Genomic DNA, 72,089 nt, shown 5'->3' on the forward strand with positions numbered 1-72,089 from the left:
TCTCTGAGGCTACCACAGTTACTTTTCTGTTCATGGTGCTCTCCGCTGAGAAACCTCCCCACAGCCCCCTGCTGCAGGACCAAGTTGAAGTTCTTTTCTTAACACTCTGATGCCACTCCAGTTCCCAATCCTCTTCCTGTCACACCAAAGTCTGGCCTTCCCCCCAAGTGTTCCCCATCCTCTGCCTTTGCTCACATTGCTTCTGCCAACAGTGACTGTATGGCTTGGTCCACCCCATACAGTCTCTGTTTATACCTGTTATACAATATAATTATTATTAGTCTTCCTTTCACTCTCCAGATTGTTCTGCTTTGGGCAACATTGCCTTTACATGTGGGCCACACTACATTGGCCTTAGTTCTTCACCTGGCAAATCTCTGTTCATTTTTTCAAGATCTGCTCCAAAATGAGAAGTAGTGGGAAGCCTTGCCTAAGGCCTGCAGGGAAAGCCAGTGCTCCATTTAGTACCTTCTCAGTCTTTTATATATGACTTCATGACAGTGTTTATCCCCTTGATTGTTAGCACATTGTTTACATATCTGTCTTTCCTACTGATTCTTGGATCTTATGTATCTTGGTACCCACAGCACTCAGAATCCCTGACATGTAGCTGGTGTTCAATTAAAATTGACTTAAGAGGAATGAAAATTGAATTCATTAAATGTTGGTTAAGAACTATGTGCCAAACATGTCTCTAGATTCTTGGCAAAACAAATGAACATCCTCATTCTTGTGGGGTTTACATTAAAGTGGAAGAAACAGACAGAAGTTAACTTGTAAACAAGTCACTAGGGAGGATCTAGGTATGGCATCCTTTGACTAAGCTGGCTCAGCCCTGAAAGCTGGGCTGGGGGTCAGCTCCCTAGAAGCAAGAGGCTCTCTGACAGGTGAGGGTCACCCTAACTCAAGCAAGCATTCTGTTAGAAGGGAGAAAGTAAAGAACAAGTAAATCATGTCCATTTGGGATGGGAGTTGGGATGGGAGTTGGGATGGGAGAACAACTCACTTCCAGGCCTAAACTACCTCTGGAAATATGTCCTTTCAATCCAGGCAGCATGTCCCTGGGACAGGACATAAAACTTCATTTGTATACAATTTAGTATGTTACTGTAGCAGCTTGGATGGGGGCTCCCCTGCCACACCCAATATTAGAGTCTGTTATTCATGGTCATGATCAGTCAACTTTGTCATGAAAACCATCCTTGACCTTCGCGGTTACCTAACTTTTGCATCAAGCACTAATAATGATTGTTAGTCATCATAATATCAACTGTTTAGGAAAATATACATGGAAAGACTCTTACCGTTCAAATTAAAATTAAAAACAAATCTACAGACAGATGACTGGCTATATGGTTTGTTTCACAAACAAAGTCCCTACAGAAACAAGCACCCAGGGGCACTGATCTTCCTGAAGATGTCTTTAAATTAGGCCTACCCTGGAAAGCCCTAATATGTTTTGCCTTCTGGGTCTACTACTAAATAATCTGAGAAAGCCTTAGTCCTAAAGCCAAAAGGACATTAAGGACATTTCCTTCTCACCATTTTTTTTTCTTAAGAGATGATGGTGTAACAAATTTATGATAAGAATATCAAGTAGGTATTCTGATGATGCTGATAATGAAGCTGGTTGGAAAAAATGGGAGCTGAATCAGAAAATACTGAGTGAATCTCTTTATGCTCTTTCCTTGTAATGCCTGGGTCAGAGGCATCTCATTTTCTGTAATACTGCCTTAGTGTTCTGAGCCAATGACCTGTTATCTGTTTTAACCTGAGAGGTGCCCCTCTTAATCTGTGCTCTCTTATTTCATGCTACTATTCTAATTTGCCTGCTTCAATACTGGAGTAGATTTTGTCCTTCCTCACTATTCTTTTCCCTTTCCCTTTTTTACTTTTTATCAGAAAATTTTCAAAAAAGTAGGGAGAATAGTAAGATGAACCAACTTTACCCAATTTTCTACATTAAATGTGGACACAATACAATGTATGTATGGATTTTAAGTGTACAGTATATTTTGATAAATGTACATGTCTAGCTAGCTGTCACCCTAATCAATTTGTAGAACATTTCCATTATCTAGAAAGTTCCTTTGCCACCCCCTGGTTTTAGCAGTTATCAATACATAGTTGTTTTTGTTTCAGACATACCCATCCCACATGTCCCAGTATAATTTTGAAACAAACATCATCCTATTTCATCTGTACATATTTCTTTATGTTTCTTTGAGAGATAGTCAATATATTATCATACCTAAATGAAAGTGACTCAGAATCTAATTGGCAATATTGGTTCAAAGTTATATATAATGTATAGGATTTAAACTCTATTCTAAGCCATGTTTTCATCTATAACACTCAATTAAAGGATGGTGAAGTTGATATAAAAGAATTCTATGGAAGCATAAAAAATTATCATAGAATTTCGTAAGGCAGGATAGTTTAATTTGGACTGAAATTTCACCTTTTTAATTATTTAAATGAAAATGGCAAAGTGTTTTCTCCTGTCCAAAAATAGCTGAAATATATGGAGGACAAATAAGAGTAGTTCTTTACGTGTGCTCTCAATTAGTAGTTTATTGAATATATTGAGTATTGAATTTCCCAAATGTTATTTAGTCCAAAAGGGGATGATTTTTAATGTTAGTCTACTAACTTATAAAAGTGACACTAAAGAATCTTTCATTTGAATTTATTGGGAGTTTTACTCATGTGTAATATTGTTATAGGACAGGGAGAGGGGCAGCCCAAGCCCCACAAACCTGCCTATTCTACATGGGTTCTGCCATCTGCCGCATCAACACAAAACACATGAGACTTCAATGGGAAGGATCTTTAATAAAACTAGGAAACAATACAGGTAAGGCAAAGAGTCTAGTTTCTAAATGAAGCACCCAAAGTTACCCGTCCCCTCGTGGGTAAAAGTCCATCCATATGGGATTGGCCCAGAGCAAGGCCCCAAAGCCTGCCACAAGTCTAAAGCATCTTCCAGTGGGGACCCACAGAAAAGGGTCAGAAACAACCAGACAAGCCCGGAAGGAAAAGAGCAAAATCAACATCAAGATAAAAGCTGCCATTGTCACTTCCCCACGGGTCTCACCCACATCTGTGTCACCCAGTCCACGACCAAAAAGACAAGCTGTTTCTTCACGTGTCTCTAGGTTCCATGCGCCTCCTCCAGGTCTCCTTCTGGCTCCATCCTGCTTCCTTCCTTCCTCAGTCTCTTCTCCAGCTTCTCCTCTTCCTGCTCAGCTCCACCCTCCCTTGGGTGGGGCAGGGACCCTCCCCCTTTCCTGGGGACCACCCTGTTACAATATCACCAGGCAAATAACTGAAAAATTACTCTATTTTTATTATACTTCATATTCTTTTTGTCTCATAATTTTGAGTTTGGATGTGAGTCAACGAGACAAGATGTACCTCAGAATAACACTTTCCAGAATTAGTATTAGCAAACGATGACTAAGATTTTTATTATATTAAAATTATTAATGTAAAACAACAGAAAAGTCCAGATGAAGTCATCTGAGAGAATAATTTAGACCAAAGTACAAAAAAGAGTCATGGATTACTGAACTTCAAAAAGAATACATCTAGCAGTCTCAATTTCAAAATACATCAGTGGAAAAAGAAGAAAATTACACAGAAGAGCAGAGCTGGAAGGTATGCTAAAGATGTGAAGGTGCATCACAATTTGAGTTCCCTAGTACTGGGCTTCTTTATCAGCTTCCCCTTTGCCCAGTTCAGTCCAGTCTTTCTGGAATTTGCTTTCTGTACCAGCACAGTGCCTGCTTATAGCAGGGACTCAGTAGTTATTATGAGCACATTTTGGGTAGTTATTATGGTAGTTATTATGAGCACATTTTGGGTAGATCTTTGGTAGAACAGAATCAATATTCAAAAGCTTAACAAGGTGGGGCCTACCTGGTGGCTCAGGGGTTAAAGACAGTGCTATCAAGCTACTGCCAGCCACTGCAACACAACACACCTTGTGCCAAGGCGGTGACCCAGAGGGTGCAGCAGACCTCTCCTGTCTCCCCCACCGTTCCTACCCTCAGCAGTGTATTTCAGTACATCTGCTTGTTCTGCTCCCCACTCTGTCTCTGGTGAATCCTCTCACCTCCCCTAACCTTTGGCCTATACCCCAGTTCTTGTATGCTTAAAAAAATTTAACAAGGGTACCAAGAAGTGGCTCTGGGGCCAGGCTTTATAGTTGCAAATCCCAGAACTACTATTCACCAATATGACCTTGAGACCTTGAACATGGTTACTTAACTCTGAGTGTCAGTTTACTGTCATTCAAAAATGAAAATAATAGGGCCTCCCCTGGTGGCGCAGCGGTTGAGTGCTGGGCTGCGAAGCTGCCCACAGGCTCTGCAGCCCTGGTTTGATCCCCGGACACCAGCAGGTCCCACATGGCGCAACAGACCTCTCCAGCTGTGCCTGCTGCTCCCCTCAGCAGTGTATTTCATCAGTCTGTCTGTTCTGTTCCTGGCTCTGGCTCTGGTGAATTCTCTCACCCTCCCGTGCTTCTGACTGTACCCAGTGCTTGTATAAATAAATAAATAAATCTTTAAAAAAAATGAAAATAATAATAGCATCTTAGGTCTGTGTCAGGATTAAATGAGACAAGGCATAGAAAATACCTGGCATTTAAAAAGAATTTGGTATACTTGAACTATTCATACAAAGAAGAAAGAAAAGCACAAATGGCTAGATATTTCTTATCTACGTCATCCTATGCAAGTAAAACAAAACAAAAAATACCTAAATATATCCTAAAAATCACTGAGTCAGTTAGGATTAGGTTTAGCTACATGAAATAAATAAATAACCCCTACCCGTATACACATACAAATTAGCGTTTTACAAAAACTGAAATTAGTTTCTCCTGTACATAAAATATGCCAAAAGTAGGCAACCCAGAGCTGCTCCAAAGTCTCTTGATTATCAGGATACAGGCTCCTTTCATTGCTTGCTCCACCCTTTTTAGTGAGTTGCCTCAGGGGTCAAAGAGTGTTTAATCCCTACCATTTAATTTCCTTTTCCAGGCAGTGGGAAAGAGAAAGAGAGGGAAATGCGCATATCCTTATCCTTAAAAATACTTGTCAGTAGTTGCACCCAACACTTCCCCTCACATTCCATTGGCCAGAATTTGGTTTGAGGGTCCCATCACACTACAAGGGAGGCTCGGAAGTAGTCTTTTGAGTGGGCCTGTGGCCCATCAATAGTTGGAGGGTCTAGTATAATAAATGTGAGAATGAATTTGGCAAAGGGGTAGCAGCCCGGAGGAAAACAAACTGACTCTGAGATAGGTACAAATGGTGATATTGTTAGGGGGAAAAAGGATGTCCCAAAGCAAATTCCATACAGGCTTTGTGGACTCCACCCCCACCCCAGGTCAAAGCCAAAGACACTGGGAACTCCAAATCCCATCACCACCAAAGGGAAGGTGGCTGGGACCTGAGGGTGGGGTTAAGCAGCTAGGTGGATACAAAAGGCAGACACGTGGGCTTTGGGGGCTCTCCATTTTTGGGCTCTCGGCCAGCTCGGAGCTTCCGGCCAGCCTTGAGAGTGACTTTGGGTTTCCAGGTCGTCGGATCAGGTAGGACGCATTAAAGACTTTATTTCCCTATTTTCTCCCTGAGTTGTACATTTTCCTTATTTCTTTTTCTCTTGTAAATAAACCTTTTATTAACCCTTTTGTGTGTGTCTGTAGTAGAGTATTCATAAGTCCCTTTAAAGCACACGGGTGAGGACCCACAGCCAGGAACCCATTTAATATCGGGGTTGCTATATAACAATATCAAGAAAGATGCGGGAGGGCCTCCCTGGTGGCCTAGGGGTTAAGTCTCAGCGCTATCATGGCTATGGCCTGAGCTGGATCCCCAGCCAGGGAGATAACCTACATGGCACGGCAGACCTCTCCTGTCTTGCCCGCTGCTCCCCCTCAGCAGTTTATTTCAATAAGTCTGCCTGTTCTGCTCCCCACTCTGTCTCTGGTGAATCCTCACACCCCCTGCTCCCCTGCAGCTCTTATCTACACCCTATTTCTTCTATGCAATAAGAAAAAAAAAAAGAGAGAGATGAGGGAAACCCCAAGATTTATGTATTTATTTGCTGATTTGTTTGTTAGGGCACAATTGTCAATGGTTTATACTACTGTATTTTGTGCTTATAGTCTAAGAATTGTAAATAGGATTATGCTCTCAGCCCTGGGGAAATGCTCACCAGAGTATCCTTCCCATTCTGACCTCCAGGGCTTAAAGGAGAGACATGGCACTAGGGGGGCATTTCATAATAACCACCAGGATGACTAACCACTGGAAACAAGACCTAAGGATGGATCTTTAAGGAATGGGAGTGAGTCAGTCAGGGAAAGAAATGGCTAGTGGGTGACTAAATAATAACCTCCTGCCACTGAGGAGAAAAGGAGAGAAAAGGGGGTAGGGGAGAGTAAACTGTTCATTTCCCATGAAGACAGAACAGAAGGGAAGAGGGAAGCAGAAGTGACTTCATGTGCAAAAATTCTCCAAAAGGAGAAATGTGCAGACTGGGAGGTTGTGAAACTACTGCAGGTGGAAACAACATATTAACATCTCTGAACACTGAGACATTAGTATATATCCTCCTACCTGAAGGCAGGGCTTAGGGGATTGGAGGTACATGGCACAGAAAGAGGATGGGTGGATGTCTTGAGTATCCACAGTTTTCCTCATGCCTCAGCTTTCCTCTGGAATAACTTGTAGAATTCAGAAAAGTGAGACCATTTTGATTTGAAAGAAAAGTTCCAGTTTTGCATGTACGAAAACTAGCAACTGTACAGTGTCCTTATATAAAGAAGTAGATACTGAAAGGAGGAATGAATTTTCCATGATTTAGAATATCATTTTTTAATTATAATAGTAATATAATGACTTTCTAGTCAGGATGGTAGAGTAAGATGTATGTTGCCTGCTGCAAACACGAAGCATTACCAAACAAAACACAAAAGAATGCATGAAAGATATAATATGGTCCAGAAACAAGAGAATTACAGAAAAGAAAAAGTGAGTGCTTGGGAATGCGCACTAGACTATGGTTCTCAAATCAGGCAGTGGTAGTTGAGACTCTGGACCCTCTATAGAAATGATAAAGAAGTCTCTGAGACTGAAGACAAAATATGTTACAGAGAGAGATGACCATAAAAAGGGGATGTTCTGTTACAGGGCAGGGTGAGAGGCACCCCAGAACCCCCAAATCTGTCCATTCTAAATAGGTTCTGCCATCCAGCACATCAAGACAAAACATATTATAGTGCATAAGACCTTCAATAGAAAGGAACTTTAATACAATTAGTGTACAACAAAGAAAAGACAAAGAATATAGTTTCCAAATCAAACACCCGAAGTTACCCATCCCCTTGTGGGTAAATGCTTAGCCAGACAGGGTTGGCCCAAAGCAGGGCTACTGAGGCCCAAAAGCCTGCCACAAGTCTAAAGCACCTTCCTATGGGGATCCATAGAAAAGGGTCAGAAACAGCCAGACAAGTCTGGAAGAAAAAGAATAAATCATAATCGTTAACCATTGTTAACCTTCCCACGGGTCACTCACCTACATCTGTTTCAACTAGTCCAGGACCAAGAAGCAAGTGCAGGGTCTCCCCTGGTGGTGCAGCGGTTGAGCACTGGGCTGTGAAGCTGCCCACAGCCTCTGCAGCACCAGTTCGATCCCCAGTCGCCAGCAAGGGTCCCACATGGTGTGCAGACCTCTTCTGTTGCGCCCACTGCTCCCCTCAACAGTGTATTTCGTCAGTCTGCCTGTTCTGCTCCCCGCTCTGGCTCTGGTGAATTCTTTCACCCTCCCACGCTTCTGACTGTACCCAGTGCTTGTATAAATAAATAAATAAATAAATCTTTAAAAAAAAAAAAAAAAGAAGCAAGTGCAACTTCTTTACAAATCTCTCTGCTCCCTGTGCTTCCCCCAGTCTTCTTCTGGCTCTCCATCCTTCTCCCTTCCTCCAGTCTCCTCTCCAGCTTTTTCTCTTCTCTGCTTAGCTCCACCCTTCCTTGAGTGGGGCAGGAAACCTGGAACCTCCCCTTTCCTTGGGGACCACCCTGTTACATTACAGTTCTGTGTTCCCTGCCCTAATGAAGGGTGGCCAGAGCAGCTACAGGGAGTTAGAGGAGACTTGGAGAGAACACTCGGAGACACAAGAGGAGAGACACATGGAGCAGAGAAACTTATGAAGGAGAACACACTTGTTTCTCAGCCTTGGACTTGCACCAGGATGGGATATGGAAGGAGATACATGGAGTTGAGACAGAGATGAGATGCTTGGCGCTTGGGAGAGATATGAGGTGAGAGACACATGGGGAGGCAGACAATGCAGCAGTTATCTTGATTTGTACTTTGATTTTGCTCCTTCCATCCGGAACTTACCTGACCCCTTCTGCCCCTTTCCTGTGGTTCCTTGAGAGAGGTGCCTGAGACTTACTGCAAGCTTTCAGACCTCATCAGCCCCATGTTGGGCCAACTCTGTTTGGCTGGGCATTTACCCAGAGGGGATCGGTAACTCTGGGTGTTTAATTGGAAAAAAATTATTCTTCTCTTCTCTCTACGCACACTAATCCTATCAAGTTTCCTTTTGTCTTCATGCAAAGGATGGTAGAACCCATTTAGAGTGTGCAAATTTGGGGGTTTTGGGGTGCTCCTCAGTGTGTACACTAACAAAGTCACATACTGCTTCCTCCTCTTTTCTCTTTCATCTCCAAATCCCACTCCCAGGCATAACCCTGTCCCTGTTTTAACTCTTGATGGCCCTTCCACAAGATGAAGACATTATATACCTGCAGGGCTTTCCGTCTCTCTCCCTTTCCCCTATTTCTGGTCAGTTTTGTCATTGCTTTAATATCTTCATTCTGATCTATTAACTATAATTCTCCTGTACTTTGTGCATAGGTTTATGGCAAAAACAAGTAGAGTGCTGGAATCCATAGAAAAGTATCCTATTCAACATGTGTCATGATTAAATAGAAAATTTTCCTAAATTCTATCTATGACTCAAAATCAGTTGTGCTTTAGTTAGTTTCCTATTTGGGTCACGACTTCCTTGTACAGCATTCATTTTCCTCAGTTTCTAATTTCTAATGTGTATGTGCGTGCATTTACATCTGTAATTATTAAAATGTCTTCTCTGATCATTAAATATTCCAGGTTCTTACATACTCAATGTATGAAATGAAATTTATGTTCTTAAAGATAGTCTTCAAGGAGTGCTTTCACTTCCTCTTCAGCTTGAACTGACAGTTTCCAGGCACGTTACACAAATGATCCTTGTGCTTTCTCTCCAGTGCTTTCCTGAACCAGTTTCCCTGGCTCTTGGCTCCACACCTCCCTGTTTCTTGGATTCCTTCTCAGTTGGAAGGAGCACATCTTCAATGTATTTTTTCGGACAGGGTTGATGTAAACTTTGTGAGTGCTTAACAGTTTCACTTTATTCTCATATTACTTATTTGACTATATATAGGATTCTGGGTTGAAAATTTTTTTTTGTTTTGCAGATGAATCATTGATCTACTGTCTTTAGCAACTAAGGTGGCTTTAGATAAATGTGTGTAGATATTTAATGCCAATTTATTCCTTATTTTCACATGAGAAATTTGTTCTTTCTATGCAAAATATTAGTTTTTTCAAACTTGTCATTCTGAGCTTCCACAGGAATATGTTTCAATGTTTACACAGACAGACAGATAGATAGATAGATAGATAGATAGATAGATAGATAGATAGATAAATTTTTAAAAATTTGTTGTCTTTGGTTGCATTTTTCAATCTGAACATGTTTTTCTTTAGTTCAGGGACATTATTTTGTGTGTGTGTTATTTTTTTAAAAAACACTTTTCCTTCATCCATTGTTGTCTCCTACTACTACTAGATAGACATTAAATCCTTTGTGTTTCTTGACTTGCCCTCATTATTGCTCCATATTTTGGGACATCTCTTTATCTTTGGAATCACTCTTTGATCTTTCACTTCAATCAGTCCTGTTAGTTTGAATGTTCATCTTAGCAATCATGTCCTTTATTTTTCAGAATTTTTAATTTTCTGAGTTGCTCTTTTTTGTGGACATCTATTCCTACATTCAATTTTTTTTGTTTCCAATAGATAAATAGTATGTCTTGGGAGGTGAGGTTAGGAAGCTTTTTTTAAGTTCTATTCATGCATTATCTGTTTCCTGCTCTCTGAAGCAGTATATCTCATTCAAATTGGTCATCCACAGCATTTACATGTACTCCAATCTTTAATTGACATGGAATGATGGGAGATACTGATTTTAACAGACAATTTACCTGAGTTTCCTTTGAGGCCTCATCCTCACCCACTCCTACCCTCCATCCCCATCAGAATAGAGGCAGGTAAGGAGTCTCTGCATATCCTCCCTAGAGGCAGACAATTTAGAATTGCCAGACTAAGAATCTCCCCTAAGAGTGGAGTCCTTTGCCTGCGGCTCCTTGGGGTTTGCATGCAGGATGTGGATCTTAGTTTCTCACCACCTGTTCCACCTCAATCTGCATCAGTCCACAGCCCCCCTACCATCACCATGGCAATTCCACTGGCATAGGTTTTCCTTTGTTGGAGAAGGGGCTCAAAGCGCTGCAGCTGGGGCAGATGGTGCTGTTCCAGATGTCTCATGGAGGGAGGGGACTGACTGCCATTTTGCACATAGCCCTTCTATTCATTGCTCTTTCCCTCCTAGCTTGCTGACTCCAAGTCTTAGACTGTCTCCAGGGTTCTGCCAGGAAAGCAGTTACTATGTCCATGGTGGTCTGGGGTTACAGTTTTGTTCTGCTATGATTCCACTGATTTTCACTCTCCCATAATTTTTCAAAATGCCTTTTTCCATGGATAGTGCTTTATTGTTTTCAAGACCCCCACGGCCGCCAGTGTCTCCTATATACTTTCCCATTTTACTGGGATCTGCTTGGTTCTTTGTTACAACTGGTAACAAGACAGACACCATCTCCTCTCTTGAGCAGTAAATAAGCAATGACATTTGAACAGATAACTCATGGTAATAACACACAGTAACTGCTTCAGGAGAGACTCCCTAAGCAGATATACAGGTAAGAAAAGATCTGTTTAAAAAAAAAAAAAAGGCAACTATTAATCAGAGACACTCTGCAGGGATGGGGAGGGAGAGGGATCAAAACAGGGGAGGGAAAGTGTCTTACACAAGGGACTATGGTGACATGCACGGGTGAATTGGTGGTGGGAATTTTATAGGGACTACACCTGAGAAGAGAAAGCATACATTGTACAAAAAGGAAGAATGATGTAAAATATATAATAAAAAATAGTAATAATAAAAATTAAAAGCACAAAGCTGACCATAAAAGAAAAGACCTGTAAAGGAAAGAATGTTTGCACTTTGCTCTAAAGAATGAAAAAGTTATTTTGTCAGGGCAAGAGACTTCTGTGGCCAGACAAGAAGAAATGGGGGGGTGGCATTCCAGCCTGAAGGAACAGCATGTGGGAGTATGACATACCTGCAAATGGGAGGACAAGCCACATAAAGGGTCTATAAACCTCCTTTTACCTCATGAGACAGGATGGGCAAATAGAAGAGAGCCAAACCACCTGTCTTGGCTAGCTCTCCACCCTTCTCACTAAAGATATTCCTTTTCCTGTGTTTTTGTTTCAAAGAATGATTGGAATCAGCCACAACAAAGGGTTTTTGCTGAGATGGTTATGCATATTTTCTCCCTACACCTCTCAGTAGGTCAGTGAGATAAGCATTATCAGTATCAGTATAGAAGTGAGGGACTGGAATTTCTAACAAGTTGCTGTAACATGTCCAAGGTCATACAAGTAAGTGGGAATGCTGGGATTTTAATCCCTTAGGCCATCTCTAAAGTTCACGATTTCCCACATTAGTTGCCATTATCTTTTTCTTTTTTTAAAAAAAATTTTTATTTATCTATGCATACAAGAACTGGGGTATAGGCTAGAGATGTAGGGAGTGAGAGGATTCACCAGAGACAGAGTGGGAAACAGGACAGGCAGATCAACTGAAATACACTGCTGAGGGGAGCAGCAGGTGAGTCAGAAGAGGTCTGCTGCACCCTGTGGGTAGCTCCCTGGCCAGAGATCCAACTCATGCTGCAGTGGCTGTGTACAGCCTCATGGGTTGCGTCTTAAGCCCCTGCGTCACCAGGGAGGCCCACCATTATTTTTTCTTTCAATTTTTTTAAATCTGGTAGATGCACATAATATAAAATTTACCATCTTAACCATTTTTAAGAGTATAGTTCAGTGACATTAACTACATTCATATTTCTTAGTAACTATTACCACCATTCATCCTCAGAGCTCTTTTCATGTGTAAACTAAAACTATGTGCATTAAACAACTCCATACTTTCCCCTTTCCAAGCACCTCACATCCACCATTCTACCTTCTGTTTCTGAATCTGTAGACACCTCTTTTTGGAATTATGCGGTATTTGCCCTTCTTGTGACTGGCTTATTTTACTTAGTGTAACATCTTTCAGGTTCATCCACAGGTGCCAGCATTTTTTTTTCCAATTCCCTGTACTCTCCCAAAGGAAGCATGTGCCCCAGCTTGTACAGGCAGGGAAGAGGAATTAGGTTGTGATCATTGTTCTGCATTGCCAAGGAGACTGTTGGAACCGTGATGAATTAGCAAAGGACACTCAAATTTTCAAAATCTCAAATTCTGCACTCACTAGCATGTATGATCTCTGTCTCCATTGTATATTAGTCAGAAAGCATATCACATATTGGCAGTCCAATTTTAATCAATATGATTCAGAGCCTCCTGCCTAGTGACATGACTCCTATATTTTATGCCTGAGAAAAACCCTCCCTTACCATTGTAGGAGGACCCATTTATTCATTCACCGAACATGATCACTGTCATGTACCAGTATGGCGGTTTCCATTTGTAGCTACAGACCCAGTCTCCACCTTCTCCACTCCGCTTTGTGTCCCACAAGCTCGTCTATAGGACTGACTTTCAGTTGGATTTGACTAATTGGAGGCACCAGCAGGAGAGTGAAGGGTGGGAGCTGAATGAGGTTGGCAGATTTATTACGCTGGCTTTCTCTCAGCAGAGATACTGTGGGTTAGCTTCTCCCAAAGCAACCATTTCTGGCACCTAGATTGCAGCTAATGACCTAAAAAATGCTTTTACCAGCCCCTTCTCTACCAGAAAAAATAATTAACAATTGTTTGACTTCATGTGTTAAGGATAACAATACATTTTAACCATCCTGCCTTGAGGTTAAATCAGATCCTGCTGTCTTAATGTAATCTGGAAGGACTTTGCTATTCTATGGACATCACTGGTCCATTACACGAGTAGGATTATGCTAGTTGGATCTAGGGAATAAGAGGTTGAAAACACTCTAGCTGTATTGGTTGAATTCACGCATGCCAAAAAGTTGGGAAATAACCCCTCAGAATTCCAGAGCTGCTATATCAATAAGGTTTCGAGGGCTCCAGTAGGGTGGGGCACATTGGGCTATCTCCTTCTACAAGTGAGAAAGTTTTTGCAACTTGTACAATATATCATGTAGGAGATACAACACCTATGAGTTTCTTTGGATTTTAAAGACAATTTATACCATATTTTGGTATGTTTCTCAGACCTAACTTACAAGTTGTTGCTCTGGTAACTTACAAGGCTACCAATGTTGAGTTGTTTCAGAAGATGTTCTGAAACAAATCCTGTGTGTATGACTGACTGGCAGGCCCAACAGAGGGGAAGACACTGGTAGGCAGAAATGCTATAGGGGAAGCATGGCAAGACCCAATAAAACTGAAGTAAAATCAATTGCTGGCAGCTAATTTTACTTGAAAAGCAGTTCTTAAACTGTCTGAGAGTCTCAACAGGAACATCTGTGATCAGATCACAAATGACTAAGTGATATTAACTGCCCATCACAACCTGTACACACTCATTGGTTGTAAAGTGTAAATTATATATATGAGCCCTAGCCTCATATATATAAACCACAGATAAACTTCTGATCAAGTAGTTCAGGCTGCTATGGTGTCTCTTCCTGCTACCTCATTGCTGCTCTCTAAACGCTCGCTGATGGGCTTATGGGGAGTTTATTACAAGCACTTTCAGAGGAGGAAAAAGTGGGGCCCAGGTTTATTAATGGATGTACATGGTATGATGGAACTGCTGGGGTTCAGATAATGGCATTTGGTGTGTGTGGTTCTTGGATTCTTTTGAGAAAGAATTCACCAGATATTCCCATTCATCAGCATATGTTAAGTTTATTTAAGGAAAAGAGAACAAGGAAAGAGAGACGCCTGCACAGACACAGGCAGGCAGTCAGGCAGGCAGTCTTAAAAGGCAAGAGCCGCAGTCTGCCAGGGCAAGGGGTGTTCTTTTATAATCTTCTTTGAAGGAATTATTGTGGAAATTATCACCTTCAGGTCAGACTGGTTTGTCTTCTAAGATCTATAATCCTCTCTGCCCCCAACTCCAGCTGACAATCTTTTCTGACACCCCTCAGGTTCCCGGAAACTTCCATAGCCAAGTTTAGTCTAAGATTCATTAATCATCCCTACCCCCCACCTCGGGTGTTTGTCCCTGTGAGACCTTCCATCCTATTCAATAAATTTTTCTACTCTAAATTTCCATCAGGACCAGATGGCAGTGGTGAGCCACTAAACTCAGGGATGGCTTAAAAGATAGGAGTGAAAGAGTGTCCTCCCTGGTGGCGCAAGGGGTTAAGCACCACACTATGAAGCAATCCACAGCCTCTGTAGCACGAGTTTGATCCCTGGCCAGGGAGCTACCCACATGGCGAGGCAGACCCCTCCTGTCTTGTCCACTGCTCCCCTCAGCAGTGTATTTCAGTCAGTCTGCCTGTTCTGTTCCCCACTCTGTCTCTGGTGAATCCTCTCACTCCCTGCACCTCTGGCTTGTATCCCAGCTCTTGTATGCATAAATAAATAAATAAATCTAAAAAAAAAAAGAAAGGAGTGAAAGACAATCCTTCCTGTGGGTGGAGCTTCCTGTATGGAAAGGAAAATGGTCTGACAAATGACCTTCTAATTTTACCAGGTTGGTCAGGAACTTGGAAAACATAAATTGTATATTTGGTGACAAGGAAGACTAGGGAGATGTATACAGGACTTTTCTGGAATGTGGAAGGAATGTGAAGATAATTATATCCTATGTAAGTGCCAACCAGGGCATCCACTATGAAGGAGAGGAAGCTCTCTATAATGGCTGCCAAAATAAAATTCACAGATTGGATGAATTAAACTACAGACATTCATTTTCTCACAGTTGTGGAGGCTGAATGTCCAAGATCTAGGTGTCATCAGGGTTGCCTTCTGCCGATGCCCACCTCCTGACTTGCAGAAGGCCATCTTCGTGTTCCCGCTTGGCTCTTCCTCTAGGATGCTTGGAGCAAGAACTCTGACATCTCTTCCTCTTCATTCCTCATTTTAATTTATTTATTAAAAAAAAATCCCAGACTTTAAAAGATATATTGGCATATACTTTTCTTTTTAAAAAAAAAGATTTAATTATTATTTATTTATGCATACAAGAACTGGGGTGCAGGCCAGAGGTGCAGGGGGTGAGAGGATTCACCAGAAACAGAGTGGGGAGCAGAACAGGCAGATCTACTAAAATACACTACTTGGGGAGCAGTGGGCAAGATAGGAGAGGTCTGCTGCACCATGTGGGTTAGCTCCCTGGCCGGGCATCGAACTCATGTCACAGTGGCTGGCGATAGCTTGATAGCACCGAAACTTCAACACCTGCACCACCAGGGAGGCCCATAATTGGCATATAATTTTCTTCCTCTTGTATGGACAACATTCCTACTGGGTAAGGCCCCACCCTTAAGACCTCATTTCATTTTAGTTACCTCCTTAAAACATTATCTCCAAATACAGACGACATTGAGGGTTAGGGTTTCAACAAATGGATTGTGGGGGGATGCAATTCAGCCCATAACAAAAATCAGGTGGTCAAGGTAATACATCCTTTGGTTATCTGCTATTCTCTATTCCTCACCTCCATAGATGTATTACAAAGAATATATGAGGCAGGGATGGGAGCTCTGCACAGACTCGAAAACACACTTTCTCTTACCAAAACTGATCTGGTTCCTGTCAGAACTGAATGTCCAGTCGGCCAGCAGCAGATTGACACTGGACATTGAAATGGCCAGTTTGCCAGAGGAAACAGCCAGAGATCAGGCTGAAGATAGATAACATTGGATCCCTTCCATCACAGAAGGGCCAGAATTAGCTTTGGACACAGATATTTGCTCCAAGTATGGATTTGACTTCCCTGAATCCTTTTGCCATCACCAATATTCATGGACTTACTGTCACGCTGGAACTCAATATCTCCCACAAGGTGACACACTGTGTAAAGATGGTAATTTGACAGTGAGCTGCTGACCATGAGATTCACTGGTTTTATCAAAATCTTCATTGCCTAGAAAGAGATGGTTCAATAGGATGGTGGAATTGCTGCTATAGACACAAATCAGAGACAGCTAAGAGGAAATACCCTGCAGGGGGTACTTTCATAGGCGCAGTAAACTCCTCAAATGCCAGCATAGGTGGCCACCTCCTCCACAATCAGCTTGTATCAGTCTATCGACGAGGGATGGAGATAGGAGTGGCCCCTCTCACTATTACAGCAAATAACCACGGAAAGAAGTCTTTCTTCCTGTCTGACCTTGGGTTTAGTGGTCTAAGAAGACTGTTTCTGTCACGGGACACATCATTCCATTCTACGGAAATTAAGCTGAGTCTGACCCTCAGCCTCTGGGGTTGCTTATTCTGCTTACCCACAAGACAGAGAAAGAAATCACACTGGCTGACTGCAGTTACTAAAGGAAAGCTGGGATGTTCTTATACAGTAGAAGGAACCCAAGGGACTCACTGAGACAGCTCTTGATTTAGTCATCAATAGAAAATAGTGGCAATCCCAAAACATATGTTTGCCAAAGATTCAGATCTTATGTGAATAAAGGTTTGTGTTGTCCTACCAAGTAACAAACCCTACTCAATCCAGCAGAGGGTAACATGAATGTGGAATGAGTGGTGTAAGAAGGAAGCTATGAATTCGAAACAGGTCCTGTGGCAGTTATGTTTGTGTTGATTAAATTGTTCCCCTTTGCTTCCACTTTCTTCTAATTCTCCTTTTCCCAACTTACATGAAGAGTGCTGATAATGGCTAACATCTTAGATTTCAGGTGGAACTGTGACAGAATGGAAATCAGTCAACATGCAACTTTGGATGAAATCACCATTCAATGATACAACAGTTGCTAAAACGAGGCACCCTGCAGAAAGGATACGAGTGGATGCTGAGGGCTTTAATACTCACTGTCTTCTATTTGCTCCATACAGCTCTGTGCAGACCTAACTAACTTGTATGGTCTGAAGCCATGGGCTCTCTTGTCCTCTAGATTTCTAGATTCTGGTTAGGTTCAGCCAATGAGAGGCATGAGCAAGGACATCAAAGGTTGGGAGAACAGTGAAGTTGGGGTAATTACTCAGGGTACCTGTGAATTCGCTGTGACCCTCTGTTAAAAGCTCCACACAGCTTGGCCCTCTCTGTTTTATTAACCATTTCCTCCTTTTGCCTTTCACCATGCTCTGCTGTTAACAACCCTGAGATACAACACCATTTCTTACTGCTTTCACCAAACCCTTTCTAAGCCTCTCTTTCCCTTTGTTAAACTGACCTTGAGTACCCAGTTTGAGGGTGCCATCTGTTTCCCACCAGGAACTTGACGGTACAACTGGGTCCTGTGCATAGCACTGGAGTTACAAAAATAAAGACCTGGCAGTTCTCCACCCCAAGAAATTCAGGAGAAACTCACGTGTCTTGCAGATAAAACAATTATGTAGAAGATATTAAATGTAACAAAAAGCCTGATGGGGTACACGTGAGGTATACAGTTGCCACCAACGGTAAAGTCATTCATTATGCTTCCAGACAGGGGTTGGAGTGCGAGCTCCAAGTCCACTGCTCCAGATAAAAGACTTGAATTGGATCTGAAAGGATGAGTGGAAAGCTTAGAATATTTCCTTTTCACAACGTCACTAATTAGTTGATTCTTTGATCTTCCCAGGTGCCAAAAATGTTTCCAGAAAATGACTGAAGGTGACAAAATCCAAAGGAAAAAATTCACAATGCCACTGTAAGGAGGGGCAGGGAGGGACACCAGGGACAGTGGGTAGCTCCCTGGCCAGGGATCAAACTTGTGCTGCAGTGGCTGTGGACAGCTTCATAAGTTGCGTCTTAACCCCTTGCACCACCAGGGAGGCCCTCTTAGAGGAATATTTTAAGGACCAAGTGACATAGTTGATTATTTCTAATTCATTAATGATGTATTTTGAATCAACCACTCATTCCATCATTCATTCATTTATCCAAATTCCAACTCTAATGATTGAGTGTTCTATTTTAGAGAAATGATGTTTATGAATCCTTCATTTTTCAATTAGTTTTTGCATCTTCTAGAAATATCTCCTTTCTGATGGGTTTTCATTGGTTAATTACATAATGAACTTAAAACTCTGAATAGCATTATTTCCACAAATTTCACACTAAACTTATTTTGGAACTAGACAATGGCAGGAGAGAACAAAATTAAATAACCTAGACAAGGAAGGAAAAATCTATTTTCAGTTTATATTTTATTAGAGATGATTTGGCAATCAGATGATATGTTAAAATTATCCAGAATAAAAAAAAATGAGTACTTTCATGAACATCTTCTTTGTTCACTCTTAAACCAAGGAATTATACATATAACTACAATTTCAGGGAACTTCAGTAATGGTCCTGACATATAGACCCTTGCATCTGTCCAATACTTTCATGAAAGAAGGCAGAAATATCAAATTTCAATATCTTAAAAATGTCTTTAGGGTTGTCTCCTTATGCACTTGTGCAAAAGTGGTAAGGTTCAAACAAGTGGAATTGCTAGATTATAGGGTATGTGAATGTTCAATTATCAATGTATTACCAAGTTGGGTACAATGTGGTTGTATATATTTATCATGCCACCATCAGTATATTATTTTCTATTGATCTTTGAGAATTATGATTGCCTTCTGAATTTTAGCCAATTACATGGATTTTATGGGATATACCTTTGTATTCTTGATTTGTGTCCCTAATTACTTATGAAGTTGAGCAGTTTTTCCTGTTGATTCACCTTTTATGTTTCTTCTTCTATTTTCAAGTGTTTGGATAATTTTTCTTTTTTTTTTTGTTGTTGTTTTCTGTGTGTTTTTCAAGAGCGATTTGAATGCACTTACTTTCCTTGTCAGCTATGTGTTGCAAGTATCTTCTCCCAATTTGTGGATTGTTTTTTCACTTTCTTGTCTTTTGATGAACAAAAGCTCGTACTTTTAATGTAGCTAAATTGATAAATATGGGGCCTCCCTGATGGGGCAAGGGGTTAAGACGCAACCTATGAAGCTGTTGCCAGCCACTGCAGCACGAGTTCAATCCCCAGCCAGGGAGCAGCCTACATGGCTCAGCAGACCTCTTCTGACTTGGCCCACTGCTCCCCTCAGCAGTGTATTTCGTCAATCTGCCTGTTCTGTTCCCCACTCTGTCTCTGGTGAATCCTTCTACCCCCTCATACCTCTGGCCTGTTCCCAAGTTCTTGTATGCATAAATGAATCTTTAAAAAAATTGATAAATATATCATTCTTTCCAATTTTTTGTGACTTGTTTTTATGTACTTCTTAACACAGAGACTTAAAAAAAAGTCTCCTATTTCTAAATGTTCAAAGGTCTTACCTTTATACACTTAAGGGTTTAATTCCTCTGGGATATTCACAATCCCACTCTGATTCACATGTGGAAAGATAGCCACAAATTCCTCTTACAAAAACATGCCTGGTATATGCTCTACGGCTTATGAACTCCCCTTGCACATATGCAAGTTTGCTATTTCCTCACAGACCAGGAATAGTAACAAACACAGGTCGTGCAACAATAGTTACTTTAGCTCAGTCTGGTAGAGTGATTTAGTTTCTCAATTCCCAATCCTGACAGATCTGACAAGGGCAGTAAAATACTTCTAAATATTAAAAAAAAAAAAACTATAACTCTAACTGATAAACAAATACTGCCCCTCCCCCATGTACTGTTAAGCCTCCATATTATGTGATTATATTTTTGATAACCATTAAAAGGACTTTCTATGAAAATAACACTAGTTACTCCTATATAAATAAGTCAAATAGCACCAAACAACGGATGAATGATATTGACTTTAAAAACAACAGCAAGCCATCTCTGCAGTCAAATCCACAACTTTATGACAGGAAATTGACCAAAGGAGGGATGCCCGAGGCCAGCACTGACATGTTGCTTTATTTTCAAGGTGACTAAACACTTCACAGATAGCAAGAGAACAAGTCAAGCACTTTGCTGTCTAATATAAACCAAGAACAAGAGTGCTACCCTAACCCATTTGGGTCTCCAAGATATTAAAATATTGGAAATCTGATGAACCTGGATTTCTAGACCACATCAATTTTCTGCCTGATTTTGCTATGTTAATATCTTGGTCTTTATGACAATGCTCATAAAGGATCATGTGAGGAAGTTCTCCATTACCACCATTAACAGACTAATGTAAACCTGGTTTATTTGATTAAATACTTGTCATGTTCTCTATTTGGGGAGTGAATCTTTTCGAAATCTGACCTCCTTGCAAGGAGGTTCCCTTTCAAAATCTTCTCTCTAAATACTCCTTTGCCTTGTTAAGTCAGATAACTTCATTTGCTTCTGGGTTGTCTTTCTTGCTCCATAGTTCAAGTGTTCAATAGCATAACATCTTCTTTGTTCTTTGATCACGCACACATCTCGCATTTTTGACTGAGAGTATTTTCATTGCCATTGTACACAGACCCATTCCGTGAACAGGCTTTTGGTTAAGAAGCAATACTTGGATGTGGCCTCTTGGTAACATGCATCAGGAAACAAAACCACACTTGTGATGGTCCTTCTTGAGTTTGTTCCATCTCCATCTTAACCAAAGCCCAACAGTTAGAATTAAGTTAATCATTAAACTGAGGATGTATTTTAGCAATTTTTAGCTGAGGCTTCCTTATCAGGAAAAACAAAACACTCAGTATTCTTGCCTTATAAGCTTCTAGAAGTAGGAGAGTGTGGGCACTTATGAGCCAGCAGCTTTCTCCCATTTGTTTTTATTACATCATCTTGGGGTGATTATGGCCAAATCACGATATTTGTAGTTCCCTTGCAAGAGATCTTCAGGAGTTCCCATTCTCTCTCTCAGCATCTAGGACAAAAGGTTAATGTAAAGGCCATGAAGTAGACACAATTTAGAATGCACATAGATGGGAACCATCAGATCATCACAAAAGAAATGATTTTCAGGTCAAAACCAGGAAAATACTCATCTTTGTCAAGTTTAGGTGCAGCTAGCAGAAACTTTGTCCTCTGAGATTCACAACCCAGAATACAAGTCCTAAAGACACAGGGATTGTTCCACGACAATATGCAGATTCCAAGCAAACACCCCTATCCCATTTCTACCTGCTTTCCACTTTCCTCCTACCGCCAATGGTGGCCATCAGAATAAAGCAGTGATCCCAGGACTCTAGCAGCAGGCAGCATGTGTCAGCATACTCTCAGACTGTGCTGGATGTTCTCACATGAAGCCCTGCAGGTCTCAGAGAATGTGAGACAGTTGTGGGCACTGACAGGACCTGGACTCATTCTCATAGAACTTCCACAGCACAGGCTCAGCAAGGAATAGGCTGAGCTCAGTCACCAGCCTCCCAGGGGCCACACTACTCTGCATCCCCTGTATCTGAGAAATCTCAAAGGAGTCAAGTGAAAAGTTCAACCTGGCCCTCTCTCATCAAATTCCTGAGGCAGGTGAAGCTATGTTTGTAGTCTGTCAAACAGGGTCTTTAAAACGGTTCAGGAAAAAAAGACAACAATTCTTTTTAAATTTTCTACCATGATCACATTGAAGTCCACCATTCCAGGACTCATGTTCAGTGCTGGACTTTGGGGTGTAACTCACTGAAGAGGTGTGCCAAATGTCTCAGGGCCAGGTTTTCCTGGCTTTATCTATCCCAGGAGAACTGAGAGCATCTTTTCCAGCCACTCTTTTTAATATGTGCCATTCTCACAGGTGTCAGATATCTCATGTGGTTTTGACCTGCATTTTCTTTTCTTTTTTTTAAGATTTATTTATTTATGCATACAAGAGCTGGGGTACAAGCCAGAGATGTGGGAGGTGAGAGGATTCACCAGAGACACAGTGGGGAACAGAACAGGCAGACTGACTGAAATACACTGCTGAGGGGAGCAGTGGGCAAGACAGGAGAGGTCTGTTGCACCATGTGGGTTTCTCCCTGGCCGGCTGGAGATCTAACTCCTGCTGCAGAGGCTGTGGATTGCTTCATAGTGCCGTGCTTAACCCCTTGTGCCACCAGGGAAGACGACTTTTTTTTTTCAAAGATTTATATATTTATGCATTCAAGAACTGAGGCACAGGCCAGAGGTGTGGGGGGTGAGAGGATTCACCAGAGAGAGTGGGGAACAGAACAGGCAGATCTACCGAAGTACACCACTGAGGGGAGCAATGAGTGAGACAGGAGAGGTCTGCTGCGCAACCCATGTGGGTTGCTCCCTGGCCAGCCCATGTGGGTTGTTTCCTGGCCAGCCAGGGATGTGCTGCAGTGGCTGCTGATAGCTTGATGGCACTGTCTTTAACCCCTGTGCCACCAGGGAGGCCCCTGATGCGCATCTTCTTTATTGAAAGTGCTGATGAAAAGTTTTCCATGTGTCTATGGGCCATCTGGATATCCTCTTTGCTGAACTGTCTGTTCAGTTCTTCTGCCATTTTATTAGTTGGGCATTTAAAATTTATTAAATTGAATAAGTTTTTTATATCTTGCTTATTACACAATTGTCAGTTGTGTGTCTTAATCAACATTTTTTTTAAAAAAGAATTATCCCTTTATTTTAAGATTTTTATTTATTTTATTTATTTTTGCATAGAAGAACTGGGGTGTAGACCAGAGGTGCGAGGAATGAGAGGATTCACTAGAGATAGAGTAAGGAGCAAAACAGGCAGATCTACTGAAATACACTGCTGAGGGGAGCAGCAGGCCAGACAGGAGAGTTCTGCTGTGCCATACGTGGGTTAGCCGCCTGACCAGGGATCAAACTCAGGCCATCCTGGTGGTAGTGCTGAGACTTAACCCCTAGGTCACCAGGGAGCCCCCTACTTATATTTTCCTTAACTATATAAAAGTTTTTTAACTTGAGGTAATCCCAAAAATTTACTTTCACTTTATTTCCCTTACTTCAGGGGTTGAATCTCCAAAGATATCTTTATCATTGATATCACATAACACATTGCTAATGTTTTCATGTGTGTGTGTGTTTGTGTGCATGTTGCATTATTGTTGCAGGCCTTATATATGTCTTCAATCCATTTAGAGTTTATTTTTGCACATGGAGTTAGAAAGTGATCCAGCTTCATTTTTTTATACATGGTGTCCAGTTTTGCCTACACCATTAGTTAGGCAAAGAGACTTTCTCCATTGTCTAGCCATGGCTCCTTTATATTGAATTAGTGTTGATATATATATGGATTTATTTCCAGACATTTGATTTGTCCTGCTGATCTGCGTGTCTATTTTTACTCCAGTACCATTTTGTACTAATTACTGTTGCTTTATACTACAGTCAGGTGAGGTGATGTCTCCATTTTTTTCCTTTTTCTCAGGATTTCTTTTACTATTTGTGACATTTTATGATTCCACCTAAATTTTCATATTTTTATTCAATTTAGTTAAAGAATATTGTTAGTATTTTAATGGGGATTGCAATAATTCATATAGCACTTTTGGCAGAACAGTCATTTTGACTAATTGATTCTCCCCATCCTTAGACATCCTCAAGTCATGATGTATATCCTTTAATAATATCTTATAGTCTTCATTGCATAGGTCCTTCACATCATTGGTCAGGTAAAATCCTAGGTATTCTAATAGGTATTCTATTTTTTTTTTTTTTTTATATAGAGGCATGTTTTCTTTCTTTCTTTCTTTATTTGTTTGTTTTTGTTTATACATGCACTGGGTACAGTCAGAAGCGCGGGAGGGTGAGAGAATTCACCAGAGCCAGAGCAGAGAACAGAGCAGGCAGAAGGACCGAAGTACACTGCTGAGGGGAGCAGCGGGCGGCAGGAGAGGTCTGCGCGCCATGTGGGACCCTCCTCCGGTGGCCGGGGAGCAGCCGGGGATCGAACCGGCGCCGCAGAGGCCGCAGGCAGCTTTGCAACCCAGCGCTCAACCGCTGCGCCACCGGGGAGGCCCATCTAATAGGTATTCTATTGAGGTAATTGTGAATCAACAATAGAAGGGAACTCCATATTGCAGCTCCCCTCTGGCTCACCGGTTATACTGTCTTAGTATCTCTGTAAATTGAAATTTTTCATTCCTCTTTCTATTGGACCATTGCCCCCTGTTATCCATTCATCTTCAGGGGTTTTTGGTTTTGTTCAGCTGCAATTTAGTTGTATGTGGAGGAGAGCCTGGTATCTTCACTCCACCATCATCTTGCTGAACTCTCCTGGACTCTTGCCTATGCTATCTTAGATAAGAAGCACATAGCACAAGTAACAAAAGAAAAAATGGGTAAGTTGGATTTCATCAAAATGAGAACTTTTGTACATCTAAGCACACAATTATAAGTAAGACAACACATGGAATGGGAGAAAATATTTGTAAATCATTTATGTAATAAGGATCTAGTATCCAGAACATGTAAAGAAACGTTACCATGCAACAACAAAAAGACAAACAACCCAAATTAAAATGGGCAAAGGGCTTGAACAAATATTTCTTCAAATAAGATGTATCAAGGATCAATAAGCACACGAAAAGCTGCTCCTCAACATCACTAGTCTTTAGGGAAATACAAACCAAAGCCACAATACCTACGAGCATATATTTTAAAAATGGAAAATAATTGTTGGCAAGGATATAGAAGATTAGAACTCCTATACATTGTTGGCAAGAATGTAAATTGCTGCTGCTGTGGAAAAGTCTGGCTGTTCCTCAAAAAGTTAAACGAAGAATTATTAAATGCGCCAGGAATTCCACTCCAAAAGCAGTGAAAACAGGAACTCAAACAGATGCTTGTATGCTAGCATTCATTGTGCTGTTATTCACAGTACCTAACAGGTGGAAATCCAACCCAAATGTCCATCAGTGATGCATGGATAAAGAAAATTAATGTATACATACAGTGCAACATTATTCAATCATAAAAACAAATGAAATTCTTACAGTCTGCAGTATGAAGAGAACTTGGAAACATTACACTTAGTGACATAAACTAGACACAAAAGAATAAATATTGTATTACTCACTTAAATGAGGTAACTAGAGTAATCAAATCACAGAAACAGCACGTAGAAATGTGGTTGCCAGGGGCTGGGAGAAAGAGATGGGGAGTTACTGGGAATGGGTACAGAATTCCAGTTTTGCAAAATGAAAAATTTCTAGAGATGGACATTGGTGATGGTTACACAACAATGTAGCTACACAGAACGCCATTGAGCTGTACATCTAAAAATGGTTAAAAAGGTAAACTTTTGTTTTACATATTTTATCACAATAAAAAATGGTATCTTAGAATCTTGAAAAAACTTCCAGTATTTAAACAATGGTCATGTTGTTAGACTGCGTAACCTTAGAAAGCAATAGTTTTTAAGAGTAAAATAAGTATTTGATGTTTGACGTTTTGTAAGCTTATTTAGAAACTAATGAATTTATTGTGCCTGACAATAAAATAAATGGTAAATACCCTCTTTAACTAAAATGAAATGAAGTATCACTACACACTAGAACATAGATGAACATCAGAAACTTTATGTTAAGTGAAAGAACATACATTCAGAAAGCTATATATTATATGATTCCACTTTCATGAAATGGTAAATCCACACAGACAGAAAGCAGATCAGTGGTTACGGGCATGAGTATGCCAGCTGAAATGGGTACAGAGTTTCCTTTTAAGGTCATGTAAATGTTCTGAAAATCGACAGTAGAGATAGTTGAACTTCATGTTATAGTAAATTTTGTTATGCAAATTTTACCTTAATTAAAAAAAAAAGAAGGCAAGAAGTTCCCCGATCTTTTTTTTTATGTTTTGTGTAGGACCTGTTTTAGGTAGGACTCAAGTATTTGTGATTGGTATTTTTTGTATGTGACAAATTTAATTAAACCATCAAGTAAAATTTTATTTGGTACTACTTTTTAAAAGTGTAGTACTTGCCTAAGGAAGTACCGTGTGCTTGATATTAAATATATTTAAAGGGAAATATATTTCTTATAACTTCTGGGTCTGTATTTCACTCTAAACATGATCAAACACACAGTAGAAATAGGAATATGTATACATTTAAAAATCGTTAAACAGGCAAACAAGGACAAAAATTATTAGTAAGCTAGAAAAATACTTTCATTACTAAAGCTGAAAAATCAAACATCCATTATTTAAGAAATTCTTTTTAAAAAATCTACCTGTCCTACAGTCACAGAAATTTGCCTTTTTCCTAGATCACCTATCACTTGAGTTATAATGATTTATTCACAATTTTATACATTTGATAAAATGAATACTCCTCAAATGTATGGGTGCAATCACATAAATCCAGCAATGATTCAAAATGTGTTCAATACATATATCCCAGAGCTGTTGTTTCCCTTACTCTAGGAAGTCTTTCCCCACTTCCCAGATGAAGGACAAGGCTGCTGATATTCTCATAGTCTCACTGGGTCCTCTGTGACATATAAAAACTATGTTAAATAATCTTCTAATTAGTAGGCAAGTATCACTCTCCCTGGAGAATATGTAATTTCCCTAAAGGCACAGACTTTGTTCCCATTTCAGGAATCAGCCCCAGTATCAAGGCGGTGCATAATGAAATGTTTAGTAAAAGGTTAATGAATAAGTATGGCACACTACAGAGGGCTTTATAAAGAACCTTATACTTTTAAAAAAAAAATGTTTTATTTCTGGTTTGTTTGGAGTGTTGGTGGAGAAGGGAGTATACTATTGAGGAAAGTATGAAAGAATGTGAGCTCTCATATTCAAGGGTTTAGTTTTCTCCCAGCTTTTTGTCAAATGTCAATTAGGAGATTTATTATTTTATTCTATATCTTAGAATCTTGAATAAAACTTGAAAATCAGTAGTTTCTCATTTAGGGGCCCTGGGTTTCAAAAACATTAGCTAAAAACTTTGCTTCTTAAATAATTAGAAGGCATTGCTGATTTTAAAAAGCTCTTTCGATAAATGAATGTTAAACCACTGTGGTACCTCCATACCATGAAATGCTACCCCATCACAAAAGGAAATGAACTCTTGATAAATGCAGAGGATCTTAGAGCATCAACTGAGTACAAGAAGCTAATCTACCATAGTGGCTATATTCCACTTATTTAATATTCTCAATACAATAACTTATAGAAATGAAAGACAGATTGATTGTTGCCAAGTGTGGTGGGTGATGGGCATAGGTGTGACTGTAAAAGGGTGGCAAGGGACAGATCTTTGTGGTAATGAAATGGTTTTGGATCTTGACTGCAGTGGTGGTTTCAATAACCTCCACATGTGACAAAACAGCATTCAATTGTCCCCATCCATTGAATCCAAGTCACTTTTCCCATTTTGATAATGCATAATAGCAATAATTTGATTGCTATTAGTGAGATTAATGCTGAGATTTATCCGCAGAGGGAAAATGGGTGAAGGTCACATAGGATTTCTTTGTACTTCCTGTGAATTTTTTTTTTTTTGGTAGCTTCCTGTGAATTTATAATTATTTCAAAATTAAAAATCCAAGAAAATTTAAAAAATGTAAGAAGCAAGGGAGCTAAATTGCACAGAGAAAAGCCTCCAGACCTTGCAAGATTGGATCATTGCTCCAAATACACCAGAGGGCAAGTGACCTATGAAGGAAAAGTGGGTAGAGGAAGATCATGCATGGGGCTCAGCTCCCCGTCAGAAACTTGCACCGGCTCTAACTTCCTTCTAGAATTAGCAGCCACTTCAGCTGTTCTGTACAGAAATGACACTACTTATTACATCTAATTGCAGGGGAAGAAGGAATCCTGGAGAGCCACTCCCCTGAAGTTCCACCTAGAAAGCCTGGAGAACGATGGAGAAAAGAGATTTGTCCATGGTCTGCCTTCTGACCAACAGTCTCCAGGCTCCTGAAGCCAGCCCTTCCCATCATCACACCTTGTGAGGCCTGATAGCAAAACCCTTAAATTCTGTAGATGGGAGCTGAAGATATAATTCTTTCATCCTCAAAACAAAATGCCACCCACTCAAAATTTAAGAATAGGAAATAATTTTTTTCCTCTGAACAGTGGATAAAGTAGGCACTGCTAAAAATTCTACATTCCTCCAAAAATTCTGTACTTCTTTAAACTTTTCATAGGAATTAAAATACTTGGGGGAGGGAGGGATAGCAATATTATTCTACTATCAGCACATGGTGCCAGAGGGAGTAATGTTTCTTCAGTTTTTGGTCTCACAGTCACACAGGGCAGAGTCATTACTGGACGAGAGCCACCATGTATTTGTTTTAAATAACTAATATTGAGATATACTTTATATACCATAAAATTAACCCATGTCAATGGTTTTTACTCTATTCACAGAATTGTGCAGTCATTGCAATATAATCTTAGACCATTTTCATCATTCCCCAAATAAACCTTGTTTATTCTTCTGATAGCTGTCATTCTCCCCGCCCCAAAGCCTCAGCCTTAGGCAACCACTAATCTACTTCCTATAGGCTTTCTCTATAGGCTTTCCCACTATGACTATGTTTTATGAGTAGAATCATATGTTTCTTTCATGAGTAGCTTCTTCTACTGAGCACAATGTTTCTGAGGTTCATTCATGTAGTATGGATCAGAATTTCATCCCTTTTTAAACAGTATTCCTTATTTTTTTTTTCCCCAAGAAGTATTCTATTATATAGCTATTTTGTGAGTTGCTTCCACTTTTTGGCTACTGTGACTATTGCTGCTCTGAATATTCAACTTAAGTTGTTTGTAGTTCAGGTCTCCTTGGAAGTCACCTGGTGTAGAATTGCTGAGGCATATGGAAGGCTATATTTAACCTTGGGAGGAACAGTCAGACTATTTTCCAAAGGGCCTATACTATTTTATCTTCCAATCAGCAATGGATGAGGACTCCATTTTCTACATATTCCTATTACCTCTCCTTACTATGTCTTTTTTGGTAGCCAAAAGTATAAAGCGTTGTCTCATTGTGGGTTTGATTTGCACTTCCTTAATATTCTCATATTAATACCTTTTCATGTCCTTATTATCATTTGTATATCTTTTCAGAAAAGTTTGTTCAAATTCTTTGCCCATTTGAAAAAAATTCATTCTTTTATTACTGGGTGTTTAGAGCTCTTCTATATTCTAGATATAAGTCCCTTGATGAATATACGATTCACAAATATTTTTCTCATCCTGTGGGGATTTTCACTTTCTTTGCAGTTTTTTGAAATGCAAATATTTTAATTTTGAATTGTCTAATTTGTTATATTTTCTTGTACCACTGAGCTTATGATGTCACCTCTAAGAAATAATCACCTATCCCAAGGTCACACATATCTTGTTTTAGTCTAAAGTACAAAGTTATAGCTCTTAAATTTAAGTCTTTGATCCATTTTGAGTTATTTTTTTTTTTTCTATATGGTGTAAAGTTGATGTCTAAATTCATTTTTTTTTTTTTTTTTGCACATGGATGATCGATTGTACCAGAACCATTTTTGAAGACTCCTTTGCCACTGGGTTTTCTTGGTAACATTGTGAAAAATTAATTGATCATAAATGTAAGGATTTATTTGTGGGCTTCTTAATTCTGTTCCATTGATCTATTTTCTATTTTAGGACAGGACTACACTGTCTTGATACTGTGACTTTTTGTTAAGTCTTGAAAGGGGGAGGTGTGGGTCCTCAAACTTTTCTTTTTTAAGATTGTTGGGTTTACTCTGGGTCTTTTACATTTCCCTAAGAATTTTAACTTGTCTGTTTTATTCTGTTTCTCCAACACTAGATCAGTATGTGCCACATAGTAGGTGTTCAATAATGCTACATGAATGAATGAATATCCCGAGTACTGCTTGTGAAAAACCGTCAGATGGACAGCAGACTAAGCTGATTCACAGTCACTCAAGTGGATCCTAATCATCAATTCAGTCTGTTACTGTAAGACTCTACAACTGTGATTTTTAAAAACATTCCATTAATGCTATTAAAATTGGGCCATCTTATTGCCCCCTTCCATCTCCATCTTTTCCAACTGTTTCCAAATTTTTTTTGATCATTTACTAAATGTTAAGCACTGGATATAAAATAGTAAGCCCATAGTGACAAAGTCCTTACATTTATGAAGTTCACATTATAATTTTCTGAAATTAATTGTGCCAAAATAATCAGATCACTAACCCTAGAAGTTCCCTATTCAGTTTACTCCCCAGTGTTGATTATCTTCTCCCAGACCAACTAAAATTAAGAAGTCTAGCAAATGATTTAAATTGAACTGTACCGGGGCCTCCCTGGTGGCGCAGCGGTTGAACGCTGGGTTGCGAAGCTGTCCGCAGCCTCTGCAGCACTGGTTCGATTCCTGGCTGCTGGGCGAGGGTCCCACATGATGCACAGACCTCTCCTGCCGCCCACTGCTCCCCTCAGCAGTGTACTTCTGCCTGTCAGTCTGCCTGTTCTGGTCTCAGCTCTGGCTCTGGTGAATTCTCTCACCCTCCCGCACTTCTGACTGTACCCACTGCTTGTATAAATAAATAAATACATCTTTAAAAAAAAAATAAATAAATTGAACTGTACCAATTTTAGGCACATAAATCAAATTTTCAATACTACAAAAATCAAGTTTTAAGAATTGTAGGTATTTGAAAGATACTTTGTTTGAAGAAAGGAGTTGGCAATGGAGTTGCATCTATAAAATTTGAAAGCTTAGTGCAAATTAGCAGCATTAAACTAATATCTAACAAAGATTCTTCACATAACATTTTTATGTTTCAGCCCAAATCCCAGTGCTGAAACTTTTAAAAGCCTTTTGTATCAATTATTTTGCAGAATATATTGATGTCATTGTGGTTTGTTCTAATGGTTAAAGTTACTGTCAATTTTTAAAAGTCTACTTCAAATATTCCCAGGATATATGAAACTATAGCCTGAGTCATTTTTCTAATGGCTAAAAAGGTTTTAGTCTTTTGTCAGCAAGCACTGTAGTCAAAATATTTCAACCACAGATTCTTATTTCATCAGTGTACAGCCAAGTGCCTGAGTGATAGCTTAGAGGTGGAGACAGGACATTGTGCTAGGTAACAGAAAATTCTGAATTAGCTCCCAGACAGAAGTCTGATTGCCCACCTATTTCATTTGACATCCAGAAAGACTGTTTTGAGAAAAATACTATGGGCTTCTTTTTAAAGTGTCTCAAGACAAATTTTAATAAGCATAGGCTGACCACTAGTTCCCTATCTGGTTTCTCTACAAAATGTGACATTGTTTAACTAAATAATCTGTTTTACTGGAAATCAAAGCATACCCAGTGAAGCAAAATCGGCCTAATTACAGGATAAATTACAAATTCAAAAACATCAGTTCAAGGCAATTCAACAAAGTTGTACTGTGAATTGTCCAGAATTCACAAAGCAAAATGGAGACAATCCCATGTATCCATGTTCCTGAATGACTTTGCAGAAGCAAGATCCCTATGGGAACCTGCATAATCTGACCTGGGAATCACCAAAATAGTGTAATACTCAGAGCTGGTTATAAATGGAGATTCTTCAGGAACTTGCAGTGACATTCCTGGCTCTTCTCTGGTAGTCAAAGCATACCCAGCAGTGGCAGATATAGGGGACTAGGACAGTGTTCTTAAAGTTGTTGGTTTCAGAACACTTACCACTTAAGAATTATTAAGGACGAGTAGGAACTTTTGTTTATGTGGGTTTTATCTATCAATATTTACCATAGTGAAAATGAAAATGAAAATGTTTAGGAATAGTAGTTAATTTATATAAAACTAATGAAAATAACATAGAGCATCTTATCACAAATTACTATATTTCCCCCCCAAAACGGTGAGCAGTGTAGTATCACTTTACATTTCTTGCAATATCCTCAATGTCTAACTCAGTTGAAGATAACTACACACATATCTGCAACTGCACTGAATCTACTGCCATTTGCTATTTGGTTGAAGTAGATGAAGAAAATCCATCATCACTTAGATGTTATAAAAGAGAGGTGTATTTTAATAATCTTTTTGGGTAGGTAATTGTGGTTATTCTCATGTGATACTACATCAATACTCAACCAGTGGCAGTATTTTAAATAGTGGATTGTGAAATCTGAACCTGTATCAGTGAGGTTTTCATACTATTACATTAAAATTAATTGATCTTGGCCTCCCTGGTGGTGCAAGGGGTTAAGCATTGCACTATGAAGCAATCCGCAGCCTCTGTAGCATGAGTTCGATCCCCAGCCAGCCAGGGAGCAACCCACATGGCGCAGCAGACTTCTCCTGCCTCGCCCGTTGCTCCCCTCAGCAGTGTATTTCAGTAGATCTACCTGTTCTGCTCCCCACTCTTGTCTCTGGTGAATTCTCTCACCCTCCCGCACATCTGGCCTGTACCCCAGCTCTTGTATGCTTAAATAAATAAATCTTTAAGAAAATTAATTGATCTTTCTTAAATTTCAGATGATCTTTTCCCATTCTTTGTTTTGTAACATTATTTATTGGTCATTTGAAAGATGTGTTTCTTGCAGTTATACAGATAATCCAAATGTTGACACATTTAATTAAACAGTATTAGACAAATCATGTTTATTCATGTTACCAACAATCTCATAAGAAAAGCATCTAAGGTCTAGGAAGCTGTCAAACTCACAGTGGTGAATATTGTTTTCTAGAGTGCTGAGCTTTAATTTAAAAGCTCACATTTTCATTGGCAACAAACGCTGTCAGTTAAACAACTGACAACTTCTTCCTTGAAGAAGCAGTAGTCTGGTTTAGTTCATTTTTCAAAAAATGTCTGCCAAATACCTGATTCTGAATCACCGTATTTGCTATCTGTGCTCTTCCAGACAAAAACAACATTTAAAGGGAAACGGTGATGGTTAGTTCAGCTTTAAATTCAATCAATAGGATGTGTGCTCTACCTATAGATGAGGGTTGTACTGGTTATAACACAAATGTCTCAGGCATACTTCTCATCACATACAATTATTAAAAAAGCTGTGTACTCAAAGATGGACATTCAATAAAATTAATGATATTTACTGCCTTGATATTTTTTAGTGAACTGACTTTTGTTTTTGTTGTGTTTTTTTTTTTTTCCACTCAACTGTGAGTGCATGGTGGTTAAAAAAAAAAATCAGTGAAACTGCTGCCACCGTGTAGATTTATGGTAAGACATTAGGTTGTTTTTCCGATTAATGCATTTGCACCATCAGAGAAATGTCAATGCAGTGAAAAAGGTAAAAAAAGAATGTCTTAGCATTATTACAAAAATAGTTTTGACTTTATACATCCCTTGCAAAGGTCTCAGAGACCAGACCTCAAGAACACCTGGACAATGAGAAGAGGCGCTGTAAGGGGCAGGGGAAATGTTATGCTTTGTCCCTACTAAGTGCCAGTGCAACATAAAGGACAAAAGATATTCCACATTTGTTATCTCATGTACTACTATAAATGAAACCTCTTAAACAAGTATTTGTCTCTTCATTATCAGGACAAAGAAACAGGTTTATAGGAAGTGATAGAACACAGAGTTGGAACAAAATCTGACTCCAAAACACAGTTTTCCTCTTCCTGGTAGTATAAGGTATCTTCTTTCTTACTGGCTTTGACATAGGACCCTTCTAGCAGATAAGCCATGTCTCCATTCTATCTTCTAACATGTTTCCATATCTCTGCAGGCCTTTGCCTCTGTCAGTGAAATTTTTCTACAGCCAGTTATTGAAATCAAAGGTGACAAAAATATGGCAGATATCTGCAGAGATCTGCAGATCTCTTTTCCTCAGTAATCTACCATTGGGCCCTAGTAATCTTTAATTGTTGGTCAGCATCAACTCGGACTCAGAAACGTCTCAACTTAGGTACAGTCACCTTATCACAAGCCTAGTTAGGCCTCACTGTTTTGAGATAGAGAATCAAATTTCGGAAGAGTGCAATCTTTGCCTTGCCTAATTAAAAATATGGATTTTTATCTTGTTCATTTTTTTCTGCTTCTCAGAATCTTAAATGAAAATTTTGATGGAAAAATCATTTTTGTAATTGTTCTTCACTATATGCTTTTCAATTATTCATAGTATTTCTACCCTTGTTACTTTAGCTATCATTATGGTGACATTTTCCCCATAGACAAGAATTCTCATTATTTACTTTTATACTAGACACTCTTAATCAGTTCTTATTGAAATTGTTCTCCTGCCAATTTAACAAGACAAAGGGCAAATTAAATAGAACATATTGAAACTCAGCGTTCCCAACTAGGGCCTCACACATAAAGGACAGATCCACATTTCCCCCAGCTTGGAAAATTTGTTCTTCTGAAATTGAAACTACCACTGTATCCCAAAAACCAAACCAAGCCTAAGTAAGCTTTACTAAAATCTCTTCACAATAGAACACACAAAATGGAATTACAGATGAGAATTTAGCCTAATCACCAAAAGTTATGGGTTTACTTCAGTATTTTACTCAAGCTTAGTGCTTCATTTTAATAAATCACATTCCTGTTTGTTTTTTACCTTATTTTTTTTTTTTTTAAAGATTTTTTTATTTATTTATTTTTACAAGCACTGGGTACAGTCAGAAGCGCGGGAGGGTGAGAGAATTCACCAGAGCCAGAGCGGGGAGCAGAGCAGGAAGAAGGACCGAAGCACACTGCTGAGGGGAGCAGCAGGCGGCAGGAGAGGTCTGCGCGCCATGTGGGACCCTCCTCCGGTGGCCGGGGAGCGGCCGGGGATCGAACCGGCGCTTCAGAGACTGCGGGCAGCTTCGCAACCCAGCGCTCAACCGCTGCGCCACCAGGGAGGCCCTGTTTTTTACCTTATTTTTATTTTTATTTTATTATTTATTTTTTTTTAAAAAAGATTTATTTATTTATGCATACAAGAGCTGGGGTATAGGCCAGAGATGCGGGAGGTGAGAGGACTCACCAGAGACAGAGTAGGGAACAGAACAGGCAGACAGACTCAAATACACTGCTGAGGGGAGCAGTGGGTGAGTCAGGAGAGGTCTGCTGCGCCATGTGGGTTGTTCCCTGGCCGCTGGGGATCGAACTCATGCCGCAGAGGCTGTGGATTGCTTCATAGTGCGGTGCTTAACCCCTTGTGCCACCAGGGAGGTCCTTATTTTTTATTTTTTTAAAGAGTGACTCGAGCATTTATTTTATTTTTTAAAGATTTATTTATTTATGCATACAAGAGCTGGGGTGTAGGCCAGAGGTGCAGAGGTGGGGAGGGGGATGAGAGGATTCACCAGAGACAGAGTGGGGAGCAGAACAGGCAGACTGACTGAAATACACTGTTGAGGGGAGCAGTGAGCGAGACAGGAGAGGTCTGCTGTGCCACAAGGGGTCAGCTCTCTGGCCAGGGATTGAGCTCAGAACTCATGCTGCATTAGCTGTAGATAGCTTCATACTGCTGACGCTTACCCCCTTATGCCACCAGGGAGGTCCCTTGACCTTATTTTTAAAGCTATTGGATGACTTTCATTTCTCTAAGTTTTCAAAGTTGTTACCCATTTCTATACTTTTGAAAGGTTAAAATACTTTCAGCTTAAAATACCCTATTTGTTATCCGCTGAAAGTGTTAACTCTTTCATCAAGTTAAATCTCCTCTGTGAAACTTCCTTTTTTTTTGTCCAGGGAGAATTATTTCTCCCACACTGTTCTTTAGTCTAGGTGTGGTGAGTGGCTTTATTCCCAGAACTCCTGCACTGCTCATATTCAGTGTCCTTTACTTACCGTTTAGCATATTGTAATATACTCACCTTTTTCTTCCACCAAAATGTTTGTGGAGTTCTTGAGGGCAAGGATCATGTTTTATTCATTTATATGGTTTCATCACTCAGTACTTCCTGATTTAATCCAAATGCTTATAAATATTGAATGAATTTTGAGTTTTCCTACTTTCTACTTTTAATTTACTTCCTATTTCTTTTCAATTTTTGATGCTCTTCTTATTCTACTTACACTAATGATTTCAAACTAGAGACAATTGACTATTTAAGACTCAAAAAACCACTCTGGTTTTAAAACCTGTGTGATGGAGCTATTGACACAAACCTATTTTAAAAGCTTGTAGTAAAAACAAATTCCTTCCTCTCTTCAAAGGAAATGTTAAATAAATAAAAATGGAGGTTCACTTTGGATAATCATTTGGCAATTTTATATGCAGTCAGACATATATCTACCTTATGATCAAGCAATGCTAATCCTAGGTATTTACCCAAAAGAAATGAAAACATTTACCATAATAAAGATTTAGTTATTTATGCATACAAGAACTGGGGTATAGGACAGAAGTACGGAGGGGTGAGAGGATTCACCAGAGACAGAGTGGGGAACAGAACAGGTAGACTAACTGAAATACACTGCTGAGGGGAGCAGTGGGCGGGACAGGAGAGGTCTGCTGCACCATGTGGGTTGCCCCATGGCTGGCCTGGGATGGAACTTGTGCTGCGGAGGCTGTGGATAGCTTCACAGTGCTGTGCTTAACCCCCTGCTCCACTAGGGAGGCCCCATTTACCATAATATTTATGGCAGCTTTATTCATAGTAGTGCAAACTTGTAAGTAAACCAAATTTCCATCAAGAGGAAAATGTATAAATTGTGGTATGACAAGCAGTGAAATTGAAACAGTAATCAAAACCCTTCCCAAAAACAAAAGCCCAGGACCAGATGGATTTACAAATGAATTCTACCAAACGCCATAAATGAACTTGTGCCTATCCTGCACAAACTCTTTCAAAAAATTGAGAAGGAAGGGGCAATACCAAACACATTTTATGAAGCCAACATTACACTAATACTAAAACCGAACAAGGACATCACAAAAAAAGAAAACTACAGGTCAACATCTGTAATGAACACCGATGCAAAAATCCTCAACAAAATACCAGCCAACAGAATCCAACAATGCATCAATAAGATAATTCACTGTGACCAAGTAGGATTTATGCCAGGGACACAAGGATGGTTCAACATCCAAAAATCAATAAATGTAATCCAACACACCAACAAAAAGAAAAATAAAACCATATGATCATATCAATTGATGCTGAGAAAGCATTCAACAAAAGTCACCATCCATTCATGACAAAGGCCCTCAAAATTCTCGGGATAGGAGGAATATACCTCAACATAATAAAGGCCATATATGACAATCATATAGCCAATATCATCCTCAATGGTGAAAAGCTGAAAGCCTTTCCCTTAAGGTCTGAAACAAGACAAGGATGTCCACTTGCATCACTGCTTTTCAATATAAATTGTGTTATGAAAGGAAGAGTAATATGAGATAGCTGAAATGGAGTAATTATTAATTATAAACTACTGAAAATTAAGCAAGAGGAAGAATACAGAAGTCAAAGGGGTTAAGGCTTACAGTAATGAGGAGTCAATATATTAAAGAAAATTGTGAAGACTGAATCTTAATTACACCTTGAGTTCTTGAGGAAGGTAGTTAAGATCTATGGTCACAGAATGCAAAATTCAAAATTTTGGAGCTCATATATATTTTATAAATTATAAGTTCCAGATATATCAGGAGAATGAGCAAAGAAATGACTACTTTCACTACACATGTACCAATATGTAAGTAAGATACATTTTAAAATTCTATGTGTATCAATTGTGACGCTATATTTACTGCACACCGTCCTCTTCTGCCTCTTATTTCTGGGTTCAGTCTTGATTTACTGAATAATAATACTCCATCCTATGAATATCCCCTTGTATTGATTCTTTATTTATATTTCTAATTTGTTTTGCTTCCACTCAGTATCGTTATGTATATCCTTGCTAACATATGGGATCTTCCGAAAGATACATATTTAGGAGCGGCACGGTGGGAGTTGGTATTTCAAATGTTCAGTTTTATTAGATTTTGGCAAATTGCTTTCTAAAGTGGTGTAACAAGCACTGCCAGCAGATATGTAATATTTGGGTGCGTAGGGGAGAAAACTTTTGAAAGACGTACAAACATGATGATGTGCTTGCTTTATAACAGTCTGCCTCGAGTGCCCAATAACCATCTCCGAAATCAATCACTTACAACTAGTGTCACTCTCCGATGTCAGAGGAAAACCCTCCGGCTACTACGCGGGGCCGCGCACACGCCCGCGCTTCCGGCCGAGGGTCTGACGCAGGGACTGACGTAGCACGCTCGGGACGACGGCGCCCTGGTTGACGTTTTTGAAGGCCCCTTTGTTGGCTGTCTGGCAAGATCCAAAAGACATCGTGGGCTAGTCGATGGATACTTTTTCTCAAAGACGGAAAATATCTTCACGGCCTCTCCTTGTTCTGCGGTGTAACCCTTTAGCCCCCCCAAAACAATCGCTTTCGACTGGCGTTTCTTTCAGGCAGTACGATGGGCAGCCCTCAGGGCCTTCTAAGACGCCCGCCACGGCCCCACCTCCTTCCTTTCGGCCGGAACCGCCATCTTCCAGGTAGGGCCTTCGCGTGGCTCCCGGGTGCCCTGGGCCCAAAAACTTGAATTCCAATCCTGTGGCCACTGAGCCAGTGCACTGGGGCCCCAGAGAGTCTGTGTAACTTGCGTGAGGCCCGTTGGCCTGCACGGTGAGGTTAAGTGCATCCTGGGCCTGGAGCAGCGTGCGCCGCCCTGGGCCTGTGCTGGGGGCTGGGGCTGAGCCCTGGATTGCGGTGTCGCGGCCCCACAGGGGAGTAGCCTCGAGAAAAACTCGCCCGAGCCACTGGAGTGGGGCGGTCATGGTCAATCTGGAAAGGAATTTGGTTTTTCTATAGTTTCACAGCCTCATACCCGGTGTCCTGGTCCCTCGGAATAATTCAATGAGGCCGCATGGCCTGTTGACTTTCCAACTCTCCTCAATGTGGCTTTTTACCGCTAATGTAAAACTTCAGTTGATGCCGGCTCGGGACTTTGGGGTAGTAGGGAGTGTCTGAAGACCAGACGACATATTTTACCTCCAGATAAATATACGTGTGTATGTGTGGCAGAGAGAAAAAGCACGCGCAGGTCGTGGTGGGAGAATTTGGTCAATGAATCCGGATCTTAATTTTATTGCACCCTATAGTGGATCCCGTTTTTGATACTATTGTAAATTAAAAGCACGGTAGTTACCCTAATCCACGCGGTTTTACTTTCTATGGGTCCATTTATCCAGAGTCAGCCGTACTGGGGAAATAGTACTTGCAATATTTTGAGAGATTGCGATCCCTTTAAATTACGGTGTATTGTTGTAATTGTTCTCTGCTGTCATTTTGCATAAACTATCATATATGGGGGGGGAACTATAGTGTTGGTATGAGCGGTTTCAGGCATCCATTGTTGCGGGGATGGGTCATGGACATAGCTCCCACACCTAAGGGGAGAGGGAACTACTGTGTTTTTAAAAACTCCATTAAACTGTATGTGTATGGAGTCATATTGTAATGCCGATGTCTTACTAGGAAAATGGGTCTAGTGAGAGAAGCAGGGCTCTGGAATCCGAAATTACTCACATTTCCGTTACTAATTCTGTCACTTGACCTGCAGAGACTGTCCTTGTAGAGATTTGGGAGATTAAAATAGGTTACCTGACACTTAATGGTTTATTTTATTATATTTTATTTTTAAGTAAAGGGTGCATTTGTTGTAACAGTCATTCTGCGTTGGTTAGATGAAACACTTGTGTTAGATGAAAAAGGTATTTCTGATGGAGTTACTGTAGGGACTGTTAATTAGAGACCGAGTTAACTTACTTAGGACACTGTCTGCAAAGTAAGACTGATGAAAGTGCATTTTGTTTTGTGGTAGAATTGCCCGCCATGGTTATTGAATGACTTGAACGCATCAAAACCATTGTTTTGCCCTTTTGGCGAAAAGGGTGAAATCTCAATTCTGAATGTCTTAGGTGAATACTTAGGTAATAATTACCATTTCTACTTACTTTCAAACACTTGTGGTAATTGCCCAGTGCTTTGTTTGCATTGCCTCAGTTTATCCGTGTAGGTATTAGCCCCATTTTTACCGTTGAGGATGGAGGTTTAAATGTAGTCTTCTATCTAGTAAAGAGCAAAACCAAATTACAGATTTTGACAAAAAAATATTTATAAAGCCTGCCTTTCCCTTTCTTCCATACATGCATTTCTATGTAAACAATGGTGTAAATGGAAATAAGTGAATTTGGACATTTTTGACATTTAAATTTTGGTGCATAGGAGTTTTAATGTAAATTTGGGCAGTTTTAGCTAAGATCTTGTTAAAATGGTGTTTTTTTAAAATATACCCTTTATAAGAAAATGATTGGTATACCTACTTTTTATTACATTGTTCCCTAATACTGACATTGCTGCTGGAAGGCAAGTATTTGAATTTGTAAGATTTGGTTATAGTGGTAAATAAAAATTTTGCAGTTGTAGTTGACTGTCTAATACTTTCTATTTTCAGTAAGTCGCCAAAATGACTAACACAAAGGGAAAGAGAAGAGGGACCCGCTATATGTTCTCTAGGCCTTTTAGAAAACATGGTAAGTACATTTACCTTTCTTGAGAATAAGCATGGTATCATGTTTTATTAATACATATATTGTATTTCTTATAATGTGGTCTTAATAAATGTCATTAATTAGGTGTCTAGCTAAACTTGTTATAAATAAAAATCATAACTGTTACATAGTGGTTTCTTAAATTACAAGCTACATAGATTTAAAAAATACATTGTCAAAGGTGGCATTTTGTAATCTGGTAATGTTACACATTTTACTTTAGACTTTAATCTGGTTACTGACTATGCTATTTTCCCTCCCACTAGGAGTTGTTCCTTTGGCCACATACATGCGAATCTATAAGAAAGGTGATATTGTTGACATCAAGGTAAATGACAAAATTGGGGAAATAACGTGTAGAATAACACAAGTTGGAGAGGTTAACTTTGATGTGATGGCTTGAAAGCTTTTTTTGTGACCAATATTTAAATGTGTCCTGGCACTCCAGAGCTTAATGATGATTGTCTTTTTGATTGCATGTAAAGCAACGTGAAAAATACATTTCACCGGCTCTGAAAGCTTTGAGGTGCCCTTTAAAAGAAAAAAATCCTAGAATATCTTTGTAAGTCAGCTTTAAAAGGAAGGGAAGTTACTGGCATAACATTTACCTCTTCTTTTAACAGGGGATGGGCACTGTTCAAAAAGGAATGCCCCACAAATGTTACCATGGCAAAACCGGAAGAGTCTATAATGTTACCCAGCATGCAGTTGGCATTGTTGTAAACAAGCAAGTAAAGTAAGTAATGTTACAGTTTTTTTATGGCTAGTTAGTATTCCCTTGCACCCCCTTTTCACTTTGCCAGTTGGACTTATGTCTTTATTGGCCATTCAAGTGGGGCAAAGGAGTATCCTTTTAAAACTCAAGCAAACTGGGTGTTTGTCTTGTAGCCTGTCAGAGGAAACATGTTGAGGTAGGCTTACAGGACAGTTTATGGGATTTAGTATTCAGTAATTCTAGTTTTCAGAGTACAAAATATTTAATAAGTCAAGATTTTAGTAGTGTTTTGGTTACCTTGCTTGGTATTTCAGGATAGGTTACCTAATCAAAAGAGTTTAAAAGTGGGGATTTTTGCCTTAAGACCCCTTCCAGTAAGATTAATAAACGATTGCCAATTAACCATCACCTTGTTGCTCCATCTATGGATAAAGGTTCATGGTTTATTTAATAAATGAAACTGCTAAAATTCTGTATTTCAGTTATCTTTTTTAATGTAGATATAATTGATACAGCCTATTAGTTTTAGGTACACAGCATAGTGACTAGATAATTTGTATATATTACCTAATGATCAACACAATAAGTCCGGTTAACTTTTTTACCCATACAGTTAGAATACTTTTCTTTTAGTGATAAGGATTTTTAAGATCTATTCCCTTAGCATTTGAAATATGCGATGGGTGTTATATGTTTGCCTCGTGGTAGAAGTAGTTGCCAGTGTTTCCCTTCAGTCACCCTTCTGTACTAGAATTTTGTGTCTTTTGACTTTAAGCCACTTCACTTGTTCTTCATCTATCCCTTCCACCAGTCTGTTCTGGATTATGAAGCATTTATAAGAATTTCTTTTCTCTCCAGGGGCAAGATTCTTGCAAAGAGAATTAATGTTCGTATTGAGCACATTAAGCACTCTAAGAGCCGAGATAGCTTCCTGAAACGTGTGAAAGAAAATGATCAGAAGAAAAAGGAAGCCAAAGAGAAGGGTACTTGGGTTCAGCTGAAGCGCCAGGTGAGTTCTTGACTATTTCTTGATTTTTAAGTTTTTGGTAGTGATAATTTTCTTTTAAGTTAAAGAATGGCTTATTTCATTGGTTCTGATAGCACTATGGAATTGAAGTGTAATGTTTATAGTAGCGTACTTGAAGTGTGATAATTATTCCCTTTTTTTCCTCCTCAACAGCCTGCTCCACCTAGAGAAGCACACTTTGTGAGAACCAATGGGAAGGAGCCTGAGCTGCTAGAACCTATTCCCTATGAATTCATGGCATGATAGGTGTGCAAAAAGAAATAAAAGAGCTCTGGACTACAAAAATGTTTCACCTAATTGAGTAGAAGTGTGGTGTCCCCTCTCTAAAAAATATTTAAAGCAAACTTTTTAATTATATCGTAATTCATTGGATGGTGTCTTTATTAAAATTTAGTGGGTTTTTTGTTTGTTTTTTTTTTTTTTTTTAAAGATTTATCCATTTATGCATACAAGAGCTGGGGTACAGACCAGAGGTGTAGGGGTGAGATGATTCACCAGAGACAGAGTGGGTAAAAGAACAGGCAGATTGACCGAAGTACACTGCTGAGGGGAGCATTCAAGAACTGGAATGTAGTACAAGGTGCAAGGGGTGAGAGACAAGAGTGGGGAGCAGAACAGGTAGATCTACTGAAATACACTGCTGAGGGGAGCAGTGGGTGAGTCAGGAGAGGTCTGCTGCACCATGTGGGTTTGCTCCCTGGCTGGTCGGGGGATCGAACTTAGGCATCAGAGGCTGCGGACAGCTTCATAGGTTGCATCTTAACACATTGCGCCACCAGGGAAGCCCTAAAATTTAGTGTTCGCTGAAAGATGATTGTTTATTGTACAACAAGGAATATACTTGGTTAGAAAACGGCCATGTGGGTTAACTCATGATGAGTATAGCTTAATAGTGCCAAGACTTAACCCTTTGCACCATCAGGGAGACCCCATCAGTGGGAACATTTTTTTTTTTTTAAGATTTATTTATTTATACAAGCACTGGGTACAGTCAGAAGCGTGGGAGGGTGAGAGAATTCACCAGAGCCAGAGTGGGGAGCAGAGCAGGCAGAAGGACTGAAGTACACTGCTGAGGGGAGCAGCGGGCAGCAGGAGAGGTCTGCGCGCCATGCGGGACCCTTGAACCGGCGCTGCAGAGGCTTCTGGCAGCCTCGCAACCCAACGCTCAACCGCTGCGCCACCGGGGAGGCCCATCAGTGGGAACATTTTAAAGCTGCTTTGTGATGTTGGAATATATTTGGTTATTTGTTACTAACTCAGTATTTTACTTGGATATGACAAAAAACTCAAATTCAGCCAGTTAATGGCCTTCATTAGTTTCTCTAATTGTTATGTTCATAGGTCTGCTTTGGAATCCAGCAAACCTGGTTTTGAATCTGTTAGGCAAGTTGCTTGGTTGTGAATAGTAAGCAGCACTTATAGCTGTTGTTGAGATGAAAAGTACAGGAGTGAGAATGCAGCCCAAGATACTGGATTGTGATTCTGCCTTTTTTTAAAGATTGATTTATGCATTCAAGAACTAGGGTGTAGTAAAAGGTGCAAGGGGTGAGAGAATTCACCAGAGACAAGAGTGGGGAGCAGAACAGGTAGATCTACTGAAATAAACTGCTGAGGAGAGCAGTTGGCAAGACAGGAGCGCTCTGTCGTGCCATGTGAGTTAGCTACCTGGCCAGCCTGGGATTGGATTGAACTTGTGCTGCAGTGGCTGGCTTGACAGTGCTGAGACTTTAACCCCTGCACCATTAGGGAACCCCTGTGATTCTTTTTCAAACAGCAAAGTGTGAGGAACACTGGCCATCTTACAAAACCCCTAATGGCACAGGCACAGGGAAGATGCTCTCCTGTATGCTTTGCTGTCCTGGCAAAAATAGAATTTATAGAAATCGTTTGAATTGGGAAAGAAATGCAATGGTATACGTATTACAATCTATCAGGGTTGTACAGTCTACAATGAGGTGATCATTCACCTCCTTAGTGAAGATGCAGTTAGATTTTTTCTTCTTGAGAAGAGGTTAAGAGAACTAGTTCTTGGGAGATGAATAAGGCATAGTTTGAAGATCTTGAGAGCAGACACCATACCCTGTTCTTGTATGCTCCTAGCATTGACCCTATAGCACATAATAGGAGTGACCTTAACAGTCAGGTTTCAAAGCCTGCAGATAAATTCCTTAGGGTGGCATTCATTGTCCTCCAGTCTAGTCACTCACATTGTTATATACCATGTCTTTTTAAGGCTATTGAATCCTTGCCATATACTCTCTAGCTTCATGAGTATGTTCATACTGTATCCTCAGCTTGATAGGCCTACCTTTACACCTATCATACTGCACATGCTCAGTGACCATATAAGGTCATTTCTCCCAGAAGTTCTCTCTGATGACACCACTCCCCACATACCCTAACCACCACCACCAGTCAGATTTAATTCTGCCCATTGCAGCTCTGTACCCTTGACCTACTTTGTCACTCCATTTTCATGACCAGAGTGTTCATGCTCTCCACATTGGGGGTGGGGAGGAATCCTAGCATTTTAAATCATAGGGGTCAGTATATCCACTGATCACCTTGACTTTGGATAAGTTTTAGTGTTTCTCTAATCCTAAATTTGAAGTGTCTTACCCATTTCACAGTATTAAAGACTAAGATTTGGGGGGGTAAAGTTAATTTACAAAAGATTTAATTCGGGGGTAGGCAGGAATATCTTCGTTGTCCTCTCAGCAACATAATAGAAATTTGTTCTTTGTATTTGCACGTAGAGATTTACAGAGAACAGATTTTTCAATAATTTTGATGGTTGAATGGAAATAAAGTAGGGACCTGATAAGAGGACAGAGGCATAATTCCTTTTCTGGGGAGTACCTAAAGGCAAGAGTCTCTGCATCTCCAATAAGCTCAAAATTCAAAGATTTACAATAGGAAAGGTAGTTGATACAGGGTGGTGGGAATAACATTCTTGATCTAGAAGAGGACTCGACCAAATTTTGTCAGGGCTAGAAATCAAGCTTATTTGGTTGGTAAAGAATAAGATAACTTCCCAAACCTGGAATTGCATATTATTAAATTCTGTCCTTCATACTTGTTCTAAACACCCACGTATTTGTGTATCTGTATCTGTGCCTACGCATTCCTATTATCTGTAAAAACCACTTCAGCATGACTATTCTATTGGTTGCACCACAATTTTACATAACCCTGGACACAAAAGAAATCCAAAAATGAAATGGAACACAAGCAGCCACAATTTTGGCAGGCTATTTATAATTTTATAATTCAGTAACATGTCTGCATGAAAAGGTCATAAATTACTTACTGTATTTACAAATGCAGTGGGCTTCCAAGGAGGTTGGAGTAATATTTTGAGCTCTGAGCAAAGGTGCAATGTAAATACAACTTGGAACATAATTATCACCTGACAGAAAAGTCCTAGGACTCATAATTGATTATTGGATAACCTTAAAAGAATGACTATTCCTGACAGGGAATGACATGGAGAGATAAGCCCTGCATTCAGCCAAGCAAGGACTCCCTTTCCCCTTGATAGTTCTGCGTTTTACTCCAGGGAAAGTGTTCATTGCAGACGCAACTGACTGCTGTGTAACGATGACCCCCTCTTCTATTTCTTGATTTTTAATAAGGTAGCAACATGTCTAGGTTCTAGGTATTTGCATCCTCTGCTAGATTATTTTCATGCTCTCCTAATTTAACCAATTCTGGCCATTGAGATGTAAGAGAAAGTGCTTGGTTCTGAGAATTACTTGATTTCATAATAAAAAGATAGGAAGAGGCCTCCCTGGTGGTGCAAGGGGTTAAGTCTCAGCATATGAAGCTATCACAGCCACTACAGCACAGAGTTCAACCCCAGGCCAGGGAGGTGACCCACATGGCACAGCAGGCCTCTCCTGTCTCAACCGATGCTCCTCTCAGCAGTGTATTTCGGTCAATCTACCTGTTCTGCTCCCCACTCTGTCTCTGGTGAACCCTCTCACCCCCCACTTCTCTGGCCTGCACTCCAGCTCTTGTATACATAAATAAATCTTTAAAAATAAATACAAATGGAAGAGAGTCCCTCACTTCCTGCTTAGGATAAGGACTTGATATTTGGCGAATAGGAGCCATAATTATTGGGTCTAAGAAGAGACCAAGAGAATCTGACAGACATCCCAGAATCCTTTCATTGAACTGCTCAAAGACCTCTGGACCCTAAGAGTTTGAAGGTGGTTCTATAAACGGTAACTCTTCATGGTGCCTTTTCCAAATCAGGGAGCTAGGTGCTCTGCTTCAAGCCTTTCCAGTTATATAGTTGACAGAAAGGAATTGCCTTGATAGCCAAGTCAGTACAACTGCAATAAAGCAGTTCATCTCAGGATATTCTTGGAACACTTCTGAGAAAAGACTGCTGTAAAAACCAAGGTATTGGGATAATGGCTACACACATGCCTTGTCGTTTTCAGTTCACATGGTGAAGATACCATTTATTCCAAAAATCAGTGAACAAACATTAAAGACCTTGGAAGTCCCAGGATCACTATGTGCTGAGTGGTATGATAGAGTCCCTGCCCTCCTGGAGGCAGACATGAACCAATCTACCAGAAAGTAATGACAGTTGAGACACGTGCTGCCAGGGGTGCTCTGAGAATAACTGGGAGGTTGGGGTGGGGATGGCAGCTTCCAGTCTACTTCAGGATTTTTCCTTTGAGAAGTGAAGTGTAGGGTTCAAGAGGAGACTCCAAATCTGTAAGCAGTAAAAATAATGGAAGTTGGTGATTATTGATATGGAAATAAAAGTGGCTGGGCTCAGGTCACTGGCAAGTGCTGCTGGGTTGAGGGAGACACATTCATTAGTGTGGTAGACTGCGAAAATGGATCCCATTCTTTTTTCTGCATCCCGGCCCTTTGAAATGTGACTTTGTAGACTCACCAAGAATAGAAAGTATTTCCCCACCCCTTGAATTTGGGCTGGCATTGTGACTTACTTTGGCTAAGATAATGTAGCAGAGATGATGTGTTCCACCTTGGAACCTATATCTCAAGAAGTCTTTGCCATTTCCACTCTCTTGGAACCCTGTTCAGCTACCAAGAGAACAGGCCCTTGGCCAGAGTGCTGGTAAGGAGAGACAGGTGCCTCAGTCACCACCCTTTCCTCCCATCCTGGCTGCCAGCCAGTCGCCAGCATTCCTCAACCCTTCTGCAAATGCCTGAAAGAGCCCAACCAAGATCAGCTGAGCCTGGCCTGGATTAGTATAACCGCTCAATGACCTATAGACTTGTGAGCAGCTATGAGGGATTGTTGTTTTAAGCCACTAAGTTTTGTGGGGTTTGTCACGCAGCAAAAGTTGACTAATAGAGAAAGAAATGTTAAGGATTAATTGGACATAGGAGATGGGAATACAGGTAGCCAGATGCATGAAGCTCTTTGAACCTGCAAGGATAAATCCCAAATTTTTTGCCTTACCATGGTGGGCTCCCCAAACCCAAGAACTAGACCATCTCTCTTGTGTTTTCTTTTACTATCCCTGTAACCTCCCCCCACCCACCTGCCTTGAGCTACATATTGTAAGTATGTATGGTACTTAAATAATGCAGCAAATGCAGGAGTCTGGTGCTTAGGACAGTATTACCTGGAGAATTAGTCCAGAGTCAGAGCTTCTAGCAGATGGAATGCTTGTTGAGTGTTCAGCGATGAGTAAATTCTACCAGCACCTGTAGACCAGCACCTGCAGTTTGGAGGCTGAGCTGCAACCAATTGCTGCCGCCGAGGGGCCTTCAAGTGTCTGGAGTAAGGCCACAAGGACTGCAGTTCCCTTATACTGTGACTAATCCAGGCCTCTTTCCCCTATCTCCCTTTCCCCCCCATTTAGTCACCCCTAAGCCGTTCTGAAAATACAAAGGGCAACATTTGACAAGAATCTATCCCTACCGTTGCAGTAACATCCAACTGATGGCAACTTTTCCTCTTGCTTTTCTCCCCCTGCTCCTGCCACCAACCTCGGGTTTACCCACCGGTCTGGTGACAGCCTAATGACTGTCATGCTCTCAGGATGGTGGCCGTATTTCCAGGGGTGGGCGGGGGCCGGAGCCTGGCTGGTGCCCGCTGGGCACGTCAGGCAGCTAGGTGCGCAAGCCGCGGTGACGGTTCTTTGCCCTCCGGCTCCCGCCCGCTTCCTGCTGCTCGGGAAGGGGCGGGGAAGAGGAGGAGCCGACAACACCCGCCGCGCCCCCTGGAGCGCGAAGCCCTTTAAAAGCAGCCGGCTTCGCCCGCTCCGCCGGCCTCTCCGGTGCCGCTGACTCGGGTACCCGGGCTCCCTGCTGGCGGGCGGGTCTCGAGGAGACGCGGCCCCAGCCCCAGAGGCTCGCACCCTCCGCCTGCGCGCGCTCCATGAGGTCACCCACCATGTCCGGGCACTTTCTGCTCGCGCCCATCCCCGAGTCCTCCTCCGATTATCTTCTCCCGAAGGACATCAAGCTAGCGGTGCTGGGCGCCGGCCGCGTGGGCAAGAGCGGTGAGTGCGGCAGGAAGCGATCAGACCCCGCAAGTCAAGCCACGTGCGGGTGGGGGATGAACCAGAGGTCTGGGTGGAGGGAGGGGGTTAGGGCGCCGGGAGGAACCTGGACTTTTTGCCCTTGTCCCGGACTCTCCCCCGCGCGCCTGCTTTTGCGGCTGCCTCTCTGGGGCATTTATTTATGGAGTCTCGCTCGAGGTGGCACCTGTTGGGGCATGTGGACTGTACGACCTCTAGTCGCACCCACCACAACATCCGCGGGTGGCCACGGCGCCCGCACCCTTGGTGTTGCAGAGCCTTAGTATGCAGGCGGTGTCCGCGCTTCTGCGAACCATCACTCCCTCTATTTTCCCAAGAATGTCCTCGTGGCGCCAGCAGGTCCTAGTCCTCGAGTTCATTTTCTTATTTCCCTTTCAGCAATGATTGTGCGCTTCTTAACCAAGAGATTCATTGGCGATTACGAGCCGAATACAGGTTAGAATCGTTTGATGCTTTTGTGGCTGCATGCTTAGATATTCTTTTTAACTGATGAGGGTGTGGTAATGCAAACTTTCCTCTCTCCAGGCAAGTTGTATTCACGACTTGTCTATGTAGAGGGAGACCAGCTATCGCTCCAGATCCAGGATACTCCGGGGGGCATCCAGGTAAGGTTTGCTAGGAGCAAACATCTCCCATTTCCCGCCCCCTCCTCCCCGCCACACCAAGGGTCTCAGAGCGTGAGATAGAGGTCTAAATAGCCTGTTAGGAGTGGGCTGTCTCCAGGTTGGGCGTTAAAAACCCACTAAGCAGGGTTTTGTTGTTGTTGTTATTGTTCAGCTTCTCTTTGCAATCCTAACCCAGGAATCACTCTTCAACTTTTTTAGAGCTTGGCTGTGGAGCCATTACACAGCCGTGGGGTGGGATTCTGGAGTGGTTCTTGGGCCCTAGAAAGGACCACTCAAGTGCTTCTGTTCCTAGCTGACTCCTCCAGCCAGTAATTGCAGTCAGAGAAGCCACTGGCAAGCAGTGAGGAATATAACTTGATTAACAAGTCACTAATTGCTCTCCCTTCTGCGGTGCACTGAGCTTGTGGAAGAATAGAAAGAAGGAATTGTTTCTGTAACATTCTCAAGAAGGACATGCTAAAAATATTTTTACACTTTTGGGAATATTATATATTTATCTTGGCATATTTTCAAAGTTTTGTTTATTCCGAGTTAGTTCCCTAAAAATTGCGCCATTCTGATTTGAAAGTTCATGTTGAAGTCATGCTTCAGTCAGCCATGGTTCACCCCAGATTACCTGTCAAGGAAGCAGCTTAAACATAACCTATTATTGAGCTAATCAAATTGCCCAGGTGGGGAGCTTGCCTGAGAATTTGCTCTTTGTGTGTCCAAAGCCTCCTTCTGCAGAAGCTGGGTAGATCTGAAAACTATATTCAGTGATTTCTTTTTTTCAAAATTTTTTCAAGGGTGACTTTGATGTTATTTTGAATCATCTCCCACAAAGAGCGTCCTTGATCCAGACTGGTTTTGTTCTTTCTCAGGTCCAGGACAACCTCACGCAGGTAGTTGATTCCCTGTCCAAATGCATGCAGTGGGCAGAAGGCTTTCTGCTGGTGTACTCCATCACAGACTATGACAGCTACCAGTCTATCCGACCCCTTTACCAGCACATCCGGAAAATCCACCCTGACTCTAAGGCCCCTGTCATCATTGTGGGCAACAAGGGGGACCTTCTGCATGCCCGTCAGGTGCAGACACATGATGGCGTGCAACTAGCCAACGAACTGGGCAGCCTGTTCCTGGAAATTTCCACTAGTGAAAACTATGAAGACGTTTGTGATGTCTTTCAGCATCTCTGTAAAGAAGTAAGAAAGCTGCACAGCCTCAGTGGGGAGCGGAGAAGAGCCTCCATCATTCCCCGGCCCCGCTCACCCAACATGCAAGACCTGAAGAGGCGCTTCAAGCAGGCCCTGTCTTCCAAAGCTAAAGCCCCCTCTACTCTTGGCTGAACCTATGTCATAAAAGACTCTCTCCTTTTTATTATGGATCTGTTCAGCTGAAAAGACTGGGGGTCTCCCTTTTTAATCATACATTCAGAGTTTATTTTTATACAGACAATTGGTTTTCAAGTGTATGTGTATATCTGCAAATTCAGTGACTGCTTAGAAGACAGGTAGAGGTTTTTTTTTAATAAAATAATTTTATAAACTGTAACTGCTAGCCACTTTTCCATTAAAGGCAAAATGAAAATGTTGCTTCTTGTTTTTTAAATGTCTTTTTATAGAAATCATACTTGCACCAGAGCCCAGAACCGCTGGGTGCTTGGCCTCAGTATGAACTCAGATTGGTGTCTTGCGTGGGGGTGGGGGTTGATGTAGTGGGAATCTGCCTGGGAGAAAGGAAAGTATGTGGAGGAGGAAAGGGATTTGAATAATTGCAGGATGTCTTTAATTAGGGCACTTTGCCACATGCCTGAAAGTGACACTGTGTGATTTTCAAGGGAAAAGGTTTATTGTTTGTTGATGCTAAAAAATGACGAACGTGAATAGCATTATTATTTATTGGTGCAAACATTATTATTTATTGCCCACTCTACCCTTATTAACAAAAATTTTCCATTATTCTTTAAGTCAGTAAGTACAACCCACCATCCAGGGGTTGCTTAAAAATTTACCTCCCCTCTCTATCACCCTGACCCTCCAATAGAGGATCTGGTCTGTTCCTTCTGCTATTTTTTTCTCTCAAGCAGCACTCTACCCCAAGTTTTACAGTTCTAACTTCGACAACATTCTGAATAAACCTCTGGCTTCTTGGTTTCTCCTTTCTTTACACCAGAACAATCTCACTAAACAACACTAATCATTTTATTTCCACAGCTGAAAATTCTCAGCTGGTTCCCTCATCTACTGAATAAAATATAAATGAAACCTGGCACCAAGATTATTCACACCCTCTCCACTCTCATCATCCCCTCCCAAATTTACACACACACGCAAACACTCACAGCTGATGGTCCACGGACAGAATGGTCTACCTTTCTCAGTACACACCAGGCTCCTTCTTGCCTCCTGCCTTAGTACAAATTATTCCCCAGGTCTTGATGAATTTTTTCTGTTGTCCACCTAAAGGAATCGCTAACCTATCTTTTGAGACACATGCTATTTAGTCACAATCTACTAATTCGGCTTCTAGGGTGCTGTCTCTGAATCTCCCTCTATTCCTGTCGCATTTGTGTTATACCCAACATTGTCATGTAGCTATTTGTTACCCCCATTGGAAGGTGCACAGCTCGGGGGGTAGTAACCGCATTTTATGACTTTGTTTCCCAAGCTTTTAGCCCAGTGCTTGCACATAGAGTGGTAAGTTTTCAGTGGTTGGTGAATAAATGAGTGAATACTCATTTTTGGTGCCAAGGGACAATATGGCAGATTATAATGAATAATGAAACAACTTGTCATTTTTGCACAACAAGGACTGGAGGTACTTTGAGTAGTTAAATGCTCTTTGTTAGTAGTGACAGAGAGAAAAGGGACACACACACACTGCTTCTGGCCATTGCAGATCGCTGCCCTTCCTTCCGAGGACGTCTCTGTCCAGAACTGTGACATTAACAATATCCTTCCCTATCTCTGAGGAGTGTCTACTTATGTGAAACACTGTGAAGGATTAAGAAAATGAGGCGATTCATGTCTAAAGGATTGTCCAAGTAATTAATGAAAAATGTTGTGTTTTCTCCTTGCTCCTCTGCATACATTTAGAATAAGAGGAGTTCTTCCAGTCACCCAGCATCCCAGCTTTTCCCCATATATCTTAATACTGGAGGTGTAGATACTAGAACAATAACTAGGTCTCTCAGTCATGGGCAAGCTGCAGCTTGCCCAAAATGCCAACCTGTGCCAGAGGTTCCTTTGTCCTCAAGGAGTTAAGTCAAAAGCTGTGGGAAAAAGTTAAATCACAATGGAAAATCTTAACAATACAAGATATGTCCCAAGGCAGCTTCTGATGAAGTTCCAAGTGAGTGAATGGTAAGCACAGGAAGTACCCAAGAGCTCAGACTATGGACCAGAGGGGTCAAAAGATGAGTCAGAGGCCATTTCCAAAGGGAGTAACAGTCTCTAGGGGCTTCTGCAGCTGGAGGCCAAGCAGAAAGCACTCTACACTGTGTTCTTCCTGTCCCCAGCATCACAAATAACCCAACTCCAGGACCTCCTGACTTTATTGTCTGGTCCCCAGGACTTACCCATCAAGGGACCTGCACCCTGGTTTCCAGAGACCTCAATGCCCATTGTCTTTCCTGGGCCTCCTGTTGATGGCAGGGGAGTCTTTTGTTGGGGGGGGGTGCTTGAGGGACATGTGGAAGATTCCTAGAATAGCAGCAGCCCTAGAGATGGAAGAGGAGAGTGTGGGGCCGCCAGGAGGCTCTAGAGCAGGGCGTGGTCAGGTCTGCGTATAGGGAAGAAGATCTGAGTGAGGACTTGGGGCTTGATAGAATGCCCAGGAAGTTGAACTCAAGCTGAACTCTGAACCAGCCTCCTTTCTCTCGGAAATGGGGAGGGCAGAGCATTGGGCACCCTGGCTGTTGTGATTTTTGCCAAAGAGGGCAGAACTCCTGAAACACTGGGCAGAATGTTGAAAACTCGAGTGGGTTTGAAGAGGATAATGTACATCTTTTTGCTCAGTAGTTTTACCTCTGAGGTGTCATCCTCATCATAGGATGAGGATTTGCTTTCGTCCTCATGAGGGTGCATCCCTCTTCACTTCCCTCCCTCCCCACCCCCCTCTATTGACACACCAGGTCTCCATTGCTACCACTCATCCTCCTGATTGAGGCATAGTTCTAATTATGCTCTAAAATTACAGAACGATTTAATAAATGTGCCTACCAGGGTGGTTCTGAAGAAATGGATGAAATCCAAATGACTAAATTGCATATCCTGCAAACATTTTGTGCTTCACAGGCAACTCATAAAATAATGGAAATATAAATCAATTATGACAGAAGGAAATTAATTTGTTTTGTTTGTGTTGAGGCAAAGGATACAACAAAAGTTCTAAAATTTATTAATATCTGTTTAGAGAAATGATTAAAGTAAATAGCTGTGGAAGGCTGCAATGAACAAAAGAAGAAATAGAAAAGACAAGATGACTGTTTAGTCATGAATTTTGGACTAGAATAGCTTTATTGTTCCTTTTATGTGTTGTAATTTCAACTTCTTATTATGCAAAGTTACCAACTCAAATTTGCAATGCAAAGATATTTTGTGTGATTAATGATTTATTCTTAGCATTTAGTCTGTCTCCAAAAGGGGGAATATTTTGAAAGACTTTGTTAAAATTAATCTCAAGCAATTTTGACACTCAATAAAAAAGCTGTGATAAGGGGGAAAAAAATCCAAACAATTATTATCCAAACACCATTAAGTTAACTAGGGCTCCTGGAAAAAACGAACCACTGTAAGCAATGATTAGAACTGTTTTCAGCATAACAGAATAGAAACTTGCCTATTCTATTTTTTTAAGGATTTATTTATTTTAAAATCTATTTATTTTGATGAAGTGCAATTATTTTACATCCTTGTTATTATTTTGACAGTATAGGATTTCTCCCTTTAGGTTGCTGAAGCTTTCCCCCCACTAAAGCTCCCTGAGACTCCAGAAATTCGCCTATTCTAGGCAAAGCATAGACAACCCTCATGTACCTAATCCCAGTTGAAAATCATCTCACCAGGATGCAACAGGTGCTCATTCACCTTCACAGCACCTATGAGAGTATCTGGTACAAAACAGGAACCTCATGGGCCTCCCTGGTGGCCTAAGGGTTAAGTCTCAGCACTATTACCACTAAGGCCAGAGCTCTCCTGTCTCACCCATTGCTCCTATTAGCAGTGTATTTTAATAAATCCAACTTTTCTGCTCCTTACTCTGTTTCTGGTGAGTCCTCTCACCTACCCCTCCCTGCGTACCTCTGGCCTATACCCCCAAAATCAGGAGCCTCAAACATGTTTGCTAAACTGAACCATTCGAGAACTTAGGGCCTCCCTAAAGTTATTTCTGCACAGCTAGTGAGTGCAGTGGGGTAGACTTGTATTCTGGGTTCCGTCTATTAACTGTTCGATAATGACCCAATCCTCTTCTGCAATTGGAAATTGAGTAATTTCCAGAGAAGGGCTACTTGAACAAAATCAGTGTCTTTGCTTTCAATTCTTCTCATATCTTTATGAGAAACCACAAGGGTGATTTGCAGGATTTCAAATCACATTAACTGAGAACCTGCTTCACGCAGAGCTCCACATTGTTATTAACACACTATTAGCAGTTTCCTTCCCAGGAACTCAGTCCAGTGGGGGGTCCCCCAGGCCTTGAGGGTGGAAGATGTAGTCACACTGACTCAAATCTGAGGTTGTTGACAAAAATAGTGTCGAGTGCAGATCACAGAGCCGAGGCACATACTCCAGAGTGCCAGCACACACTTACCAAGAAAGTGACCTTTCTGGCTGTACACAATGCAAAACATCATTTTCTTTGAGCATTATTATTATGTTTGGTTAGGATTAGTGAGTCAAAATTATAAAAATGTTTACTGCCCTTTCTTATTGGCATTTTTATTTAAATTAGAAGAACACTGTTAACTCTAAGGCTTTCTAATATAAGGGCATTTTGCCTGGAGCCACTAACTAGTGCTGAAAAAACAAGCAAGTTCTAGGAACTCCTGTGGATGAGTAGACAGTTCCTAAACAGCTTTAGGGAGGAAGTACAATGTGGGTTCCAGAGTGAGATCTGGGTTCAAATCCCACTTTCCCACTGATAAATGTGAGTGTCCTTAATCTTAAAATGGAGCTAATATTCCCTATCAGGCAGCATAGTTGGCAAAGCCTAACAGATACAAGGTGCTCCATAAGCTGTAGTTCTTATATTTTAAAGGTCCATTGTTGTATTTGGGGAAAGAGTGTTTCTTGATCTTGCTTGAATACTCTAAAAGTTATCATAATCGCTTTCAAAATTGTGATTTTTCTCCACATCTGGGGGAAAGAAGTAACAATACTTAACTACTTATCCTTTACTACATGCATTGGATGAGAGTCTGTGGGTGGGATACAGGGGCAGGGTTTATTAATCAGTGTGCCCCAGGACTCCCTCCCACTGGCTATGTTCTCTTACATTCTTCTTTAACAAGTGCCCTGAGAAGGAGCCTCTATTGCAGGCCCCAGATATTCCTGTGGTTTCTTTTCTCATTACCAGGGGGAGGAGGGAAGACTGAAAGTCAGTGTTTCAGGGGCTGTGATAGTGAATGGCTTACTACGGAGTAGGAAGATGACAGAAGCAGCAATTTGCAACACACATTTGGGAGCTACAAGTACCTTCTTCTTCAACTCAGTCTGGTCCAGGATGTCTCCAGGGCTGTGTGTGTGTGCGTGTGTATGTGAGACTATGATCATGTATGTGTATAGGGAGGAGCATGAGAGAAGAAACAGGTTCAGGGTTAAAAAGAAAGGCCAGTGGATTTCCTTAGATGGGGGAAATGCGAAGATGCTGTTGCAATATTTGAGGGGCCATCACTGGGGGCTAAATGCCAGTCACATCCTTTTTAGGATAACAAGGCTTACAGTAACAACAGCAATTAGCCACTACAATGGGGCTGACAGCAACAACAGCAATTAGCCACTACAATGGCTAAATATGTGCTGTTATTCCATGTATTGTATTAGTCAGGGTTCTTAACCATTACAAGGAATTGACTCACATGATTATGGAAACTGAGACTACCCACTATGTGCAGCTGACAAATTGAAGACATAAGGGCTCTCCCATCTGAAAGTTGGCAGACTCAAGACCCAAGAAGAGTCGATGTTTCAGTTCAACTTCAAAGCCAGCAGACTGATGTCCCAGCTCAACACAGCCAGGCTGGAGCAGTTTCCTCTTACTCTAGGGAGGGCAGATTTTCTAGTCTATTCTGATCTTCAACTGATTGGACAAGGCCCACCTATATTGAGGACAGCAATCAGTTTTACTTGGTTTATTGATTCAGATGTTATATTAGGCAGAAACATCCCCACTGATACATCCAGAAAAATGTTTGACCAACTATGTGGGTGCTCCATGGCCCAGTCAAGTTAACACATAAAATCAGCCAACATATACATTAGGAGTTTTAGGTGTGCTCTTTTACTTAATTCTCCCAACAATCTTACTAGGTAGCTTGTTATTAGCATCACTATTTGACAATAAGGAAAGTGAAACTCAGAAAGGTTAATTAATTTTCTTATGGTCTCTAAGCCAATAAGCGGCATAGTTGAGATTTAAATCCAGGATTTTCTAATTGGAAAGTCATTATACTATATTGTTCCCCATGCCAATTGCCAGAGGTTATCTGGAAGCTGCCACCTTTCTCCTAGTCAACCATTTTGGCCTTGAATGTTGCACAGTGTGCCTGTCACTTGTAAGCAATAGAAAAGACTGCATGATTTACTAGTTTGCTTTTTTTTTAAAGCCTTAATAGCTGGGACTACATCAAATTAGAGAGCTTCTGTACAGCAAAAGAGACAGTAACCAAAACAAAGAGAAACCCCACTGACTGGGAGAAAATTTTTGCACACAACACTAATGATAAAGGGCTGATCACAAAAATCTACAAAGAGCTGATGAGACTCAACAAAAAAATAAATAAATAATCCAGTCAAAAAATGGGCAGAAGAGCTAAAAAGATACTTCCCCAAAGAGGAAATGCAAATGGCCAACAGGCATATGAAAAAATGTTCAGCATCACCTGTAATTAGGGGAATGCAAATCAAAACTACAATGAGATACCATCTTACACCAGTGAGAATGGCACATATTAAAAAAACTAGCTACAACAAATGTTGGCGAGGGTGTGGAGAAAAAGGAACTCTCCTGCACTGCTGATAGGATTGCAAACTGGTCCAACCACTATGGAAAGCTGTGTTGAGATTCATCAACCTGCTAAAGATGGAGCAGAAGCATATGATCCAGCAATTCCACTCCTAGATATTTACCCAAAGGACACAGAAACATTAATTCAAAAGGGCACCTGCACCCCTATGTTTATAGCAGCACTATTTACATTAGCTAAGCTATGGAAACAACCCAAATGCCCAAAAATAGATGACTGGATCAAGAAGATGTGGTACATATACACCATGGAATATTACTCAGTAATCAAAAAAGATAAACTCATGCAATTTGCAGCAACATGGATGGAGCTGGAAGGGATTATGCTCAGCGAAATAAGCCAGAAAGAAAAAGAAAAATACCGGATGGTCTCACTCATAGCAGGAATTTAGAAAACCTAAATAAGGGACCAGGGAAAAGACTAATTTTAATAAAGAAAAAATCAAAATCAACAAGCAACTATAAACCAGAGACACACTATGGGGTGGGGGGGAGCAGAGGAGGGATTAGGGTCAAAATAAAGGAGGTGGGAATTGTATGGGAACTATAAACAAGATGAAAATGCATACATTGTACAAAAATGAAAAATGATGTAAAAATATATAAAATAAAATTAAAAAATAAAAAGCATATTTCATAAAAAAAAAGCCTTATAAAAGTTATTGAGTAAATCACAGTATCACTGAGTAAGCTGAAGAATCACAGTTGGGCTGCATTGCTATAAGGAGGCTGAGAAAGTATTTGGCAAAGCATCTGTTGTGGTAGATGGGCCCTGTCCCCCCACGCCGTGGTGAAGGCTCACCCAGATATTGGAAAGGGGTTCTAAGACTGAGTAGCCAGAACAATTGGTGAAGGCCTAATTATATGTTAGCTAATTTTATGTGTTAACTTGACTGGGTCATGGAGCACCCACATGTTTGGTCAAACCTTTTCCTGGGTATGTCAATGGGGGTGTTTCTGCCTAATATAACATCTGAATCAATAAACCAAAAACCACAAGGATTAAGTGATGGGAAGTAGCTCTACCTTCTAATGTCAAAGGCCAAGACCAGGCCCATAACAGGTCCTGTGGACTCCTTAAATACTGTACCCTAAGAATTAATGTAAATCTGACATTGGGAAAAGTGAGGTTCTAAGACATTACTTAAGTAAACACCCAAATTCTGTTATTAAAGAGGAAGAGTGTGCTAGGTTGAATCATGTTCCTCTAAAACAGATGTGCTGGCATCTTAGCCCTCAGTATCTCGGAATCTGACCATTTTTGGAAATAGGGTAGAAGTGATTGAGGTCAAATGAGGTTATTAGGGTGGGCCTGAATTCGACAGCACTTATATAAAGGGGAAATTTGAACCCAAAGACAGACACATGCAGAGGGAAGGTGAAGTGAAGAGACAGGGAAGCTCGCTGTGGGAGGATGGAGGCAGAGCTTGGGGTGACATGCCTGCAAGCCAAGGAACTACCAGCAACTGTGTGAACCATGGAAAGGGTGTGTCTTCAATCTCGAGAGGTAGTGTAGCCCTGCCGACAACTTGACCTCACACATCTACCCCCCAGGACCAGGAGATGATGTGTTGTGTGGCTAGAACCACACAACACACAACACATTCGTGCTTTGGTGACAGCTGAGCTGACAATTGGGGCTAGTAAATGGCAGAGCCCACATCCACCTGACTCTGCAGGCTGAGCCTACATGAACACTACATGCCACAAGTAAGAGATGTTTATTTCTCCCAAATGTGAGGTCCAGGCTGGGCCTGTGACTCTGCTCCATGTGTTCACAGGGCCCAGGCTCCACCGCCTCTGTCACTCTGCCTCCCTAGGTGTCACGCTCATTCCCAAGGTGAATTTCAGCCACATCCGTATCTCATACAGCAGGAAGAGGGCTGGGAAAAGCAAGGTGAGGAAGGCTCCTTTCCTCTAAGGCCTGGACTCTGAAGTTGACCTCATCCGCTTGCCTTCCATGGTTAGGCTGAGAAATGCAGTCTTCAGTTTGGCAGCCAATTAAACATCAACTACCATTTATTCAAGGACAAGGGACCCTGATGTAGGAGTGCCAGGTAGGACCCAAGAATAAAAGTACCTAAACCTTTGGAGTACTTGACATTGCCTGATGCTGTTCTAGTCTTTTGTGGCTTAACTCATCTTATCCTGCAGCAATGTATGAACTATTATGAATCTCTAGCTTACAGATGTGCAAACTGAGGCATACCCAGCTGAAGGTTTGTCCCAGGCCATGCAATTAGGGAGAAGCAGAGCTGAGACCCAGGCCCAGTCGACCTTCCTGTGAACCCCTGTACTCAGCTGCTTCTCTAACAAAAATTGTCATAAACTCCCAGCTTGCCATTCCACAGGCTGCTTGGATTTGCGGTTGCCCTGAAGGAAATTGTACGTTTGTGAGATGCTAAGGACTGTAGCACAGGATACAAGGCAGATCAGACAGGGATGAGTAATGTGTTCTGGGAACAGGATGGCCGGTCAGTGAGGGGATTCAGTCTTTCTATCTGAAAGGATTAGTGAGAAGGAGGCAACTAAAGGATCAGTGAGAAGGAGGCAACTAAAGTGAGTTGCTCATCAAGGGTACAGACAGGTGGGAGCTTCCAGCCCAAGGAGCAGCCTGAGTATAGAGTCCCAGGGGCCAATGTGACTGGCTTTCTCTAAGAAGCAGGCTCTTTGGGTTTGCTGCTTTGTGGGGTCCATAGCAGGGGGACCTGAGGGAGGCGAGGGGCCAATGGGTTGTGAAGAGCTTGTTGGCCTACTAAGACTGATCAAGGAGGCTCCATGTGCAGGCAGTGAGACCCTCAGTGGAGCTGCAAGAGCACAGGTAGCAGCTGTGGGATGAGTTGGACCCCATGAGGCTGCAGTCATCTCAATAGTCCCCTGGGTCTGGGCATGTTGTAGGGAGTATGGATGCAGGTGGCTGAGGCAGGAGGGGTGGTTCACTAACAAAGGAATAGGGTGGCCTGGCAGTATAGAGCCAGGAGATGGTTGTGTCAAAAGTGACCCAGCCTTTGTCTTAACCTATTAATTATAGGCCACTGGCTAGAAATGCCTGGGGGCACTCACCTGGGCCCCAATGAGTTTCCTATAGACTTTTCTTCCTTTAAGACAATATTATGCGTGGACCCTGACCTTTGGGTACTTACTATGATTGCAAGATGCACCTTAGTCACAATGGTCAGGAAATTTTGAAAACAAAACAAAACAATACAGAGGTTTATTATTCACAAGTCCTGGAAATTGCACAGCATACTCGGATCATAGTGAAGTTGTATGGAAACAGAGAGAGAGAGAGAGAGAGAGAGAGAGAGAGAGAGAGAGAGAGAGAACACGAACTTGGGATCCTGCTTTTACTGCAGTGCAAGATGGGTTCTGCAGGCTTATGCTACATTGCTTAATGTAAAACATAAAAGAGGCAATTTAAAGTATGGGAAGAGAGAAAAAAAAGGAGGGGGGGAGGGAGGAAAAACTAAAAAACATAAGTCAGCCCTAACTGGTGCGTTATCTAAATCATCTAGCCATAGTGGGGACACAGCCTGCTCTTTTTTTTTTTTTTTTAATAGAGGGCTGTTTTATTTATTTGTTTGTTTATTTGTTTATACAAGCACTGGGTACAGTCAGAAGCGCGGGAGGGTGAGAGAATTCACCAGCGCCAGAGCCGGGAGCAGAGCAGGCAGAAGGATCGAAGTACACTGCTGAGGGGAGCAACTGCTGAGGGGAGCAGCGGGTGTCAGGGGAGGTCTGTGCGCCATGTGGGACCCTCCTCTGGTGGCCGGGGAGCAGCCGGGGATCGAACCAGCGCTGCAGAGGCTGTGGGCAGCTTCGCAACCCAGCGCTCAACCGCTGCGCCACCGGGGAGGCCCAATAGAGCCGGCTCTTACCTGGTCCTGTGGCCGGCAGCTTGTCTGAGCCCTCTTGGAAGTAGATGCTTCGCATCAAAGCCCAAGTGAGGCACCTACATTCACAGAGGAAAAGCCAACTGTCAGGGATTATACTACACTTAGCTTGGGACCTCCTTTCATTCTTTAAAAATAGAGTTTATTTCTAGACGAGTTCTAAGGTGATCATAAAATTGATTAGAAGTACAGAGATTTCCTATAGATCTACTGTCCCCTCTTCCACAGTCTCCCCCACTAGCAATACCCCCTCACCAAAGTAGCACACCTGTTACAGTCCATGAACTTTCATCACCCGGAGCCCACAGATTAAATTCAAGTTCACCCTTAGCATTGTTCATTCTATGATTCTTGACAAATATATAATGACATGTGTCCACCACTGCCTTGTCAGGAAAGCTTCACTGCCCAAAGATCCCCTGCCCTCTGCCTGTTGGTCTCTCCCTCTCTGGTAGTCCCTGGAATCCATTGAATATTTTTTGTTAAAGATTTATTTATTTATGCATACAAGAACTGGGGTGCAGACCAGAGGTACAGGGTGTGTGCAGGGGGTGAGAAGATCCACCAGAGAGAGTGGGGAGCAGAACAAGAACATCCACTGAAATACACTGCTGAGGGGAGCAGCGGGTGAGTCAGGAGAGGTCTGCTGTGCCATGTGGGTTGCTCCCTGGCCAGTGGGGGATCTAACTCATGCTGCAGTGGCTGGTGAGAGCTTGATAGCGCTATGTCTTTAACCCTTGTGCAGGGGCGGGTGGGGTGGGAGGCGGAATTTTTTTTTTTACCTATCTCTCTTCTTTTCCTTTTCCAGAATGCCACAGAGTTGGAATCACACAGTATCGTCAGATTGGCTTTTTTCACTTAGTAATAAGCATTTAAGTTTTCCCCATGTGTTTTCATGACTTGATAGCTTGTTAATTTTTATTGCTGTCTAGATGGACTAAATTTTATTAATCATTTGGTTGATGGAATTTTGGGTCATTTCCAGTTTTTGGCATTCTGGATAGGGCTGCCCTGAACATGCTGAACAAGTTTTTATCTGGATGCTTGTTTTCAATTTGGGTGGGGAGGGGAGGAAGGAAGTATATATATACCAAGGGGTGGATTTTCTGATTACTTCTATGTTTAACCCTTTGAGGAACTGCCCAGCTGTTTTCTAAACCAGGAGCACCATTTACATTCCCACCAGCAAAATGTGAGGGTTCCAATTTTTCCACATCTTGTCAACAGTTATTATTATCTGTCTTTGTTTTTAGTCATGCTAATGAAATTGTGCAGTGAAGCTGCATCTCATTGTACTTTTGATAAGGGTCTAGTTTCTAGTAACATTCTTTATGGCATTTTTTTCTCCTTACCAGAAGATCTAATCACATTTTTATTCAATTATCATATCTTTTTTGTCTCTTTTAATCTAGCTCTATTATCTTTCAATCCTTGTAAAATCCAACATTTATTGGCAAAAGCATCTCTAGAAAATAATACACTTGAAGCAGCATTGTGAATTCTCAATACAACCTACTTACGCAGCTCCCCTCACCTTTTTTTTCCCTTTAAAGATTTATTTATTTATGCATACAAGAGCTGGGGTACAGGCCAGAGGTGCAGAGGGGTGAGAGGATTCACCAGAGACAGAGTGGGAACAGAACAGGCAGACTGACTGAAATACACTGCTGAGGGGAACAGTGGGCAAGAGAGAGGTCTGCTGCGCCATGTGGGTTGCTCCCTGGCCAGCCCAGGATTGAACTCGTGCTGCAGAGGCTGCAGATAACTTCACAGTGCTGTGCTTAACCCCTTGCGCCACCAGGGAGGTCCTTCCCCTCATCTTTTAACTCTCCCTTATTCCTTTGGCACAAAGCAGATCACACCATCATTTATTTATTTCTTCATTCATTCAATCATTTATTTTCATACTGCAGAAGAGAAACAACAGACATTACAAATTCCCTTTCACTCTTTCCTGGGTATGTTGAAAAGTCTGAGTTCTAGGAACAAACAAGATGTTTCCTGACAGACACTTCTAGACAGGAAACTGGCTTACTTGAAGGATCCAGCTGTGGTGAACAGTTACAGCTAAGTGTCCTGGGGCCCCAGCAATCCTCCAAAATCTCCTTGGAAGGGACACTTCTCCGATCTCGCCTCACTGTCCCCACCCCAGCATACTTTAGGAAGCCAACATAGTCACTTGTGATTCTATTTTAGAGGAACTTGGAAAGGGGGTGTCTTGTAATAGGCACTAACTCTGGTCCCCAAGGCCACTCACGGCCTCACTACAGGCTTCTCTTGGCTCCTCTCATTCTTGCTTTGAAAGGAAGTGTCTGTATGAATAACACACATCCTGTGAATGGTATACAAACAAAATCAGCCCACCAGTGACAGATTTAGATGCTCAAAAATAGGCTGTCAAGTCACAATCCCCAAACTGACATGCAAATCTGAACACCCACTGAAAAGGTCAGAATCCAGAGCTGCAGAACATTTCAACTGGAAGAAGGCTTGTGCCATTTATAGTTGAAGCAATTTGTAGTCATCACTGTTTCCTTCCTTTCTCCATCCTTGTCCCAGAAGAGTGATCTGCCTTTCTCCATTTCATCTACCCCTTTTCCTTGGGGTAGACAAACACACAAAGAGGGAAGACCATGTGAAGACACAGGGAAGGGGCAGTCTAAAAGCCAAGGGGAGAGGCTTGAGAAAACATTGACCCTGATGACACATTGATCCTGGACTTCCAGCCTCCAGAACTGTGAGAAAATACTTTTCTGTTGCTTAAATTCCACAGTCTGTGGTACTTTTCATGGTTGCCCAAGTTGACGAGTATCATCTCACTTAGGGTTACCAAGGAGAGAGACAGACTTCCTGTTTTTCCATCCTCTCATGCCTCAAGATTGTAATCTGGAAGACCTTCCTGTGTGAGAAAGCTCCTCATTCCCTATGAGGGGTTGCACAAAACCAGTTAATGCAGTTGTAAAGATCAGGAATTGTGTCTACAAGTATGTGTGATACATTTAGCTCTTCCTGAAGGGTGATGCTCAGAATAGGTCCCTGGTAAATTCTAGTTGGTCAATTGAAAATCGATGACAATTTTTTTCTACTGCCTTGGATGCTTTGGGTTGTGTGGGACAACCCACCTTCTTCCTGAGTATAGCCAACTTGGTATCATCCTGCTCCACTGATTCCCTAGCTCCAGAGGGCAGTCAGGAGAACAAGCATTGCCACTAAGTCACTTTTGTGGGCAAATCACCTGCCCTTGCTGCCCTTTGCTTCCTCACCTGCAAAATGACGACATTGGGTTAGATGTTTCTAAAATTTCTTCCAGTTTTATTATTTTTTTAAAGGATTTATTTATTTATACATTCAAGAGCTGGGGTACAGACTAGAGATGCAGGAGGTGAGAGGACTCACCAGACTCAGAGTGGGGAGCAGAACAGGCGGATCTACTGAAACACACTGCTGAGGGGAGCAGTGGGGGAGACAGGAGAGGTCTGTTGCGGCATGTGGGTCACTCCCTGGCCAGGAATCAAACTCATGCTGCAGTGGCTAGGGATCGCTTCATAGTGCTGTGCTTAAAGCCTTGCACCACTAGGGAGGTCCCTCTTCCAGTTTTAGAATGTAAGATCTTCCCTGGTATCAATTAGCATGTGTTTGGCTAAAAACTTGATTCTAACTACCTTTGACAACAGAAACAGTTAAAATATATATCTTTTTAAAAGATTTTTTTATTTATACAAGCACTGGGTACAGTCAGAAGTGGGGGAGGGTGAGAGAATTCACCAGAGCCAGAGCGGGGAACAGAACGGGCAGACTGACGAAATACACTGTGCACCATGTGGGACCCTTGCTGGCGGCCAGGGATCGAACCGGCACTGCAGAGGCTGCAGGAAGCTTCACAACCCAGCGTTCAACCGCTGCGCCACCAGGGGAGGCCTGAAACAGTTAAAATCTTACATAATAGCAAGCCCAGAGGGTTGGTTCATTTTTTTATTCTGCCCTGTTAACTTCATTCTAAGTCTGATTCTTTTTGTGATGACAAGATGGTAGGCCTGGCCAAGGCCATTGGGACTTCATTTCAGTCGAGAAAGAAGAAACATCTTTCCCACACCATAGAATGTGTTTTCTCATTCTCTTGGGCACATTGAGGACATACTGACCCCTGATCCTTATTAAATGTCAAGGAGCATATGGGTGATCGACTTGGTCAAGATCTGAGGTGAAGTTAATATTGGGGAATCAACCACAATATTCACTACTGCGTCCCCTGTCTCCCTTGGCATAAGCATTGCAGTTCTCAAAGTGGTTTGAGAAAACAAAGTTGGCTTTTCCTTTAACCAACAAGTGTAAATCAGGGCTAGGGTAAAAGACAAGACCTGAGATCCCAGGACTTTGTCCTGTCCCACAACACTAGCCTCTCAGGCATGGAGGAGGGACATGTGAATTCTGCTCTTTCAGCATATCATAGGTAGAGGATCCTGGAGCCATTAATCAGAGTCCAAGGCCATGGCCAAGTGGGCCCCAGCTCTTCTGATTCTAACAGGGACTTGTGGTGTCATCTTCTAGAGAAGGCCTGGCTGTATTACCCCCACAACTTCATCTCCTGCTACTCTCTTCTCCATTCATGAGGCTCCATGTCTGCTTGCTGGTCCTGGCATGTGTGAGACACACTCACCTCAGGGCCTTACCTTAGATGTTTCCTTTTTTGAGTACTTTTCTTGTTATCTCCTCGGTTAACTTTCAAATCTCACCTTCTCAGTCAGGCACACTCTGACACAAGCTTCCTCCCCTAGTATTCTGGCCACCCTTATTTCTGCCTTCCATTTTATTTTTTGTAGCATTTTCACCATCTAATATGCTATATAACTTACTCACAAATAATGTGTATTGCTTATTGTCTCTATCCCCTATAAAATGTTTATATATTTACTAGCATACTCAGTGCCTGAGTTAGCACTTGACCTAAAACAAATATTGCATAAATATTTGGTAAGTGAGTAAATGGAAGGAAGCAGAGGAGGACATGATGACTGAATTCTTTTCTTATGGGAAAGGATGCAGGTGTTTAGCCCAGAGGACTGTTCTGCTTTGAAACAGAGAGAAGCTGTAAGATTTTGCCATTAAACTTGCAATAATGATCATGTGTCTGCCGTATGCATTTTCATATTTGCTTATACATTTATTCAGCCAAAATTATAAATGGCTCTCCAGCTCCTACATTCTTAGCTGATTAAATGTTCTCTGCCACCCATGGTCTTGGCTGCTTTGTCTCATCACTCCTCCACGAAAGCTCATTTGACGAATTCCCATGGCTCACAATGAGGATCAGACTGAAGGGACTGGAATCAGGGGTCACTGACCTGCTGCCCACATGGGACATCCCTGGAGGCAAATGGATTTGCATATTGGTAACAACCCTTTCCACTGGTATAGCTTTCTAGTGCTTTCAGCCATTTTCATGGATATTACCTCATTTAGTCATCAAAGGAGCTCCTGAACTAGGTCTTTTGGGGAGGAAAATGACATTCAGAAAGACTGTGTACTTCACCCAGGGTCACATATTCAGGATGTGGCAACACAAGACTAGAGCCTCTAATCTAACCTCACTCCTATGCTTGCTTCACTCACTGCCACCACCATGCTGTCCTGTGTAAGCATGAGGAATTTTGCGTTATCAGCTCTCCTGTCACTAGCATTAAATTAGCCTATTTGGGCCTTCCTGGTTGTACAGGGGTTAAAGACAGTGCTATCAAACTATGGCCAGTCAATGCAGCATGATTTTGATGTGGCCGGCCAGGGAGCTGACCCACATGGCACAGCAGACCTCTCCTGTCTGGCCCACTGCTCCCCTCAGCAGTGTATTTTAGTAGATCTGCCTGTTCTGCTCCACACTCTGTCTCTGGTGAATATTCTCACCCCCCCGCACCTCTGGCCTGTACCCCAGTTCTTGAATGCATAAATAAATCAATCTTTTTAAAAAAAATTGGCTCATTTGATGGTATAATATGAGGCTCTAGTATGTGCAGTACATGTGATATACTTATATGTTGTATCAGAGTAGGTGCAGTTCTAAATAATACTTTATGCAGATTAACACCTCCCACTCTAATGAGGTAATTCCTGTTTTTATCATCTCCATTTTACAGGTGAGAGGACATGTCCAGAAAGTGAAATAACTTGCCTAAATTTGCACAGAACTTACACTAGGCAATATGGCCCCAGACTGTATTCCCTTACCAACTTTCACAAGAGGGCCTTTGTTGACAGTGACAGATGCAAATCAGGCAGGTCAACACTTGCAACCTATTTTGAAACCACAACATAACTGAGGGATGCCCAGGAACCCCAAACCTTAAGGAGGAAAATCCATTTTGCCTGTTCTAAAAGGGTCTGGCCCCCTGTGCACATCAAAACAGTAATCAAACTCTGGTGTGCGAAGGTCCTTAATTGGTGAGAAACTCAAAGGGAATAGAGACTCCCCATCAAACTGCGAAAATCACCCATTCCCTCAAACAGGCTTGCCTCAAAACTGGATGACTGAAGTCTAAAAACTTGCCAGGAGTCCAAGTCACCTCTCAGCAAGGAAAAATGAGTTATGATTTGAGAAAGGCACCGTGGACTTGGAAGCAGGGAGAGATCAGAAATTCACCATGTACAATCCAAGCTGGATAACCTACCAGGAAGTCAAGATGAAGGCTGCCATTGTCCTTGAAGATCCTGACTGTGATGTGTCCTCTGATTCCTCTCCAGCCATACAGTCCTCCTCCTTGTAACTATCTCCTTCTAGGCTGCCTCCCGCTCCACCCCAAGCTCAAATTCATGAAGCCTGGTTCATAGCAGGGAGTTGTAATCCAAAGCAGCTGAGATGTTGATGGTGTGGAAGTGGTGGCAGGGAAAATGGTGTTATCCCCATGCCATGGCGACATTCCTTATGCTTTCATGGTGACACATCTTGAAACACTTTGTACTTGGTGGAGGTGGAGAGGACATCACGGGGCTACTGGGAAGGAGAGAGGGCTCAGACTCCAGAAGTGCGTGTGACAACTCCTTAACTGTTATCCCTTCCACCAGGATGGCTCTTCTTGTGTCCCTCCATCTGATGGGGTTTAGTCACGCAGTGGGCGCTTGGTCAGCAACAGTGGGAGCTGTGCCCAAGCTTCCTGTTTCCTCTCACTCCCCGAGCAATCTGGTCAAGTGCTGAGAACAGACTCTTCCAATGCAGCTGAAAGACTCAGCTGACAAGGTTAGTGATTCAGGCTGATTCCCTTGAGGTTTAAAACAGGCTGAATGCATCTCAGTGGTTCTGCCTACTCCTCCTTTTTGTGTGTCAGGGGCTGTTGATCTGTCTAAAGGCTTTTCAAGCTTACAAAAACAGTTGCTGAGAGCTCTCCAGTTGTTCTCAACACAAACTTGCATTCACCAAAGGGAACAGTACTCTGTGTGGCTGAAGACAGGGCTTTTTTTTTTTTTTTTTAAGATTTATTTATTCATACATTCAAGAACTGGGGTGTAAGCCAGAGGTGTTGGGGGTGAGAGGATTCACCAAAGAGAGTGGGGAGTAGAACAGGCAGATCTACTGAAATACACTGCTGAGGGGAGCAGTGGGTGAGACAGGAGAGTTCTGCTACACCATGTGGATAGCTCCCTGGCCGGGATAGAACTTGTACTGCAGTGGCTGCTGATAGCTTCATAGTGCTGTCCTTAACCCCTGCGCCACCAGGGAAGCAACTGAAGACAGGGCTCTTAAGAGGAGACGGGGAACGTGGGGCAGGCCAGAAGAGCTTTCCCTACACAATTGGCCACTGGAGGAAGCACTGGAGGACCTTGGACAAAGAGTAAAGTTGGCATGTTTGAAGCCCTTGTTCCTTACTAGTTATATGACCCTTGCCAATAGTAATAACAATGGCATTTACAGGCCACGCATATGGATCAGGTCCTGTGCTGAGCATTTTACATATTTCTTCTCATTAAGTCCTCACAGTAATCCTGCAAAGGTGCCTCACTTTACAGATGTGGATGCTGGGGATTAGACGCTGGGAGGTTATGTCGTTTGTTCAGGGTCATATATTTAATATCAATAAATAGCTAGATTTTGAGACAAGTCTGTTTCTTTCTTTGTGCCTTATTTCCTTTGCTCTTTCCCTTCCTTTTTTTTTTTTTTCTTGCTTTCAACAAATGTGTGTAGCACTGTCCTGGAAGCCAAGGAAGGCTGGAGAGCCTCGTCTAGGGTGTGGTTATCAGTATGATTGGCATCAAAAATTCAGCCATTTATTTTTAGCAATGTTTGTTTGTTCATTTGATTTATTGTTTTGATCTTGCATCTCTTAAAAGCATTTCCATTTTGATAAAAAGTAGAAGAAAATTCTTTCCCTTAGCACTGACTTTTACCACCTGAATTTACTCCCCTAAAGATAATTCCTTCCACAAGATACTCTCTCCAGTTAATTTTTTTGAAAAGCAAAATTATTAACATATATACCAATTCACCAGCCTGATGCAATTGTTTAAGCCCCATTAACACAAAAACACCCCCAAATTCTATTTTTTGTGAAACTATAAAAATATTTCACAAGGGCCTCCCCTGGTGGCACAGGCAGTTGAATGCAGTGTTGTGAAGCTGTCTGCAGCCTCTGCAGCGCTGGTTCGATCCCAGCTGGCCGGCAAGGGTCCACATGGTGCGGCAGACAGCTCCTGTCTCGCCCGCTGCTCCCCTCAGCAGTGTATTTCGTCAGTGTGCCTGTTCTGTTCCCCGCTCTGTCTCTGGTGAATTCTCTCACCCTCCCGTGCCTCTGGCCTGTACCCCAGTTCTTATATAAATAAATAAATAAATAAATCTTTAAAAACAATTTCACAAAATGAAAAGTGTAAAAATGAAGATTTTTGCATCATTCGTCATGTACTGTTTTTTTTTTTTAAAGATTTATTTATGCATACAAGCACTGAGGTACAGGCCAGAGGTATGGGGGGATGAGAGGATTCACCAGAGACAGAGTGAGGAGCAGAACAGGTGGATTTACTGAAATACACTGCTGAGGGAAGCAGTGGGAGAGTCAGGAGAGATCTGCCATGCCATGTGGGTCACCTCCCTGACTGGGGATCAAATTCATGCTGCAGTGGCTGCAGATTGCTTCATAGTGTTGCGTCTTAACCCCTTGTGCCACCAGGGAGGCCCATTCATGTACTATTTTAAATATTGCAAATCTTGTATTTGCAAATCTTGCACCAACCTTGAGTAGGGTTGATAGTTTGATATGGCATGTCCCTTTCCTCCTGAGAACTGCCATTAAGACCCTTTAGTTGTCTCCCTCAGCCACAGTTTCACTTTCTGCGATTTGAGTTACCAGAGTTCAACCATGTCTGAAAATATTACATACGGTAGGATAATCTGAGAGAGAGAAAGAAGCTAGTGTTCTAGCTAGTGTTCATATGTGAGTAACTTTTATTCCAGTATGTTGTTATACATTTAAGTTATTGTTGTTAATCTCTTACTATGCCTAATTTATAAATGAAATTTTATCATAAGTATGTGTGTATAGGGAAAACACATGGTTTTTATAGGGTTCCTATTATCCATGGCTTCAGGCATGCACTGGGGGTCTTGGAACATATTTCCAGAGATATAGGGGGGTGACTGTATCTCCTTCTCAGGTACAGAGATGTTTTATAACCCATTTTAAGAACGAGAGGATTGACACATGTGAAAACCAATCAACAATCTGGGAAATTGCTCTGCCTTTTCTAATTTCCACAAGGATCACTCAGTCAGATCACTTTTCTAGCAAAGTGTACTTTTAATGATGGCAATTTCATCATTTAAAGTTTAAACCAATAAACATTTTAATAGGCATGAGTACCATCCAAGATAGCAGGGTGTTATTTGCCAACCCTTCTGGCATGGTGATTCTGGGTCTGCCACTTCCAACTCCTCCAAAGTTCTTGTGACCAGTTCCAGGCTCCACTCTCTCTTCCTCAACGGGACATTTCACAGAACTTTCCACATGGAGGCAAGAGCCAGACTACCTGAGGCAGCATAGTTTTCAAGTTTTATTTTTTGGAATATGTAGATTTCATGTTGTTCAGAAACTTAAAAAAATATGAAAAGGCACACAGTGAAAATCCTCACTTTCATCAGTCTCTAGTCACCCAATTTTTAGCTCCTCCCTTCTTCCCTAGGCACCCAAAGTAACCACCTGTGGTAGTTTCCAGCTCAA

The 72,089-nt window shown here is 41.6% G+C and overlaps 1 protein-coding gene, 2 long non-coding RNA genes and 2 other non-coding genes across 6 annotated transcripts; all 5 read left to right on the forward strand.

The window, feature by feature from the left end:
* Positions 1-5,497: 5,497 nt before the first annotated feature.
* On the forward strand, positions 5,498-30,446 carry LOC119259696 (uncharacterized). The gene is made up of 4 exons (XR_005128527.2): positions 5,498-5,602; positions 28,178-28,324; positions 29,869-29,939; positions 30,164-30,446. It is a non-coding gene; the product is annotated as an uncharacterized LOC119259696 (long non-coding RNA).
* An 8,346-nt stretch (positions 30,447-38,792) lies between these two features.
* Positions 38,793-40,886, forward strand: LOC129146904 (uncharacterized). Of its 2 annotated transcripts, none has more exons than XR_008554265.1 (3): positions 38,793-38,812; positions 40,141-40,249; positions 40,774-40,886. It is a non-coding gene; the product is annotated as an uncharacterized LOC129146904 (long non-coding RNA). The 2 variants fall into 2 exon arrangements; XR_008554266.1 differs by lacking the exon at positions 38,793-38,812 and adding an exon at positions 38,820-38,942.
* A 432-nt stretch (positions 40,887-41,318) lies between these two features.
* LOC119260018 (small nucleolar RNA SNORD102) lies at positions 41,319-41,391 on the forward strand. The gene has a single exon (XR_005128658.1). It is a non-coding gene; the product is annotated as a small nucleolar RNA SNORD102 (small nucleolar RNA).
* Positions 41,392-41,651: 260 nt separating this feature from the next.
* On the forward strand, positions 41,652-41,777 carry LOC119260039 (small nucleolar RNA SNORA27). Its single transcript, XR_005128679.1, has one exon. It is a non-coding gene; the product is annotated as a small nucleolar RNA SNORA27 (small nucleolar RNA).
* Positions 41,778-48,897: 7,120 nt separating this feature from the next.
* On the forward strand, positions 48,898-51,332 carry RASL11A (RAS like family 11 member A). Its single transcript, XM_037528662.1, has 4 exons — positions 48,898-49,112; positions 49,530-49,586; positions 49,677-49,756; positions 50,638-51,332. The coding sequence occupies exons 1-4, from the start codon at positions 48,989-48,991 to the stop codon at positions 51,103-51,105; spliced, it is 729 nt and encodes a 242-aa protein (XP_037384559.1). The 5' UTR covers positions 48,898-48,988; the 3' UTR covers positions 51,106-51,332.
* The last annotated feature ends 20,757 nt before the right edge of the window (positions 51,333-72,089 follow it).

Source organism: Talpa occidentalis, unplaced genomic scaffold (genome assembly GCF_014898055.3).
Source record: "Talpa occidentalis isolate TD23 unplaced genomic scaffold, MPIMG_talOcc4v2.1 talOcc4.5, whole genome shotgun sequence".
Lineage (NCBI taxonomy): Eukaryota > Metazoa > Chordata > Mammalia > Eulipotyphla > Talpidae > Talpa > Talpa occidentalis.

Coding starts and splice junctions, on each gene's coding strand:
- RASL11A (XM_037528662.1), top strand. CDS start 48,989: ATGAGGTCACCCACCATGTCCGGGCACTTTCTGCTCGCGCCCATCCCC. Junction 49,113..49,529: donor CGGCCGCGTGGGCAAGAGCG/GTGAGTGCGGCA, acceptor TTTCCCTTTCAG/CAATGATTGTGCGCTTCTTA. Junction 49,757..50,637: donor ATACTCCGGGGGGCATCCAG/GTAAGGTTTGCT, acceptor GTTCTTTCTCAG/GTCCAGGACAACCTCACGCA.